This window comes from Cherax quadricarinatus, unplaced genomic scaffold (assembly GCF_038502225.1).
Source record: "Cherax quadricarinatus isolate ZL_2023a unplaced genomic scaffold, ASM3850222v1 Contig246, whole genome shotgun sequence".
Taxonomy (NCBI): Eukaryota; Metazoa; Arthropoda; class Malacostraca; order Decapoda; family Parastacidae; genus Cherax; species Cherax quadricarinatus.
Genome location: NW_027195272.1, coordinates 1 through 58,933, shown reverse-complemented (window position 1 = coordinate 58,933; position 58,933 = coordinate 1). Strand labels below are relative to the sequence as shown.

Genomic DNA, 58,933 nt, shown 5'->3' with positions numbered 1-58,933 from the left:
CAATTTTTTTGCCCTTCTTATCAGGCTGGTTAGGACTGACGAGTAACGTTTTGTTTGGTCTCTGGTTATGTGACCCATTCTGTACTGTTTTTCATATGTGTATTTCCCCTGTTGGTTAGTGTATTTCCCAGTGGGTTAGTGTATTCCCCCTGTGGGTTAGTGTATTTCCTCTGTGGGTTAGTGTATTTCCTCTGTGGGTCGGTGTATTTCCTCTGGGTTATTGTATTCCCCCTGTGGGTTATTGTATTCCCCCTGTGGGTTAGTGTATTTCCCCTGTGGGTTAGTGTATTTCCCCTGTGGGTTAGTGTATCTCCCCTGTGGGTTAGTGTATTTCCCTTGTAGGTTAGTGTATTTCCCTGTGGGTTAGCATAATCCCCCTGTGGGTTACTGTATTTCCACTGAAGGTTAGTGTATCCCCCTGTGGGTTAATGCATTCCCTGTGGGTTAGTGTATTTCCCCTGTGGGTTAGTGTATACATCTGTGGGTTAGTGTATCCCCCTATGGGTTATTTCCTGTGGGTTAATGCATCCCCTGTGGGTTAGTGTATTTCCCCTGTGGGTTAGTTATTTCCTCTGTGGGTTAATGCATTCCCTGTGGGTTAGTGTATTACCCCTGCAGGTTAGTGTATTTCCCCTATGGGTTAGTGTATTTCCCCTTTGGCTTAGTGTCTTTCCTCTGTGGGTTAGTGTATTCCCCTTATGGCTAAGTGTATTCCCCTATGGATTAGTGTATTCCCCTGTGGATTAGTGTATTCCCCCTGTGGGGTAGTTATTTCCTCTGTGGGTTAATGCATTCCCTGTGGGTTAGTGTATTCCCCTGTGGATTATTGTATTTTTCCTGTGGATTAATGTATTCCTCTTGTGGGTAAGTGTATTCCCTCTGTAGGTTAGTGTATTCTCATTGTGGGTTAGTGTATTCCCATTGTGGCTTATTGTATTCCCATTGTGGGTTAGTGTATTCCCATTGTGGGTTAGTGCACTCCCATTGTGGGTTAGTGTATTCTCATTGTGAGTTAGTGTATTCCCATTGTGGGTTAGTGTATTCTCATTGTGGGTTAGTGTATTCCCATTGTGGGTTAGTGTATTCCCATTGTAAGTTAGTGTATTCCCCCTGTAAGTTAGTGTATATTCCCTGTAGGTTAGTGTATTCCCCTGTGAGCTAGTGTATTCCCCCTGTAGGTTAGTGTATTCCCCCTGTAGGTTAGTGTATTCCCCCTGTGGGTTAATGTATTCCCCCTGTGGGTTAATGTAATCCCCCTGTATGTTAGTTTATTCCCACTGTGGGTTAGTGTATTCCCCTGTCAGTTTATTTCCCTGTGGATTAGTGTATTCTCTTGTGGGTTAGTGTACAGTGGTGCCTTGAGTTTTGGCCATAATTTGTTCCAGAAGGCTGTTTGAGTGCCGTTACCAAACGAATTTGTTCCCATAAGGAATAATGTAAATTAGATTAGTCCATTTCAAACCCCCTAAAATACACTTACAAAAGCACTTACTTAATTGTTTGAGTTGGGAGCTGAACAAAACTCAGAGCACCACTGTATTTTCCCTATGGGATAGTGTATTCCCCCTGTGGGTTAGTGTATTCCTCTTGTGGGTTAGTGTGTTTCCCCTGTGGGTTAGTGTATTTCCCCTGTGGGTTAGTGTATTTCCCATGTGGGTTAGTGTATTGAAGAATTGGCTAAATTTTTGTGATTTTTTCCAAGTTTTAATGACTAGCATGGAAACCCACAGGACTTAAATCCTATAGTGTTTGGAAACTTATTAAGCATCTTTGCCAAGAGGCCTCTTTCAACTAGCATACAGAATTTACCCCCAGCCTCGTCACCGCTCTAAGACTTATTTTATCTTCCCCCCATGTTGACAGCCCCACATTTGACACACACTCCCTCTTTGACTTTTTGACAGCAACCGATTTATTACACAAGCTTTTATAATACTTCCTTTAGTACTCCTCACAGCTCTTCCTAACTCTACCTCTGTTATCCTCACCATCCTTGCTACTCTATGATCCAACATCATTTCTTGCCCTGCAGTGCTGTATGACCCTAATGAGTTTAGCATTTCATTTTGATTATAATAATATAATGCCAAGAGGCATAAACTTCATGGCATGGGCATGTTCTCCATTAAGCAGTTGTTGGAGGGTATTAACTTTTCTCCATAAGTTTGCTATATCATTGTCCAGGAGACTTATGGAGTGTATCAAAAGGAAGGGTAATCTTATGAAATACAGTGGTACCCCGAGTTTCGGCCATAATTCGTTCGAGTGCCATTATCGGACGAATTTGTTCCCATAAGGAATAATGTAAATTAGATTAGTCCATTTCAACCCCCCCAAAAATACACTTACAATAATACACTTACATAATTGTTCGAGTTTGGAGCTGTACGAAACTCGGGGTACCACTGTATTAGCTTAGCTTATGTGAAGAACACACTCATATTTCAGTATTACATCTGTAAAGTAATAGCACGTTGTTAGCAGTCTCATTTTTTGCGTGATTTATTTATGCACATGAATAAATAGATCACAGAATTACTCAGTTCATTGCTTAATTATAAAGCAGAGACTCTTAAATATCATGTTATATGTACAGTTAAATGGACTTGTAAGTTTCCTTATGTGTTTATGAAAATGGTAAACAGTACCTACAAGTTGACAAGTAAGCCACATATGCAACAGTCAGGTATCTTTATTTCAAAATGTTTTACCTACACAGTAGACTTCTTTAGTCGAGTACTGCTTCTGCTGCCTCCTCTGTATTTGATTAAAGAAACCTACTGTACACAGTAGGCTAAATGTTTTGGAATAAAGATACCAAACTATTGCTCGTGTCTTACTTGTCAGCTTACAGCTTGTGCTACAACCTGCATGAGTGCAGTTGAAAGAAAGTTCAAAACTGAGAGGCAAATGCTTGACAGACTCAGTTTCCATCCATTGTATTGCTAGTCAGACAATAACTGATTTCATACACATTTTGAGCACCAGCAGTTCAAACCATGCTGACCTTAAGACTTCCTTATTTATGCTCTGATCTTTTAATTTGATTATCAGCCAAAACTGGCATGGGAAACCCCTTCATAGATGTGTCCATTAGTAATCATCCCATTGTACTTAGGTTATCAGCCTCTAGTGTGCTACTTTAGGTTGTTGATACTTACATACAAAGGAGAACGGTGAAGAACACGAGGAGTTTGAGGTAATCAGTCCCTCAGCCTTGAATCAATGTGGTCAGTCCATCAATCTTGAAAAGAATACAGTATATGTGCGAAGAAGTAGCTTATATACTGTAGGCAGGAGAGGTGCAGCAGTCATAGGTGGTATCACATTTGTTCACTGTGGAAGTAGGTCATGCCCAAGGGATAAGATCTTCCACATTGGACAAATGTGATACCACCTATGACTGCTGCACCTCTCCTGCCTACAGTATATAAGCTACTTCTTCGCACATATGCTGTATTCTTTTCAAGATTGATGGACTGACCACATTGATTCAAGGCTGAGGGACTGATCACCTCAAACTCCTCCTGTTCTTCACCATTCTCCTTTGTATGGATTGATGAAGCCACTGTGTGGCAAAACATTTCATCATTAAAGATACCCAAGTGCTGCACCTGTCTAATTTATCAACTTGTCGGTTCTCTGAACCAACGAGTCAATTAATGCCCAGGTATCCACTTACTGGCAGGTGAAAAGGGGTAGGTAAGGAAACATCCCAGCACTGGTGAAACATTAGATATGTTTCCTTCCTTGTCATTTGTTGTAATCTCTTACTGATTTTAGGAGTGATATACCGTCCCCCTAACTTAGATAGGGACCAAGGGAAACTACTATGGGAGGAAATTGTTAAGGCCACAAGGCACGATAATGTAGTAATTCTAGGAGACTTTAACTTTAGTCATGTTGATTGGAATTTCTTGACTGGGAATTTAGAATCGTACGACTTCTTAGAAGTATTTCAGGATTGTTTTTTGAAGCAGTTTGTGACAGAACCTACAAGGGGAAATAACCTGCTTGACTTAGTTATGGCAAACAATGAATCCCTTGTTAATAATTTAGAAATTTCAGAGGAACTGGGTGCTAGCGACCACAAGTCAATTACATTTAGCATTGAATGGAAGTACGATAGTAGCGATAACTCAGTAACAGTCCCAGATTTTCGCTTAGCAGATTACGATGGGCTTAGAGAACACTTATCATCTGTTGACTGGGGTAACGAAGAGAGCTATCAATATGACAGTTTTCTGAACACTATACATGCTGCTCAAAGAGCGTTTATCCCATATAAAGAAATTAGATCAAATAGAAATGACCCAAAATGGATGAATAATAGGCTCAAATATCTACTAGGGCATAAGAAAGGAATTTATAGGCGTATCAAAAGAGGTGAGGGTCATCTTATGAATCAGTATATTGACATTAAGAGGGACATTAAAAAGGGGATAAGAAAAGCTAAAAGGGACTATGAAATTAAAGTTGCTAGGGATTCTAAAACTAACCCAAAAAGTTTTTTCCAGGTCTATAGAACAAAAGTTAGAGATAAGATAGGTCCCCTTAAAAATAACTATGGGCACCTTACTGACAATGAGAATGAAATGTGCTTGATTTTAAATAATTATTTTCTCTCAGTTTTTACACAGGAAGACACTAACAATATTCCAGTAATTAATTTTTACAGTGGGCTAGAAGAAGATAAATTATGTAACATCACAGTCACTAGTGAGATGGTTGTGAGGCAGATAGACAGACTGAAGCAAAATAAGTCGCCGGGTCCTGATGAGGTTTTTTCAAGGGTTCTTAAGGAATGCAAAATGGAACTCTGTGAACCATTAACTAATATTTTTAATTTATCTCTTCAAACAGGTGTAGTGTCTGATATGTGGAAGATGGCTAATGTAACTCCTATTTTTAAAACAGGGGACAAGTCGTTACCGTCAAATTACCGCCCAATAAGCCTGACCTCAATTGTAGGCAAATTACTAGAGTCAATTATAGCTGAGATTATAAGAAGCCATCTCGATAAGCATAGCTTGATTAATGATACTCAGCATGGATTCACAAGAGGCCGGTCTTGTCTAACTAATTTATTAACTTTCTTCAGTAAAGCTTTTGAGGCTGTTGACCACAATAAAGAATTTGATATTATTTACTTAGATTTTAGTAAGGCTTTTGATAGAGTTCCGCACCATAGACTGTTAAAGAAAGTGGCAGCTCATGGCATTGGGGGAAAAGTGCTCTCGTGGATCGAGTCATGGCTCACTGACAGGAAGCAGAGAGTGTCCATAAATGGGGTTAAATCCGAGTGGGGATCTGTAACAAGTGGCGTTCCACAGGGATCAGTCTTGGGCCCGTTGTTATTTATAATATATATCAATGATCTTGATGAGGGAATTACTAGTGATATGAGCAAATTCGCCGATGACACAAAGATAGGTAGGATAATTGATTCAAACGTAGATGTTAGGGAACTTCAGGAGGATTTAAACAAACTCTATTCTTGGTCAGAAAAGTGGCAGATGCAGTTCAATGTAGATAAATGCAAGGTTTTGAAGCTTGGGAGTGCCCATAACCCTAGTACTTATAAATTAAATGATGTAGAACTTAGCCATACAGATTACGAAAAGGACTTGGGGGTTATGGTGAGCAGCAACCTTAAACCAAGACAGCAATGCCTAAGCGTACGTAATAAGGCAAATAGATTACTGGGATTTATATCAAGAAGTGTAAGCAACAGAAGTCCAGAGGTCATACTGCAGCTTTATACATCATTAGTAAGGCCTCACCTTGATTATGCAGCTCAGTTCTGGTCTCCGTATTACAAAATGGACATAAATTCGTTAGAAAACATTCAGCGTAGGATGACTAAATTAATACATAGCATCAGAAATCTTCCTTATGAAGAAAGATTGAAGACTCTTAAGTTACATTCACTTGTTAGACGAAGAATGAGAGGAGACCTGATCGAAGTGTATAAGTGGAAGATAGGTATTAATAAAGGGGATATTAATAAGGTCTTGAGGATGTCTCTCCAAGAGAGAACGCGCAGTAATGGATTTAAATTAGATAAGTTTAGATTTAGAAAGGACATCGGAAAGTATTGGTTTGGAAATAGGGTAGTTGATGAGTGGAACAGTCTACCTAGTTGGGTTATTGAGGCTGGGACTTTGGGTAGTTTCAAATCTAGGTTGGATAAGTACATGAGTGGGATGGGTTGGATTTGAGTGGGACTTTCACATCAGAGCTTATTTCTTGGGTGGCATTGAAAATTGGGTAGGGCAAATGTTTTGTTAGTGGGATGAATTGTAAAGGACCTGCCTAGTATGGGCCAGCAGGCCTCCTGCAGTGTTCCTCCTTTCTTATGTTCTTATGTTCTTATGTATGAAGCCCAGTGCAAACATTTCAAGATGTTTGATGTTTCACATTCCCATTTTAAGTGTTAGCTGTGCTTCCAGTTCCCTTTCAGTGTTAGCTGTATTTCACATTCTCTTCCATTGTTAGCTGTGTTTTACATTCCTTTTAAGTGTTAGCTGTTTTTCACATTCCCTCTCATTGTTAGCTGTGTTTTACATTCCCTTTTAGTGTTAGTTGTGTTGCATCTCAATAACAAAGTTATCATTGTTGGATTCAAATCTAAGCTGTTATGCAGTTCTGTATGCTCCTAATTCAGGATGTCTGCCTCCTGCATGTGGTGGCCTTTTTCTGACTTCCCTAGTTTTGACTAAGCTCTTCAAGATCATTGACAGTAATATGTTGCTGACCAATAGCAGTCTTTTAATTAAACTGCAATTGAGCTCCTGACCATGCCCACCTCATCTTTGTTGAATGCAATGGTGTCACAACTACACATTGGTCATACTAAGCTCACTGTTAATCATCTCAAGGAGGAGTGTAATGCTTTATTGACTAGAAAGAAGTCATACCAAGCTCACCCTTGGTCATCTCATAGAGAGATGTTCATTCCTTTATTGACTAGTTATTGATCATACCAGGCTCACTTATGGTCACCTATTGGAGGGGTGCTTCCTGTTGATAATTGTTGGACATACCAGGCTCACTCATGGTCATTTTCTGAGGGATGCTCATTGATCTATTGACTAGACACTGGTTAAGCCAGACTTAACAGTCATATACAGGAACACTGTGCCAATTTTTGAAAGATCATTGTCTTCTGATAATCTCACATTTATCAGAGAACACTACAAATTTTATTTAAGCTGCTCATTTAATACTCTGCCATAGTTATTTTGCTTTTCTTTGTGAAATTCCCTCCTTAACCCTTTCACTGTTTGTCCTTTTGTATCATGGCTTTGAAGTTGGTGCCGGTCCTGTAATACAATGCCTAAATTCTACTGGCTTCAAATCTGGTGGGAGAAAGCTGGTAGGCCTTCATGTGAGAGAATGAGTTTGCGTGGTCAGTGTGAGCAGTATAAAAAAAAATCGGGGAGCCCACAGTGCATTGTGGGAATGTCATTTCAGTATGCCTTGTTCGCCATGCCTCACTCCCCGGCAAATTGGGAATCTTCTCTTCCCAAGTGATAGTTCTAACTCAGATGAAAGTGTCAGTGAAGATGAATTTCATGGTTTTAAAAAGTTTGTGACTGAAAGCACTGCCCAGGAAACTGGAATTAGTGGTGAAAACCCTGATGACCCTCAACCTTCCACCTCTGGGGCTGGTCCATCTCGTTCATGTTCAGTTGTACCTGGACGAAAGAGGAAACTCATACATGTATTTTCCATATCCAGGATTCAGATGTGAGCAGTGGTGATAACAGTGATATTGATTGTGATTTCCAAGCTCTTGATAACAATTCCAGTAGTGACAACGAAGAGAAGTTTTTCTTCTTCTCATTTTTAGTAAATGTCTACAGGAGAAGGGGTTACTAGCCCATTGCTCCCGGCATTTTAGTCGCCTCATACGACACGCATGGCTTACGGAGGAAAGATTCTTTTCCACTTCCCCATGGACAATAGAAGAAATAAAGAGGAACAAGAGCTATTTAGAAAAAGGAGAAAAGCCTAGATGTATGTATATATATATGCATGTGCGTGTCTGTGAAGTGTGACCAAAGTGTAAGTAGGAGTAGCAAGATATCCCTGTTATCTAGCGTGTTTATGAGACAGAAAAAGAAACCAGCAATCCTACCATCATGCAAAACAGTTACAGGTTTCTGTTTCACAGTCATCTGGCAGGACTGTAGTACTTCCCTGGGTGGTTGCTGTCTACCAACCTACTACCTGAAGGAGGGGTGTTAATGTTGCAGTTTAAAAACTGTAGTGTAAAGCATCCTTCTGGCAAGACAGTGATGGAGTGAATGATGGTGAAAGTTTTTCTTTTTCGGGCCACCCTGCCTTGGTGGGAATCGGCCAGTGTGATAATAAAAAAAAAATAATAACAACGAAGAGAAATATTCTCCAGTGAAGCATCAATTTATACGATGCCACATGCATTCTGGTAGTGTGTCATATGCTACTCCACGGGGAAGGAGTACATTCCGGAGTACATCCCGTGGCCCTACACCAGGAACAGGTAGTGAAAGTGACTATATTGTTACAATTGGGATGGATAATATACATGCAGCAGCAGGTGGTGGTGCCATGGGTCATGCAGCACCAACAACACCCCAGGCTGGGAGCCACACCACTGACTCAGCACATCCACAAAAAAGGCCACCCTCAACCACCCACACACCACAACAACAATCTGCACAACCACAACCACCTGTCAATATCCCACCAGCAGACCACATCTGGGATTGGCAGCAAGGTGCCAGTTTCGTTCCCAATCCCCGCCACTGTGATGAAACTCAAAGTGGAATACGGCCATCTTGTACACGTGAGAGCATTGCCATTGATCTGGAGTGTTCTGGGTTATTCTTTGATGAACCCGTCTTTTGAGTTATTCTTTGATGAACCCGTCATGGAAATTATTGTCAGGGGAAAGCAACGCATACTTCGATTACACCATGGCAATCACATTTGTTTCACCAATGGAAGGAGACAACTGTGGCTGAGATGTTTACCTGGAGTTTACCTGGAGAGAGTTCCGGGGGTCAACACCCCTGCGGCCCGGTCTGTGACCAGGCTTCCTGGTGGATCAGAGCCTGATCAACCAGGCTGTTACTGCTGGCTGTACGCAATCCAACGTACGAGCCACAGCCTGGCTGGTCAGGTACTGACTTTAGGTCCAGTGCCTGCTTGAAGACAGCCAGGGGTCTATTGGTAATCCCCCTTATGTATGCTGGGAGGCAGTTGAACAGTCTCGGGCCCCCGACACTTATTGTATTGTCTCTTAACGTGCTAGTGACACCCCTGCTTTTCATTGGGGGGATGTTGCATCGTCTGCTGAGTCATTTGCTTTCATTGTGAGTGATTTTCGTGTGCAAGTTCGGTACTAGTCCCTCTAGGATTTTCCAGGTGTTTATAATCATGTATCTCTCCCGTCTGCATTCCAGGGAGTACAGGTTCAGGAACTTCAAGCACTCCCAGTAATTGAGGTGTTTTATCTCCGTTATGCGTGCCGTGAAGGGTCTCTGTACATTTTCTAGGTCAGCAATTTCACCTGCCTTGAAAGGTGCTGTTAGTGTGCAGCAATATTCCAGCCTAGATAAAACAAGTGACCTGAAGAGTGTCATCATGGGCTTGGCATCCCTAGTTTTGAAGGTTCTCATTATCCATCGTGTCATTTTTCTAGCAGATGCGATTGATAGAATGTTATGGTCCTTGAAGGTGAGATCCTCCGACATGATCACTCCCAGGTCTTTGATGTTGGTTTTTCGCTCTATTTTGTGGAAGGAATTTGTTTTGTACTCTGATGAAGTTTTAATTTCCTCATGTTTACCATATTGGAGTAATTGAAATTTCTCATCATTAAACTTCATATTGTATCTGTTCCTTGCCACAATAACGGTTATGCCACATGTGTATAAGCACACTGTCACATCATATTGGTCCACAGACCACCTCATTTCAACCCCAGCTTTCAGTGATATAATGCCAGTGAACCTATTTCTGTTAGTTATGTATGCTACACTTCTCAGATAAGACAAAGCCTGCCAGAAACGAAAGGTTATATAATATTACGAATGTGTTCATGTATCTGAAACAAAAGTTCAGTATGTGTTTTTATCCCTTGTTATTGATGAGTCTTTGATTTTGTTCAAAGGTAGATTGTTGTTCAAGCATTAAATACCAAGCAAGAGGACACACTTCGGTATCAAACTGTTTGTGCTCTGCTACAGTGGTCTTGTATTGGATATGATTGCATACACTGGAAGTAATACATTGAAAGATACCAGGAAGCTTTTGGTTATCTTGGGTTATGTTGTTAGAACAATGATGGAATCATATCTTGGTAAGGGACATACATTATATACTGATAACTGGTACACATGCCCCTTAGTGATTTCTTGCAAGTGAACATTACAGACTTGTGCTGTACGTCACATGTAAATCGTAAACATATGCCCAGGCTCGACACAGGCACTCATAGAGGTGAGGTGTAGGCGTTTCTGCCAATGACATATGGCATTTCAGTGGAATGACAAACGAGATGTGACATCAGTTCCCTAAAATGAAATGACAGACAGTGGCAGGCACAATAAAGAGACCAATTAACCCATTCAAAAACCTGTAGCTATGATGGACTACACCCTCAGTATACATTCAGTGGACAAATGTGATATGCAGATTGTGTTTGCAAGAGTTATAAGTGGTACATGAAACTTTTTCCACCCTGTGGACATTTCCTTGCTCAGTGCTTATAATATGTATGAGGACCAGAAATAAACCACCATATGACAAATTTTGTTTGTGTGCCATCAGACAATATTCAAGTACCAAGTAACAACATCTGCAATGCAAAACCTACAAAGTGATCACCAAATACCCTCTTGTTTGAGGCCTGGTGATCACTACCTAACACAACCGCCTACTAAGAAGAAATTTGCTCAGAAGAGATGTTTTGTCTGTGCACATACAACAAAATGCCCACAAAAACAGACACTCATTTTATGTGTGAGGAGTGTAAAACAGCACTTTGCATAACACCATGTTTCAAGACTTCTACAAATTGCAGCAGTTCTAGGAACATGTCTAGTGACTATGCGTGTATACAGTGTAGCCCCGCAAATTCGTGGTTTTCCTTAGAACCTTACTAATATTGTTCGTGTAAATCCCTGCAAATTCGCAGAATTTTTTTTTTTGGCTTTTTTCATGGCAATATATAATTTTATGCATTTTAATACTAAATATTAAGAAAAATATAATTTAATAATTTTGTAACATAAATATTAATGTAATTCAGCAAAATTTCCATATACATAAAATATAATACTGTATAAAATTTTTAGTGCTGTAGAGAGAACATAAAGTGACCATAGAGGAAAATGCAGCTTGGGATGGTGAAATGCCCCTGTACTCAGAGGCATAAGGTTTGAAAGTAGCCAATCCGAGAGCGTTATTCATTTCTCCTTGCTGCTGGTTTGTGATGTAACTGGTATTTTACATTCTAACATTGCGGGAAATATAGCAGTAGAGTACTGTATATGGGTTTATGCTTGCATTCTTTTTTTTTTTTTAAGGGTGATGTATGAAGCTGAGTTTGAAATTAAAGCATTTTGGGGGCATATTTAGGGTCTAAACCATGAAAATACAGTGGAACCTCGGTTTTCGTATGCCCTGGTTTTTGAGAATATAGCTATTCTTTATAATTATTATTATAATCAAAAAGAAGCGCTAAGCCACAAGGGCTATATAGCGCTGTATTCTTTATAAAATGTATTTTTTGTTAATATTTTTGGGTGTCTGGAACGGATTAATTGGTTTTACATTATTTCTTATGGGAATTTTTGCTTCAAGTTTTCATATGATTTGGTTTTCATCAGACTTTTTCAAATGGATTAATCACGAAAACCAAGGTTCCACTGTAGGCATTTATAAGCATTTTTTTTAGCCGCATCCAGAATTCATGGTTTTTTCCAAATTCGCAGGTGGTCTTGGAACATAACCCCCACAAATTTGTGGGGGACTACTGTATATATATATTATAGAACATTAATAACACTATAAAACATTAACAACATTATAGAACATTAATAACATTTTTACTTGTTCATTTGTGTAAACAAGCTTTGTAAACAATATAATGATTATTTGTGCAGTTATTGTGTTGCATACAGAGTGTGGATATACATACATTATGTATTATATTGGTCTCACAGACCACTAGAATTACTTGAAAAAATTAAATAATAAAAAATAAAAAAGTAAAAATAATATTACCGAGTGAGCAGCAGTTGCCAGTGTTGCCATCAACTGTTCACACTCTGTCAGCTTCGCACTTCTATATCTGGGTAAGTACTGATCGCATTTTTTTTTTTCATGTTTTGTTTTATAACACTCAAAATTATTCTTAAGATTTTGGTAAGAATTTTTTTTTTTTAATTCTTTGACACTGGGAGAAAATTTATGAGCAGGGATCACAACATTGAAAAAGTTAATACCATCTGTGTATTTTTTTTTTTTTTCATGATTTGCATTGACACTCATTTAATTTTTATAACCACCCTTAGTATTCACCCTTTTGTTTTATAACTCATAACATTAATCTTCCCTTTAATATGCAGCACAAAATGTCATCCCATGGGATTACTGATTTCCTTGGCTATGCAGTATTATCAGTGCTGTATAGCCCTTGTGGTTTAGTGCTTCTTTTTGATTATAATAATAATAACATGCAGTATTATAATTTTCAAAATAAAGCCTTTACAGAATGTACAATGATCTTGTACTCAATATACACTCCATGTACATAGTACTGTACCATGTAAAGTACTATAAAGCACCATTGTTACAGTTTATTAAAATGAAATTATTTTATCTTTGTATATTCTAATTATTTTCTGTGATATAAATATACTGTACATATTTTTAAAATAGGATAGGAGTGAATGGAGACAAATGGTTTTAATACTTGACGTGCTGTTGGAGTGTGAGCAAAGTAACATTTATGAAGGGGTTCAGGGAAACCGGCAGGCCGGACTTGAGTCCTGGAGATGGGAAGTACAGTGCCTGCACTCTGAAGGAGGGGTGTTAATGTTGCAGTTTAAAAACTGTAGTGTAAAGCACCCTTCTGGCAAGACAGTGATGGAGTGAATGATGGTGAAAGTTTTTCTTTTTCGGGCCACCCTGCCTTGGTGGGAATCGGCCAGTGTGATAATAAAAAAAAAAAAAAAAAATATTTTTAAAATTCATAATTTTTCATTATCCCACAAAAGAACCTTGAATTTTTACCTATAGTCTAAATTTGTTCTTAATGTGATTAAGAATCAGTTGAATATTAATCTTACGGTTTGAATTTATGGCTCAAGATTTAGCAGACGTATTGCAGTATCCGATTCTCATGCCACGAGTAGTATTGGTGCAGATTTGAATATTTCCTGGTTATCCTTAACTACTTCACTACCAAATGTTTTCTGGTTATCCTTGACTACCCCATTGCCAGTGTTTCCTGGTTAAACTTGACTACCTCATTATGTGATGTTTTCTGATTATCCTTGAATACTGGAACAGGGCTCAAGCACTGGGTGGCTGTTCTCTGTTATCAGTGCTCAAGTTGGATGTGGACATCACCAGTGTTCATAAGTTCAGTTGGGAAGCAGCTCTAAGAATGACTGAAAAGAAAGTATTCACCTACCTGAATTGCAGTTGCTTCTGAGGCTACTAGTAGTGTCACTATCCCTGAAAACCACATCTTATTTGGTGCTCAACACCCAGATGGCATCTCCATGATAAACCGAGCAAAGCTTAATGCCCCACTGAAGGTACAGTATTGTGTCTCAGCTAGTAATGGAAGCAGGTGAACCAGAATATATCCCAGGAATTGTATATTTACAGCTGCAACTCCTGCCACTGATCTGGCTGGAAAGCCTCCTAATACACACAAATATGGTCCAGGTGGAGTGACAACCACCTAAACACTACTTGTAAGAGGAACACTCAAAGACGGCTGGACAATGATTTCTTTGTGAAGCACTTGAATTTTGCAAAAGACAATTTTTTTTTTTTAACACAGTCGTTTTCCAAGGTAGAGAGATCCAAAAAGAGAGAAAAAACTTTCATCATTTAGTACTTTCACCATCACTCATACATAATCACCGTCTTTGCAGAGGTGCTCAGATAAGACATTTCAGATGCCCCTCCAAACTGCTAATATCCCAAACCTTTCCTTTAAAGTGCAGGCATTGTACTTCCCATTTCCAGGACTAATTAGGACACAAGTAGAAGAGATGTGGGGTATAAGTAGAGGATTCTGATTCTATACAAGGGAGAATAAATCATATTCCTTAGATCAAGGAAATCCCCTTTAAAGGTTTGTATTAGTATCTCTGACATTTATGTATCACAATGACAGTGTAGGTCACTCAGAACTCGCACACATAAATATGTATAACACAAAAATAAGGCTAAATATAACAAACAATAAAAGCAATCAACAGAAACTAGACACAAAATAAATACTATCATACCAAGTTAAAGTAGCTTGCATCAACTAAAAAAAAAAAAAAAAAAAAAACAAAAAAAAAAAAAAAAAAAAAAAAAAAAAAAAAAAAAAAAAAAAAAAAAAAAAAAAAAAAAAAAAAAAAAAAGGTTTTTTATTGTAAAATATCATAAATTTAACAGAATCATCTGGTATAATAGGTATAATAAAAGTGTGGGATATTTATTAGCCAATTTATTAGTAAATATCTTAATTAGTGCCCTTAATAATTTTTCTCAATCTCTACTAAAAGTTCATACACAGAATTTAATGTCATCACTAATACTTAATTGAAGCAATTTAATATCCAGTAGGGCCCTGTTTTACGGCATTCCGCTAATATGGACATTTCAAATTATGACCAAAACTCACTATACGGCTTCCCCCACCCGACTTTCTAATACAGTCACCGTGCCCCACCTAGTTTGTTTACATTTTCCGTGAGCTCAAGTGTTTTTAAGTGATTTCATATTTTATAGATACTCTGATAATTATACTTATGTATACCTGTACCTAAATAAACTTGCACATTGTACTCACCTAGTTGAGGTTGCAGGGGTCGAGTCCAAGCTCCTGGCCCCGTGCAGGATCACATTAATATCAGTAAGAGTGTCTTATATCTCCAGACACCATATTAGTAATGATAATAATAATACTCAATAACAATCATTGAGTTTCGTTAAATGTTGTATATTATGTTAATATACACATTTTCATTAATCCATCTATGATGTTTTTTCAAAATTATACATATAATGAACACAATACATAACATATAAACATGATAAATACATCCCGCAGTAGAATAAATTAACATAAATGTGAGATGTAGTACTCAGACAACTTGTATGAGTGATGGCAAGAATAACATCAGAAAATTGTGTTAATGAGGGTAACTGTAGAAAATTAATCCTTTCGTATGCCTTCACTCAGAGTGTCATTTCTTCTTAAAATGGCGTTACATGAGAATGGGAGTGTTCCTCTTTATTTATTCTACTGTATCAACATAGAGACAACTTGTACACAATGTAACTTGTATGCAAACCAGACGTGTTCGCCTGGTTTGTTTACAAAACTCGTGTATGCCTGGTTTGTTTAAATAACTTCGCACCTATCCTCTCTCATGTACTCACTCTCTCTCTCATTTATTTGTTTTATCTTGTGCACTCACCTCTGACCCTACATTAAGACTACAAATATTTTAAGATAAGTAATAAGTGAACTGTATATGAATTTTATCACTCTGGGATACTTAACTGTCATAGAATATTATGTGTGGGTGGGGTGGCCTGGTATGGTAGTCTGGCTGGCTACGATACATACCACACTTGATTTCTTACAATAAATACTACTCATCTCACCTTAGATTAAGAGTACAAATATTTTAAGGTAAGTAATGAGTGTACTATATGTGTATTTTACTCTTGTTTTTTAATGCCTAGTTCTATTGCTAATGTTAGTGTAAACTTCTTATCTAGTATTTATATGCATTTATAAGTGAAAAAAAAGGATGTTCCACTTTACGGTGATTTCCGTTTTACGGCGGTAGCCTGGAACCTAACCTGCCGTATAAGTGGGGCCCTACTGTTTGTGTATATATATATATATATATATATATATATATATATATATATATATATATATATATATATATATATATATATATATATATATATATAAATATATATATATATATATATATATATATAAATTGCAAAGGTTAGTGGATGAGTTTGGGAATGTGTGTAAAGGTAGAAAGTTGAAAGTGAACATAGAAAAGAGTAAGGTGATGAGGGTGTCAAATGATTTAGATAAAGAAAAATTGGATATCAAATTGGGGAGGAGGAGTATGGAAGAAGTGAATGTTTTCAGATACTTGGGAGTTGACGTGTCGGCGGATGGATTTATGAAGGATGAGGTTAATCATAGAATTGATGAGGGAAAAAAGGTGAGTGGTGCTTTGAGGTATATGTGGAGTCAAAAAACGTTATCTATGGAGGCAAAGAAGGGAATGTATGAAAGTATAGTAGTACCAACACTCTTATATGGGTGTGAAGCTTGGGTGGTAAATGCAGTAGCGAGGAGACGGTTGGAGGCAGTGGAGATGTCCTGTTTAAGGGCAATGTGTGGTGTAAATATTTTACAGAAAATTCGGAGTGTGGAAATTAGGAGAAGGTGTGGAGTTAATAAAAGTATTAGTCAGAGGGCAGAAGAGGGGTTGTTGAGGTGGTTTGGTCATTTAGAGAGAATGGATCAAAGTAGAATGACATGGAAAGCATATAAATCTATAGGGGAAGGAAGGCGGGGTAGGGGTCGTCCTCGAAAGGGTTGGAGAGAGGGGGTAAAGGAGGTTTTGTGGGCAAGGGGCTTGGACTTCCAGCAAGCGTGCGTGAGCGTGTTAGATAGGAGTGAATGGAGACGAATGGTACTTGGGACCTGACGATCTGTTGGAGTGTGAGCAGGGTAATATTTAGTGAAGGGATTCAGGGAAACCGGTTATTTTCATATAGTCGGACTTGAGTCCTGGAAATGGGAAGTACAATGCCTGCACTTTAAAGGAGGGGTTTTGGGATATTGGCAGTTTGGAGGGATATGTTGTGTATCTTCATATGTGTATGCTTCTAGACTGTTGTATTCTGAGCACCTCTGCAAAAACAGTGATAATGTGCGAGTGTGGTGAAAGTGTTGAATGATGATGAAAGTATTTTCTTTTTGGGGATTTTCTTTCTTTTTTGGGTCACCCTGCCTCGGTGGGAGACGGCCGACTTGTTGAAAAAAAAAAAAAAAAAAAAAAAAATATATATATATATATATATATATATATATATATATATGTGTGTATATATATATCTTCTTCTTCTTTCAACACACTGGCCGTATCTCACCAAGGCCGGGTGGCCCAAAAAGAAAAATGAAAGTTTCATTTTTAAATTTAGTAATTTATACAGGAGAAGGGGTTACTAGCCCCTTGCTCCCGGCATTTTAGTTGCCTCTTACGACACGCATGGTTTGCAGAGGAAGAATTCTATATATTTTTATTTATTTAGAATGCATTTTTAATATTTAGAAATCAGTATTAATGAATTTATAAGATCTTTCAACACAATGTATATATTTGGGTAGAGATCTATACACACAATTCTTGAATACATGCGACAGCAAGGTTTAACACTTGAGATTATGAGATAATACACAAAATATTTTGGTCAAGATTGAATATCATTGCAGAATTACAGTAATTTTATCAATACAGTTAGGAAGAAACTTTTTAAATATACTGTATGTGAAAGACACAAGACGACTTGACACAAGACACCATACAAATAAATTACATTTGTAAATCAATCATTTAAGTGTAGGCTTAAACAGAATGAATTGGCACTGATGCAAAAAAGTGAACTGCATTGATAAACTATTGTTTTTAATCTTTGAGGAATACAATACATCAAAAGCTAAATTATGTGGAAATATATAACACACTGAAAAAATATTTGCGTAATGTTTACAGGAGTTTTTCTTTTTTAAACTGTTTGAATGATTTTTTCTGCTACATCAGTAAAATGGAGAAAACAGCTATTCTAAATTTACATGGCCATTTATAAGGTCTCTGCTTAAAAAATCTGGTTTATAATGTTTGAGAGATCAAAATATGTATATGCTGGTCTTGATGACCTTGATATATAAACAAGTCATATTGACCTTGAAATATAAATTAGTCATGTTGACCTTGATATATAAGCTATGCATGTTGACCTTGATAAGTTATAAACTACAAAGATTAAAATAGTACCACTGAATACAAATACTGTAAACACAAAATATACACCTATAAAAACCTGCGTGAGAAGCTTTATTCTAATAACAACAATACTGCAGCGTACTTTACCACTGTATGAACAGTTCCAGTGTAATAAAAAAAAGAATCTACACTCCCTACCACAGACATCAGTGTCTGTCTAATGTAAGCACATTATGTATTTAAAATATTGTACTAAATACTAGAGGACCTATTTCAATATCAGCTGCTCAAAATTTCTATAGCACTAATGATTCTTATATGATACAATGAACATTCTAGTTTCATGATTGTGACAAAGAATTTATAATGACAATTCTTAATTGTCTTTAGTTAAGACATTCATATTTACTTAGATCTGTATGGTGGACAATCTAAAATTATAATGAGAGAGGTTCATGATTAATTATAACAGAAGACAAGCAACAGCTGCCCAGTTTCTATTAAAAAACTTTTCTATTTAAATGTCTATTAACAAATTTAATATTCAATCTCTCAAATGATGGCTGCTAAATGAATGATAAAGTTGGTTTTCTTAGGGAACAAGAGCGCTGGTAGCCATCAGATTGACGCCACATGTCCCATCTCCACGATACACACGGTAGTAGCCCTGAAATGTAAACAGTGTTAATAACCAAGAGAAATGTTCAGTCATAGTATAGACAAAACAATGTTTTAATATTTTTAACAATTCATAGCTATGTCATTGTTTAACACTGGTGTGTGAGCAGTGTCTATGGCTTAACCGTGCCTGAAATGCTCCGCATAACCATGGGTTTCCAACTGGCACTGCAGTATCACCCATTTTTGTATAAACACTATCACGTTGAAATAAACTTTTAATTGTATGTATTTGTATTTGTTTATGATCAGAATGTTTTCTGGCTGTAAGAGGGTGAGAATTATTATTATTATTATTATTATAATCAAAAAGAAGCGCTAAGCCACAAGGGCTATATAGCGCTGCAGGGTAGGGAAGGAAGCGAGGGTATTGGGTGGCAGAAGGGAGGAGGGATGATCAGTAGGTTACAGAAAACAGCGGGGCAGGGGATAGTACGGGGGTAGAGGGTAGCAAGAGATTGAAGTAGAAAGGGCTGAAGGTATCAGAATTTGTGAAGTCAGTCAGTTGTTGTCAAAAAGTCAATGAGAGAGTCCGGATGAAAGGTGGGTCCATCAGCGAGAAGGGAAGGTAAAGAGAGAGCAGCGGAGCGTAGACGACGACGGAGGTAAATTCTGCGTGCTCGTTGATAAAGTGGGCAGTCCAACAGAATGTGGCTGACTAATAATGGAGCTTGGCAATTCTCACAGAGAGGAGCAGGGCGCCTCTCCATGAGATATCCATGAGTAAGACGAGTATGGCCAATGCGAAGACGGGAGAGAGCAGTCTCCCAACCTCGACACTGGTGATAAGAAGACGGCCAGTAACCTATACTCGGTTTAATAGATTGAAGTTTGTTGCCGAGCATAGTAGACCAACGTTGTTGCCAACGGGTGTGAAGGTGGGAAGATATTGCAGCAAAATAGTCCGTAAATGGAATACCTCTATATGAAACTGGTAGGTCATGTACTGCTGACCGCGCAGCAGTGTCTGCCTGTTCATTGCCCTGTACGTCAACATGACCAGGGACCCAACAAAAAACAATATCTTTATGCTTGGTAAAGATGCGGCGTAGCCAAAGTTGGATACGGAGGACTAAGGGGTGAGGTGTATCAAATTTCTGTATAGCCTGTAAAGCACTAAGGGAGTCTGAGACAACCACAAATGATGACACAGGCATAGATGCAATACGGATAAGTGCTGCAAGGATGGCATACAATTCAGCAGTAAAAATACTAGCTGAAGATAGTAAATGCCCTCGTACGACGCTGTCCGGAAACACTGCTGCGAATCCTATGCCGTCAGAAGACTTAGAGCCATCTGTGTACACAGCAATGGCATGAGAATGAGAGTGGAAGTGGTCAAGAAAAAGTGAGCAGGAAGCGACTGTAGACAGTTGGGCTTTCGAGCAAGGGAGAGAGAAAGAACAGACTCGAACAGCTGGAACTTCCCAGGGGGGTAGGGAAAAGTGAGATGCTACATGAACATAGAAAGGTGGTAACTGAAGAGAAGACAAGAGCGAATGAAGGCGAAGAGAGAAGGGACGGAGTAAACAGGGGCGGCAAACAAATAAAGAATGTCTACTAATATCAGTGACCATTCTATAAATGGAAGGATTGCAGAGATCATGAGAGCATACATAGTAGTGAAGGCAATGGGCATCACGGCGATCGGATAAGGATGGAACGTTCGCTTCTGCATAGAGGCTCTCAACAGGGGAAGAGCGAAAAGCACCAAGGCATAAACGTAATCCTTGGTGATGAATGGGGTTAAGGGTAGAGAGAGTAGCAGGAGATGCCGCTGAATAGATCTGGTCACCACAATCAAGTTTCGATAAAATGAGGGTGGAACGTAGGCGAAGGAGGGTTCGACGATCAGCTCCCCATGAAAGATGAGCAAGGGTTTTAAGAAGGTTCAGCCAGCTGTGACAAGTTGCCTTCAGAGAGGTAATGTGAGGTTTCCAGGATAACCTACGGTCAAAGAGGAGGCCCAGAAACTTGACTGTATCACGTTCAGGGATACGGGAGCCATAGAGGTACAAAGGATGATCGGAGATGACAGAGCGTCTAGTGAAAGTAATTTGGTGGGTTTTAGTGCTGGAAAATTTAAACCCATGTGTGGTGGCCCAATTGGAAACACGGTCGATCGCATGCTGGAGAGAAACTGTAATGAGGTGACAGTCAGCGCCTGCACAGGCAATAGCGAAGTCATCAACATAGAGTGATGACCAAATATTTGATGGAAGACTAGAGGCCAAATCATTAATAGCAAGGAGAAAAAGTGTTGTGCTCAGAACACATCCCTGGGGGACACCTTCAGCTTGGATAAAGTCCGGGGAGAGCACATTATTAACCCGAACACGGAAATGCCTGTCAGTTAAAAAGTTCTTAAGGAAGGATGGTAGATTGCTTCGAAGGCCTAAGGAGTGGGCTTGGGCTAAAATATTATACCTCCAAGTTGTGTCATATGCTTTCTCAAGGTCAAAAAATATGGCAATAACTGAGTGGTTATTCGTAAAGGCATTATGAACATACATATCCAAGCGCAGTAAGGGGTCTATGGTAGAACGTCCCTTACGAAAGCTATATTGACGAGTGGAGAGACTGTTGTGTGTCTCTAAATACCACACTAAACGTCTATTTACCAGGCGTTCCATCACTTTGCAAACTGCACTGGTAAGAGCAATGGGACGATAGTGGGAGGCTTCATGTCCCGTAGTGCCTGGTTTGCGGAAAGGGAGAACAATGGCAGATTTCCACAGCTGTGGAAGAACTCCTTGTGACCAAATAAGATTGTAAAGGCATAATAGGACTGCAAGGGCTGACTGATGTAAATGTTGTAGCATACGAATATGAATGTCGTCGGGCCCGGCTGCCGATGATCGGCAAGCTGATAGTGTTGCCTCCAGTTCTTGAAGTGTAAAAGGCACATTATACTGTTCTTCTCTGAGAGAAGAAAAGTCCAAGGGTGCTAACTCTCTGGCAGACTTTGAGGAAAGAAACTAGAGGCATAGATGGAGTCCCTGAGAAATATGGACCAGATGATTGCCAATTTCATTGGCAACATCTAGTGGGTTTGCTATATCAACACTGGCAACCCGCAGAACAGGAGCCAGGTCAGGAGAATATTTACCACTCAGTTTTCGTACTTTTTTCCAGACTGCACTCATAGAGGAAGCAGAGGTAATGGTGGAGGCAATCTCGCCAGCAAGTATGTTTACCGTCACGGATGACACGGCGAGCGATCGCACGCTTCTGCTTAAAATCAAGAAGTCTCTCCGTGGTTCTATTGTACCGGTACCTGCCCCACGCAGTGCATTTCAAACGTACAGCACGAGCACAAGCAGGAGACCACCAAGGCACGCATTTCTGAGAATGCCTGCCCGAAGTTTGGGGTATACAATTAGAAGCTGCGGTTAAAACGGAGGACGAGAAGAGGTGTAAAAGCTCATCGATGGAGGACGAAGAAGGAACCTCTCTAAAAACAGTTAGGTGTGAGTAAAGGTTCCAATTTGCCTGATCAAATTGCCAGCGTGGGATGCAAAGAGGTGGTGAATATGAAGGGGAAGTAAGAATGATTGGGAAATGATCGCTGTCATGCAAGTCCGGGAGAACAGACCAAGTGAAGTCTAATGCGGCGGAGGAAGAGCAGACTGAGAGATCGATGCAAGAGAGAGTGTGAGTCCGAGGATCAAAATGGGTGTGAGTACCTGTATTTAAAACATGGAGGGGGTGGGTGGCAAGAAAAGCCTCTAACTGAATGCCACGGCAATCACAGTGAGACCCCCCCAGAGGAAGTGGTGGGCATTAAAATCGCCAAGTAACAGAATCGGTGGCGGTAATGACGAAACAAGAAAGGCAATATCCGGAATGGATAATGCCCGAGAAGGAGAGAGATATAAAGAACAGAGCGTATACCACCTATGCAAGTGGATACGGGCTGCTGTGTAATGCAGCGAGGTACGAACAAATAGCTGATGGTACGGAATATCAGTGCGTAGAAGAAGGGCACTTTCATTAAAGGTCCCATCAGGAAAAGGATCTGAGGAATACAATAAATTATAGCCTGAGATGGGAGAGATAACAGCAGAGTGTAATTTTGGTTCCTGTAAGCAAACACCAACAGGGAAAAACTGGGAGAGTAACATATGAAGCTCACCCCGATTACCCCTGAGGCCACGTATACTCCACTGGAAATAGGCCATGATTGGCAATGATAAAGATACCTGAAATCCGCAGGTAAGGGTTCCTACGGACTAGAGGGGTTAGAAAAGTCCACATGCGGAGGCAGTGGAAAATGTTCAAGCAGCCAAGGAACGGTGCGCTGTGAAGAAAGGAGTTGCGCAGATGGAGCAGAGGAAAGAGAAGGAACGGAGGGTGGATCAGTGTCCATTGATGGTTTGGTCTCTGCAATATATTCAGAGATTGCTTCAAGTGTTTCAGAATTCAGAGACGTCGTACGGGAGACAATATTGGAAATGGTAGGGGGAGGATGAGTAAAGATTGGAACTGTATTGGACTGTACAAAGGTAGGGGGGGCCGAAAGGGTGGAGAGAACTGGAGAAGCGTGGAAGGGGACAGAAGAGGCAGAAACCTGGGAGGTGGCAGAAGAGGCAGAAACCTGGGAGGTGGCAGAAGAGGAAGAAACTTGGGAGGGAACAGGGGAGGAAGGTACAGTACGAGGAGGAGGGTGAACCTCTACATTTGTAACAGAGCCAGTGGGAGGGGGAGAACCAGGTACAGAGACAGGGAAGGTAAAATGAGGAGGTGGAAGATGGGTAGGAGGTGTTAACGGACCTTTTTTTGACTTTTGAGAAGTAGAGGGACGATTGGGAGGAGGTGTCATACGAGATCTCGTCGCTACTGAGGCTTGTGAGAGAGAACACGAAGAAGCGAGATCAGACTGAGGCATTGAAGTAGGGACGTCTGAGCCTAGGACAGCAAAAGAATTAGATACAGGAGTGACTATGGGAGAGGAAACCACAGAGGTGGTTGCAGAAGATGGGATCCCAGAAGTGGGGGGACGTTTTGAAACACGGGAATAAGAAACACGAGGTAGTCTCCCTTGGAGGCGGAGATGAGAAACTGCCATGGCATAAGGGAGACCTTCTGCCTCTTGGAAGTAACGGATTTCCCGCTCGTCTAAGTAGACTTAACAACGGCGAAAGTACGAAGGGTGAGCCTCATGACAATTAAGGCAAGAGGGAGGTCGATTGCAAGACGTATTAGAATGGTCATCAGCACCACAGACTGGGCATTTGGCGATAGATCTGCAATATTTCGCTGGATGGCCAAATCGCCAGCAATTTCTACACTGTTGCGGTGTAGGGATCACCTTTCGAACTTGTAACCGATGTCCTGCTACATAAACTGAGGATGGGAGTTCACAGCTGTCAAAAGTTAAACGAGCCACATTGCTAGGGTATCGTCTCCGCCTGCGGGCAGGGAGAACGTAAGTGTCTACCTTGAGGATTGAGAGATCTTGGAGTTCCAGCTGTTCAAGAATGTCAGTGCCACATGTCTGGAAATTTTGTTGAACTATGGTATGGGGCAGAATGATGGTACCACTACAAGAATTGAGGGAATTATGTTTTTCAATAGTGACAGGAACAGTATCGATATGGGAAAGACGAGAAAGCTCATGAGCCTGGGTAGCATTCTGTATGGTGATGATGTGCGTACCGCTCTTAAGAGCATGAAAAGAAATATCTTTACCAACATGGCGTAGGAGTGCCTTGCCAATACTGTGGTCAGAAAGATAGGCAGTAGAGGAAGTCGGTCGTAAAGTGAAGAATTTAGTCCATTGTGCAGTCTGAAACTGAGCGTGGAAAGGGAGTTAAGGACGTGTCGATCTTTTCTGAGAAGAACGAGAAGGTGGAGAAGTATCATCAGCAGGTAATTGTCGTTGGCGTTCAGGCGTGGGACCAGAGTTGGTCCGACGTGGAACGGGCCGGCGATTTGAAAATTGCTGCACCGTAGAGGGAGAGGCCGGAAGCATAGTCAGAGCAGAGCGAAGGTCAGATAAACCGAAGGAGTCAGTCGAGGCCTCAGTACCTGAAGCGGGTGAGGAAACAGCACCGGCAAGAAGTACAGAGGCATGAGGAGTGTCCGAAGAGTGGTCCAAAGACGAGGCGGGGGTCAGAACGGAGTGTGGTATCAAGAAGGGGCCCGGGGGTAGCAGGTTCATGGACTAGGGCTGCCATGGTTAGGTTACTTCTTTCTTTTTGTTTTTAAGAAAAAAAAAGAAAGAAGAAAAGAAAAGAAAAATAAAAAAAAAAGAATAAAAAAAGGGTGGGACCGGGAAGGGATAGTTCCTAGGAGGAATGAAAGGGCCAGAAATCTCCCTCCACGCCCAAGAGGACCTCAGCACCGCAAGTAGCGCAGATGCAGCATGGAACCCATGCCATACCCTACCCATCATGCCAGTAAACCGGCAATCCGGGATAGCAACCTCACATCTGCCGAGCTACCTCGGTGGACAAAAGAGAGGGCGGCTGGAAATCCGCCACAAAGCATACCTCCTTCGGCCACCACCCCCGGAATCCGAAAGGTGGCTTCCAGAGATACACCCGTCGCCTGAGACACACCCAAAACCACCCTCCGGGATACTGGAGGGGGATCGGGACATCCCCAAGCAATCCAGATTCCACGGCAAACTACGCCACCGCCAAGAACCTCAGTGGAATGGGATGGACCCCGGTACCCTTTCCCCTACCTAGGAACTAGCGTGCCTGTGGAGAAAAAAAAAAAAAAGGCCAAAAAGGAAGGGCAAAAGGGAGGGGTGGAGAGAAGGAGGAGGAAAGGAAAAAGGGGAGGATGGGATAGGGAACGGGGGGTTGGGGGGTAATTAGGTTCGGTCTGAGGAAGGAGACCGACAGGTCTAATTCCTCAGACCAAGAGCCTCTTCACCACGCCAAAGAGCCCCCCTTGAAGAGGAAGAGGGTGAGAAAAAGATGCACATTTACCCCAAGTGTCATTGCTCTTCATCCCAAGATAAAAATTGCTGGTGTTGTGTTCTTAAAAGGGTTAAGAACAGGAAAATAGTGCTGTAAAATAATGCTGCATCAGCAAATGGGGCAGAAAATCACTAACCCTCACTGCTTCCCACATAAATCTGTGTTATTATCATCAATGTCCCTGATATCAATCTATGTTTTAAGCACAGTGCTCTCAAATATACTGTGAGCCATAAGAGAATGAGTCTGTGCAGTGAGCATCACCAGTATAAAAAAAATCCTGCCCCATGCAGAACATAAGGTGTTCCCTAGGGTGGTTTTTATGATTTCTTTGGCTGTTTCTTGGTATCAGATGACAGACTGGAAGACACGCTAATAAAATAAAAGATGATTTTGGTCAGGACCAAAAGTGCCTTGAAATAGGGCTCAAAGTAGTGGAAATAACTGTTTCTTGACAATTTTTCTAATGAAAGGAGTGGCCCTTTATACCACAATTGGTTGGTTTTATGGGCTTTTATTAGGTCTGCTTCAATTATTGGGATGTCCTACACCATGACCAATCATTCTTGGACATATTTTATTATCCAAGAAGTAAGATAAAATTTCAATTTTTCTCCATGGAGTAGGAACCTTTGAAGAATTCACACACAAGTGCTTCTTCAAACATTTTCAAGCAGAGCTGAGAAAAATGCCATGGCCTGACATCACGTGGTATATACCAGATGTTTCACTCGTAGGAGGCCTCGAGTTATCGTTTACTACAAACACAACATACATGGTAGGTAAATGCAACTGTGGCAGTACATTACCTGAGAAATATCCAACATATCACATCACAACAACTGCTAGGTGAATTAAACAACCTGTTACTCATGTCCTGCACTGTTTCCTCGGTCATTGGGGGGTGGCTGCCCCCATGGACATTCACCAATGTGCCTGTTTTCTCCAGTTTCTCACCATCATCTGTATTGCACTCTTTGAGGGCACTGCAACATTAAACTGTTTTCTGAAATTTGAGTGCATAACCTTAAATGAACACATAGCCCAATATGATTTGACTAAGAGCACTTTCTGCTCAATCATGTACTGGCCATGAACTGAGCTTATCAGAAAGGGGGAAGACGACATCAGAAATTTATGCTGGTTGCTATGACGGCTGCTATATGGTGCCACACAGGTGAGACATGCTGGAGCCATGTTGCATTTAAACGTGTCTCTACCCATGTTAGTACTCCCGTAGTTGCAATCATCCTGTTTGTATAATATGTCTGTAGTAAACGATAACTTGGGGCCTCCTATGAGTGAAACGCCCTGTATATCAGGAATTGTTCATCAAGGAAGGGACTCAGGATGACTGTAGGCACAGCAACCATCTGAATGTGGAATCAAATGTAAGAATTCTGAAGGATTGGCCTGACTCTCTCTTCGCAACAGTATGAAGATGGAACTTTCCCAGTTTCTTGGAGATGAAGCTGTGCATCAATTACACTCCCCAGGAGATCTTTACATCACTCTGTCACAGAAAAACGGTTGGGCATTAATTTTCTTGTGCAATCAGGAGGCAGCTGACACATAAGTTGTCATCCATATTCTTCATGTAATGAATTGAGTTTCAGTTGTGCTAATGAAGAGAGATAACTGATCAGTGAAGAATGTAACATCACCCACTAGATTGACTGTGCCACTGTATAACCCCAATCCATGTTTTCATGACTGGAGGAATGAAGGGAATAAGCTCTTTCTATTATGAATCACAATTTCTGCAGTTGCAGTGGTGTGCCAAGAGAATGTGGACACAAGAAAATATGATCCAGTGCATGCAGCTGTAGGAAGCAAGGGCTCCCTCATAGAGTATTCAGCAAATGTTATTGTTGCTCATAACATTTCATACCATTATATGAACCACTGACAATTTCACATATATTTCAGCTCAAGTGGACGCGTGTCCTACCACCTTATGGCAGCTATAAAATAATGTAGGGCCAGGGAGGACCACACGGTCCATCGTGGGTAATTATTTAGCAGACCGAGTAAACAATGTGTGTGACATGACACTTTGTATCTTTTTTTTTTTTTTTTTTCAACAAGTTGGCTGTCTCCCACTGAGGCAGGGTGACCCAAAAAGAAAGAAAATCCCCAAAAAGAAAATACTTTCATCATTCAACACTTTCACCTCACTCATACATAATCACTGTTTTTGCAGAGGTGCCCAGATACAACGGTTTAGAAGCATATATAAAGATATATAACATATCCCTTCAAACTGCCAATATCACAAACCCTCCTTTAAAGTGCAGGCATTGTACTTCCCATTTCCAATACTCAAGACTGGCTATATAAAAATAACCGGTTTCCCTGAATCCCTTCACTAAATGTTACCCTGTTTTCACTCCAACAGCTCGTCAGGTCCCAAAAACCATTCATCTCCATTCACCCCTATCTAAGACGCTCATGCACGCTTGCTGGAAGTCCAAGCCTCATGCCCACAAAACCTCCTTTATCCCCTCCCTCAAACCTTTTCGAGGATGACCCCTATCCTGCCTTCCTTCCCCTACAGATTTATACGCTTTCCAAGTCATTCTACTTTGATCCATTCTCTCTAAATGACCAAACCACCTCAAGAACCCCTCTTCAGCCCTCTGACTAATACTTTTATTAACTCCACACCTACTCCTAATTTCAACACTCCAAATTTCCTGCACAATATTTACACCAAACATTTCCCTTAGACAGGACATTTCCACTGCCTCCAACTGCTTCCTCGCTGCAGCATTTACAACCCAAGCTTCACACCCATATAAGAGTGTTGGTACCACTATACCTTCATACATTACATTCTTTGCCTCCATAGATAGTTTTTTGTCTCCACACATACCTCAATGCACCACTCACCATTTTTCCTTCATCAATTCTATGGTTAACCTCATCCTTCATAAACCCATCTGCTGACATGCCGACTCCCAAATATCTAAAAACATTCACTTCTTCCATACTCCCTCTCTCCAATGTGATATCCAATTTTTCTTTATCTAAATAATTTGATACCCTCATCACCTTACTCTTATCTATATTCACTTTCAACTTTCTACCTTTACACACCCTCCCAAACTCGTCCACTACACATCCCTGTCCAAGACCTACTTTTACCGGGAAGTAGTCTCCCTCTCTTCTACACACTCTAACCTGAGCCTCGCTATCCTCATAAAAACTCTTTACAGCATCTACTAACTTACCACCTATTCCATATACTTGCAACATCTGCCACATTGCTCTCCTATCCACTCTATCATATGCCTTTTCTATATCCATAAATGCAATGAAAACTTCCCTACCTTTATCTAAATACTGTTCACATATATGCTTCAATGTAAACACTTGATCTACACATCCCCTACTCACTCTAAAACCTCCTTGCTCATCCGCAATCCTACTCTCTGTCTTACCTCTAATTCTTTCAATAATAACCCTACTATACACTTTTCCTGGTATACTCAGTAAACTTATGCCTCTATAATTTTTACAATCTCTTTTGTCCCCCTTCCCTTTATATAAAGGAACTATACATGCTCTCTGCCAATCTGTAGGTACCTTCCTCTCTTTCATACATTTTTTTTTTTTTTTTTTCAACAAGTCGGCCGTCTCCCACCGAGGCAGGGTGACACAAAAAAGAAAGAAAATCCCCAAAAAGAAAATACTTTCATCATCATTCAACACTTTCACCACACTCGCACATTATCACTGTTTTTGCAGAGGTGCTCAGAATACAACAGTCTAGAAGCATACACATATAAAGATACACAACATATCCCTCCAAACTGCCAATATCCCAAACCCCTCCTTTAAAGTGCAGGCATTGTACTTCCCATTTCCAGGACTCAAGTCCGACTATATGAAAATAACCGGTTTCCCTGAATCCCTTCACTAAATATTACCCTGCTCACACTCCAACAGATCGTCAGGTCCCAAGTACCATTCGTCTCCATTCACTCCTATCTAACACGCTCACGCACGCTTGCTGGAAGTCCAAGCCCCTTACCCACAAAACCTCCTTTACCCCCTCTCTCCAACCCTTTCGAGGACGACCCCTACCCCGCCTTCCTTCCCCTATAGATTTATATGCTTTCCATGTCATTCTACTTTGATCCATTCTCTCTAAATGACCAAACCACCTCAACAACCCCTCTTCTGCCCTCTGACTAATACTTTTATTAACTCCACACCTTCTCCTAATTTCCACACTCCGAATTTTCTGCATAATATTTACACCACACATTGCCCTTAAACAGGACATCTCCACTGCCTCCAACCGTCTCCTCGCTGCTGCATTTACCACCCAAGCTTCACATCCATATAAGAGTGTTGGTACTACTATACTTTCATACATTCCCTTCTTTGCCTCCATAGATAACGTTTTTTGACTCCACATATACCTCAGCGCACCACTCACCTTTTTTCCCTCATCAATTCTATGATTAACCTCATCCTTCATAAATCCATCCGCCGACACGTCAACTCCCAAGTATCTAAAAACATTCACTTCTTCCATACTCCTCCTCCCCAATTTGATATCCAATTTTTCTTTATCTAAATCATTTGACACCCTCATCACCTTACTCTTTTCTATGTTCACTTTCAACTTTCTACCTTTACACACATTCCCAAACTCATCCACTAACCTTTGCAATTTTTCTTTAGAATCTCCCATAAGCACAGTATCATCAGCAAAAAGTAACTGTGTCAATTCCCATTTTGAATTTGATTCCCCATAATTTTATTAAACAAAAATACCAACCACTCCAACACTATATCCCCCCCTCCCCAAGCTTTTAACATTTCTGTCATGATCCTGTCAGTTCCAGTTGCTTTACCCCCTTTCATTCTACGTAATGTAAGTTTAATCTTATTTATGTGTATATAGCATACATTTACTTTTTCCACTGATCTTGAGGGCACACACATGTGTTATGGGCACATCAGAAGTACATTACAGGCTATTTATGTATTTTTCTACCCAGGATAACCCAAGTGAAATCCCACAGTGTGACTTATTTCCATGTTTTGAGTAGTAAAACACCTTGAAAAACTTTTCTAATTAGTGTTAAATAATGAAAAGAGAAAATAGTTTTTGCAAAACTATTATAATTTGGAGTACATAAATGGGAAAACAAAAATATCACTTATGCACATTTAGCAAGTGATGCCAACAAGTGATTGTTTTTTCCCCAACTTTATTTCTTCATCAAATGGTAAATTTTCATCCAATTTTCTTTTGTTTTATTCCAACTGGAAAAATGAACTCTTCAAAATAATAGGCAAAAACAAAACTATTTTTTCAAAATTTTACCACACACACACAGCAGTTTTTTCTGAGCTTTGAACATTTCAGGGGTTAATCCAGGAGTGCTGTTCTATATTTCAGCAACTGACTGATGAGTTAATGCCTGATACCTAGACCTGTATACAGTACTGCAGTCCTCATTGTGGTAATTCTTATTTCATATCATTTGGGGATTTTATGCACATGCAAGTGCTATTTTTTTTATTTTATTGGCTGATTATCTCATGCCTTATACACCCCAATTTGGAAACATTAGCTGAACTATTAATGGTTCCATATTTGTGGTTTGTTGTTAGATGAATTAATAAATGCATCAGTGCACACTGGTTATTTTTTTTTGTCACTTCCATAAAGTTGCAAGTCTCATGCAAGAACCTGCAATTCGTGCTAAAACTCTTTGTTGCAAGACGTACTGCAGGTGCACTTTTATGAGGAAAGACAATATGATATATGATAATTTGTATATTTATCCACTGGTGAAATATGAGCCTCCCAGGTGTGCCCCACAGAAGCATCTCTGCATCAGAAACTGGTGGAAACAGTTATCATTTATTTCTCAATATGCTATCTATCTGTAGAGCTTTTGATCATGTAAATGCAACTAGAAATAAGAGTATATCTACTTCTTTATACAACAACCTCCATGGGATATGGTACTCCTAAAGGGGCACCAATGGTGATTCACATCTGCCACCCTTCCAGATTCAAAAGGATAGTGAAGATCTCAAGGAATAGTGGAGCCACTATAAATGTGGTAAATCACAACAAAAAAAACTTCTTGATTAGTCTCACCTGCTATTAGGGCAGGGTGACTGAGTTGCCTGTTTTGAGGCCTCTATAAACATGTGGTATAAACCTTGGTAACTGATACCGACAAATTGATTTTAAAAGACATGAACAAATACTAGGACATATTTGTTACAAAACATTTTGGTCCTGGGACCTTGATTATTTCTAATGTAAGAAGTGATCAAGGTCCCAGAACCAAAACATTTTGTAATAAGTATGTCCTAGTGCTTGCTCATGTGTCTCTTTAAACTCCATAAGGCTCTCAAAAAGGCTTAGGCTGATGTCAAAGCAACAGCTTTTGGTTTATAGCCCCTGCAGTTCTGGGAGCATAGAGAATGATGCTGACTTGCTGAGAGCTTTGTACACCTCCCTTACTTCTGAAGTAATAACAGACAAAGGGTTCTTACTCATATTTGCTATATGTATTGTCAATTGGCAGTGGGCTGGCACAATACTTCTTGGCTGGGTTTGAAAAGTTATTTTTCATAGCAATGACAAAAAAGTTCACCTTGATGCATATCAGCAAAAACTGGTGAGCATCAAGACTATTGTAGGAAGAGATATTGTATATCACATAATAGAATCAATTTGTGAGGTGTGAAGGACAGCTATACACTGTCACATATAACAACCTTGTGAATGAAGGTCAGCTGGGAATATGTAAAAATTATTCTTCAGACCTCTTAGCTAAAATTTCACTCTGAAGATGACTAACTTTACTTGTTAGTGTTAAACACTGTGTCTGAACAGTTTTCAAGAGCATGAGTTGTCACACACCTGAGATCACTGGAGTTTACAGTACAAGTCTATAAACATATTCACATGACTGAATCTCTAATAAGGCTGACACGTGTAAACATGCTGACATGATTCTAAACCTCAATACATTATTTAGGCGAGGTTTGGTTAGGTTAGATTATTGTCTATAAGCAAACACGAATCAATTTTAACAAGCCATAATGCCCATAAATGCAATAACATACAAAGTTAATAAGAACTTTTAGAAAGCAAACAGAAAATAGAGACCTACCAACAAGACTGTAAAACTATAGCTTTTTCATAAATGGGTTAATGCTACATATTCAATGTTTTCAACCGAAGTAAAATACTGTACTGGATGACAAATAAACAAGTCTGTGTCATTTACTGCCCAAAGATTTGCCCTGCTTTGATTGGTAAAACTAAAATCACATTCAGGCTTTTATTTTGTGGTCTAACAACATGGAATATATGACTGGGAGATTGTAACTGCTTGGTTATACAATTGTCTGTTCAGTACACTGGGACATTTAATCAGAAAACCCTGACAAAGTTTACCTTTCATTTGGCTATCTAAGAAGATGCAATGAATGACTTGAGACTCAGGAACCTGACTGTATCCTCCAGTCAGTAGATCCTGAAACTGAGTGCTTACACTACAGTACCATAATGTGCCTTCATTATTATTCATTAACAATGGAACAAAGATGTTTATGATACTAGAAGCCTTAAGAAATAAAAAAATTGACAACCAGCAAAAAACTTTTTAAGTATAATTTTTTAAGAACAATGGCCCAAGTGGAATGAGCGTGTAATTAGTGATATGGTTTGACAGAGATGCCCTACTTCAGGTGTAGATCAGCTGTGTTCTGCATTTAGTGTGTGCTGAGAGCCCTGTAATTTAGAAAATAAGTTGGGAGAGGGAGATGTTTGTAATATATCCTAAATTTTCATATTCTTTCTTTCAACACACCAGCCGTATCCCACCGAGGCGGGGTGGCCCAAAAGGAAAAACAAAAGTTTCTCCTTTCACATTTAGTAATATATACAGGAGAAGGGGTTACTAGCCCCTTGCTCCTGGCATTTTAGTCGCCTCTTACAACACGCATAGCTTACGGAGGAAGAATTCTGTTCCACTTCCCCATGGAGATAAGAGGAAATAAACAAGAACAAGAGCTAGTAAGAAAATAGAAGAAAACCCAGAGGGGTGTGTATACATATGCTTGTACATGTATGTGTAGTGTGACCTAAGTGTAAGCAGAAGTAGCAAGACGTACCTGAAACCTTGCATGTTTATGAGACAGAAAAAACACCAGCAATCCTACCATCGTGTAAAACAATTACAGGCTTACGTTTTACACTCACTTGGCAGGACGGTAGTACCTCCCTGGGCGGTTGCTGTCTACCAACCTACTACCTAGAAATTTTCATATATGTTATTTAATTTGAAAAGTGCATTTTTACAATATATGCTTTTTTTCAGGAATGTAACCCTCCCTATTCTTGTGTAATTCTACTGTGGTACTCTCTTCCCAAAGCCTTAAAATGATAATTTAAAAAAAAAAAAGAAGAAACAGAAGTGAAAATTAATGCAGTGTTAGAATAATGTTATACTACAATCATCTAGTGAAACTATCCCTTCTAGTTACTTGCCTGTTCACCCCAATCCTCTCCCCATGAGTTCTTAACAATCCAGAATGGCAGTCTCTTCTTGAACACAGGGTAAGCTGCAAGGAAACCCTCAGAGTTAGCTAGCAACTACTATATACAGCCATTAGGATGAAATCTACTAACTGGTGAGAGTGTTTCGGATATCTTTTTTGTAGAGCTGCATTCTTCAGGAATGACTCTACAAAAAGTATCACAACATACAAGGTCAGAGTAGAACCCAACACTGTGTATTACAGTACATACCTGTTCACCCCAGTCAGACCCCCATGAGTTCTTGACAATCCAGTATGGCTGCTTTCTGTGCAGGTATTTGGTGGCTAAAGAAATAAATTAGTCAATGCAGAGGCCTATACATTTCTGATCACAGCTAAAATGCAGTGGTCTTCTAAACTTAATCCAATAATGTCACTGAATTTTTTTAACACAATGGGACAAAAACTGAAATTTAATCCAGATGTTAATAAAAACAAAAGGGGTGAAAGTTCCTTTTCATGTTATAAATTATATGCCAAAACAAGGAAGACCACTAGACAAAATAAAGGTTTAAGCTTTTCATGACTAGAAAGACTTTACAATGCAGTAATCTCTTCTTGTATTTAACCTACAGCCATTTCTCACAGACAAGGTCATAAAAAGACAACATTTACCATTACTCACTATAGTTGCCTAATTTCTGACTTAGGTTGCAAAACCTCGTAAAATCTTTTTTTTTTTTTTTTTTTGCATGAATTCAAAATGGAGGGCAAGTGTTATATAGGAGAGGCCTGGGGGGTGAATAATGAACAAAGCTAAGATGACTTTAGTGGCTGAAATAACTATAGCATATTTTTTTGAGTATTTTTAAATTGGAATGTGTTAAACTGTATAAAATTGGCAAAATTAACAACTTCTGCACACTTTATTGGGTAGTTTTTAAGTTGAATGGGCAAGTTCTTATATGCAATTAGTAGAACAGAAACTATAACCAAATAGCCAGGAACTGGGTCAGAGTAATTGAATTTGCTGAAAATAAGCCTAAAAGTGGGGAAAATCACCAATGTGTAAATTGCACCCATACCATCAACTTTGCATTTTACATAATTCTGTAAACTTCCCATCAAATTTTACATTTTTGGTGTCATTACTTTCAGAAAAGGTTCTCTACCAATTTAGAAGATATAATTATTATTATTATTGATGAATAGAGACACTGACCACTGACAGAACTTAATTTTGGGGGTTATGTCAGTGAAAGGGTTTTTATTAGTACATTACTTCCTAAACACATTACTAAGTTTTTAATTCTCCTCTATTAGGTAAAAATAGTTCTAAATTTGAACAGTCATGTGTACTAGAAATTTTCCTGTGGAGGTGTTAAAGCATCAGGGTGCCTACCACTCTTATCTACAGACCGTGTTACTCCTGAGCACCAGTTCCTATCACAAAAATTTTCTTTTCTTGATAAATGAAATAACTTTACCACGCAACAGTTTTCCTCTTCTGGACCAGTTTCATTCCTGTTCCTTCTGCTAAAACTTTCTTCTTATTTTGTGTCTGCTATTAATTAGAGCAGGTGGTGTCAGAAATTAATTATTTCTTTATAAACAATGTATGATGCTAAAATACACTTGTAATTAAAGTAATTTACTTTACATTTTCAATTGTATTATTATCAAGCATCAGCTTGATGGGATCGCAGTCATTCCCTTGAACAGTCCCACAGTTTAGCAGAGGCTAAACTGTGGGACTGTTCTTGCTACTGCTCTTAATCCCAGACTGACTTTATTAAACTAACAACTTTCAGAGTTCAAGTACTGGACACATCAGCTTCCAAAACTCATGTGTGTCTAGCCAGTTTGCCAGAGTCCTTTTGTACTTGTTATCAATACTGTGTCATGTCCTATAAACTACTTGTCTGTGGTCACTTCAGTCTAGCATATATATCTGCTGCATGTTCAAGTTCCTACCTCAAAATACTTCTCTAATAACCTTCTTCCATCCTATCCTCCTTCCATCTGCCACTATTCTTTCCAGTCTTTTCCATTCTTTGAATTATGCTCCTCATATCATTACACTAATTTTAATTTCTTCATTCTTTATTCTATATGAGTTACATACTACATATAAATAATATTTTATTTTTTTTTTATTATCACACCGGCCGATTCCCACCAAGGCAGGGTGGCCCAAAAAAGAAAAACTTTCACCATCATTCACTCCATCACTGTCTTGCCAGAAGGGTGCTTTACACTACAGTTTTTAAACTGCAACATTAACACCCCTCCTTCAGAGTGCAGGCACTGTACTTCCCATCTCCAGGACTCAAGTCCGGCCTGCCGGTTTCCCTGAATCCCTTCATAAATGTTACTTTGCTCACACTCCAACAGCACGTCAAGTATTAAAAACCATTTGTCTCCATTCACTCCTATCAAACACGCTCACGCATGCCTGCTGGAAGTCCAAGCCCCTCGCACACAAAACCTCCTTTACCCCCTCCCTCCAACCCTTCCTAGGCCGACCCCTACCCCGCCTTCCTTCCACTACAGACTGATACACTCTTGAAGTCATTCTGTTTCGCTCCATTCTCTCTACATGTCCGAACCACCTCAACAACCCTTCCTCAGCCCTCTGGACAACAGTTTTGGTAATCCCGCACCTCCTCCTAACTTCCAAACTACGAATTCTCTGCATTATATTCACACCACACATTGCCCTCAGACACGACATCTCCACTGCCTCCAGCCTTCTCCTCGCTGCAACATTCATCACCCACGCTTCACACCCATATAAGAGCGTTGGTAAAACTATACTCTCATACATTCCCCTCTTTGCCTCCAAGGACAAAGTTCTTTGTCTCCACAGACTCCTAAGTGCACCACTCACTCTTTTTCCCTCATCAATTCTATGATTCACCTCATCTTTCATAGACCCATCCGCTGACACGTCCACTCCCAAATATCTGAATACGTTCACCTCCTCCATACTCTCTCCCTCCAATCTGATATTCAATCTTTCATCACCTAATCTTTTTGTTATCCTCATAACCTTACTCTTTCCTGTATTCACCTTTAATTTTCTTCTTTTGCACACCCTACCAAATTCATCCACCAATCTCTGCAACTTCTCTTCAGAATCTCCCAAGAGCACAGTGTCATCAGCAAAGAGCAGCTGTGACAACTCCCACTTTGTGTGTGATTCTTTATCTTTTAACTCCACGCCTCTTGCCAAGACCCTCGCATTTACTTCTCTTACAACCCCATCTATAAATATATTAAACAACCACGGTGACATCACACATCCTTGTCTAAGGCCTACTTTTACTGGGAAAAAATTTCCTTCTTTCCTACATACTCTAACTTGAGCCTCACTATCCTCGTAAAAACTCTTCACTGCTTTCAGTAACCTACCTCCTACACCATACACTTGCAACATCTGCCACATTGCCCCCCTATCCACCCTGTCATACGCCTTTTCCAAATCCATAAATGCCACAAAGACCTCTTTAGCCTTATCTAAATACTGTTCACTTATATGTTTCACTGTAAACACCTGGTCCACACACCCCCTACCTTTCCTAAAGCCTCCTTGTTCATCTGCTATCCTATTCTCCGTCTTACTCTTAATTCTTTCAATTATAACTCTACCATACACTTTACCAGGTACACTCAACAGACTTATCCCCCTATAATTTTTGCACTCTCTTTTATCCCCTTTGCCTTTATACAAAGGAACTATGCATGCTCTCTGCCAATCCCTAGGTACCTTACCCTCTTCCATACATTTATTAAATAATTGCACCAACCACTCCAAAACTATATCCCCACCTGCTTTTAACATTTCTATCTTTATCCCATCAATCCCGGCTGCCTTACCCCCTTTCATTTTACCTACTGCCTCACGAACTTCCCCCACACTCACAACTGGCTCTTCCTCACTCCTACAAGATGCTATTCCTCCTTGCCCTATACACGAAATCACAGCTTCCCTATCTTCATCAACATTTAACAATTCCTCAAAATATTCCTTCCATCTTCCCAATACCTTTAACTCTCCATTTAATAACTCTCCTCTCCTATTTTTAACTGACAAATCCATTTGTTCTCTAGGCTTTCTTAACTTGTTAATCTCACTCCAAAACTTTTTCTTATTTTCAACAAAATTTGTTGATAACATCTCACCCACTCTCTCATTTGCTCTCTTTTTACATTGCTTCACCACTCTCTTAACTTCTCTCTTTTTCTCCATATACTCTTCCCTCCTTGCATCACTTCTACTTTGTAAAAACTTCTCATATGCTAACTTTTTCTCCCTTACTACTCTCTTTACATCATCATTCCACCAATCGCTCCTCTTCCCTCCTGCACCCACTTTCCTGTAACCACAAACTTCTGCTGAACACTCTAACACTACATTTTTAAACCTACCCCATACCTCTTCGACCCCATTGCCTATGCTCTCATTAGCCCATCTATCCTCCAATAGCTGTTTATATCTTACCCTAACTGCCTCCTCTTTTAGTTTATAAACCTTCACCTCTCTCTTCCCTGATGCTTCTATTCTCCTTGTATCCCATCTACCTTTTACTCTCAGTGTAGCTACAACTAGAAAGTGATCTGATATATCTGTGGCCCCTCTATAAACATGTACATCCTGAAGTCTACTCAACAGTCTTTTATCTACCAATACATAATCCAACAAACTACTGTCATTTCGCCCTACATCATATCGTGTATACTTATTTATCCTCTTTTTCTTAAAATATGTATTACCTATAACTAAACCCCTTTCTATACAAAGTTCAATCAAAGGGCTCCCATTATCATTTACACCTGGCACCCCAAACTTACCTACCACACCCTCTCTAAAAGTTTCTCCTACTTTAGCATTCAAGTCCCCTACCACAATTACTCTCTCACTTGGTTCAAAGGCTCCTATACATTCACTTAACATCTCCCAAAATCTCTCTCTCTCCTCTGCATTCCTCTCTTCTCCAGGTGCATACACGCTTATTATGACCCACTTCTCGCATCCAACCTTTACTTTAATCCACATAATTCTTGAATTTACACATTCATATTCTCTTTTCTCCTTCCATAACTGATCATTTAACATTACTGCTACCCCTTCCTTTGCTCTAACTCTCTCAGATACTCCAGATTTAATCCCATTTATTTCCCCCCACTGAAACTCTCCTACCCCCTTCAGCTTTGTTTCGCTTAGGGCCAGGACATCCAAATTCTTTTCATTCATAACATCAGCAATCATCTGTTTCTTGTCATCCGCACTACATCCACGCACATTTAAGCAACCCAGTTTTATAAAGTTTTTCTTCTTCTCTTTTTTAGTAATTGTATACAGGAGAAGGGGTTACTAGCCCATTGCTCCCGGCATTTTAGTCGCCTCATACGACACGCATGGCTTACGGAGGAAAGATTCTTTTCCACTTCCCCATGGACAATAGAAGAAATAAAAAAGAACAAGAGCTATTTAGAAAAAGGAGAAAAACCTAGATGTATGTATATATATATATGCATGTGCGTGTCTGTGAAGTGTGACCAAAGTGTAAGTAGGAGTAGCAAGATATCCCTGTTATCTTAGCGTGTTTATGAGACAGAAAAAGAAACCAGCAATCCTACCATCATGCAAAACAGTTACAGGTTTTTGTTTCACAGTCATCTGGCAGGACGGTAGTACTTCCCTGGGTGGTTGCTGTCTGGGTGGTTGCTGTCTAAGGTATTTAAACCTATGCACTTTAAATGGTTAAATAGCCAGGATATATATATTCTTTACCAACCAAAAACTGAAGGCTGGGGCAGTATGTTTCAGTGGAGGAATAATTATGGAATGAGTGATGGCTTTTCTTTCTTTAGGTCTCCCTGTATTAGTGGGAAATGGCTGTGTTAAAACAAAGAAAATCTGAAGCATCTAGCTAAGATAAAGAGTAGTCACCAACTTACTGTGTACACCATAGCCAACAATCAGCATGCCATGGTCCAAGTCCTTAGGGTTACATAAGAACTTCAGAGGATGGGACACTCCACCAATATAGAACTGAAAAAAAAAAAAAATTATACATTTGTTCATAACCAACAAGTATATACCATATTTTATGGTGTTCAAGATGCTATTTTTTCCCAAAATAATTCTCGAAAATTCACCCAGCATCTTGAAGGCCAAAGGTTACATGAGAACATAAGAAAGAAGGAGCACTGCAACAAGCCTGTTAGCCCATGTTAGGCAGGTCCAAGTCACACCCACATTGCTCGGAGGCCTCAGCCTAAATCTAGAGAAGTTTTTCAATACCAAACAGTAATCTAAGCTCCATATATGACCCGATAATGAATAAAAAAAAGAATAGTAAAAATTTGTTGGCGCTGAGCAGCGGTAGGCTAAGGTAAACCAGGCAATGGAATTGGATGAATTATGGTAGTATCAGTAGGATAAGTCAAACGTTTACCATCAAACCATCTGGTAATAATATTTTGACTTGCCTCAAACATTCCTGACATTAACCCGTAAATGGTCCAAACGTATATATACGTTTTTTCAACATCTGAAAGTATGTAAAAAAATGTAGATCATCTTTTTTGTTTTACATTTGAAAACGTGTAAAAACACTTTTATCTACATTTTTTTTGTTATATTTGAAAATATGTAAAAAAAATGTAGATCTACTTTTGTAGCACTACGAATTTGAACGTCGATCTCTTTGGACCGTTTAAGGGTTAAGGGAACATTATGAGATATAAAAAGCAAAAGTAAAATTGTAGTATATTGTAGTTAAACACAAAAGCTGCCATCGACACACTGTAGGTTTGTTTTGGTAGTGTTGCAGTACAAAAGTACTCTTATTACAAAGTAAAATCAATAAACTTAAAACACAAGCATATTTTTAAAATGCATGAAAAAACCATTACATGGTGGTAAAAGATATATTAGACATAATAAACATTTGTGGTCATTACGTATGTAAAATTAAATATTAAATCACGTTCAAGAGATATTTTATGAAAATGCTTTTGAAGCTACTGGAAGACAGAGCTGTTTAATCCTTCAGGTAACTTGTTCCAAAATTTAGGGTCCTTTGATATGAAGCCCTTCAGACTCTGCTTTAGCACATGATTAATATTTTTATAAAGTGTTCTGTATAATATGCACATCAGTATGTGTGGATACCTGGTATGAAGAATTAGACAATGTGCAACATCTGGGTATCTTTACTATGTTCCCATTTTACTTCCTTCTTTTACATATCTTCCCAAATTCATCCACCAGTTGCAGAAGTTGGTGCATGAATTTGGGAGGGTATGTAAAAGAAGGAAATTAAAAGTGAACGTAGAAAATAGTAAGGAGATGAAGAAAAAAAAAATTAGATAATGAAAGATTGGATATCAGATTGGAGGGAGGGAGAATAGAGGAAGTGAATGTGTTCAGATATTTGGAAGTGGACTTGTCAGCAGATGGGTCTATGAAAGATGAGGTGAATCATAGAATTAATGCAGGGGAAAAAAGTGAGTGGTACACTGAGGAGTCTGTGGAGACAAAGAACGTTATCCATGAAGGCAAAAAGGAAATGTATGAGAGTATAGTGGTACCAATGCTCTTATGTGGGTGTGAAACATGAGTGGTGATGTTGCAACAAAGAGAAGGCTGGAGGCAGTGGAGATGTCATGTCTGAGGACAATGTGTGGTGTGAATATTATGCAGAGAATCCATAGCTTAGAGCAAGGGTGGGGAACTTCCAGCCCACGGACTGTGTAAAGCCTGTGAAATTATTTGGTCTGGCCCTGCCAAGGCAACTGCAGGATTTAATTAAATTTTTGACCAAATATAGCAGGCTAATTTTTAAGTTCATAATTTTGTATGGACTGTGAATGATGTTATAAATATCCAAATAGTCCTTGGCAGATAAAAGGTTCCCCACCCATGGCTCAGAGATTAAAAGGCATGCAGGGTTTCTGTAAGTATTATCTACAGGGCTGAGGAGGGGCTGTTGAGTTGGTTCAAACATTCAGAGAGGATGGAATAGAACAGACTGACTAGGAGGATGTATAAAACTGTAGTGGAAGGAAGGTGGAGTAGAGGTCATCCTAGGAAGGGTTGGAGGGAGGGAGGCAAAGGAAGTTTTGTGAGTGAGGGGCTTATACTTTCAGCAGGCATGCATGAGTGTGTTAGATAGGAGAGAGTGGAGGCATATGGTTTTTATGAATTGACATGACATTGGAGTGCGAGCAAAGTAACATTTATGAAGGGATTCAGGGAACCGGTTAGCCAGACCCGAATCCTGAGGTGAGAAGTACAGTGCCTGCACTCTCAAGGAGGGGTATTGATATGCTGCAGTTTTTGTTAACTGTAGTGTCAGCACGCCTCTGGAAAGACAATGATGGAGTGATAATGAAAGTGTTTCTTCTTTTTTGGGTCACCCTACCTCGGTGAGAAATGGCCAATGTGTTAACTGTCCAAATGTAGATCTACGTCTACTGTCTAGCTCTGTCTCTGTTTATCTCTGTCTCTGCTCATCTTTCTGTCTGTCTTCCTGTCTCTCTGTCTGCTTGTCTCTCTTTCTGTCTCAGAGAGAGAGAGAGCTGCTCATGAACTAACAGGTATTACACACGATGGAGTGTCGTTACATCTGATTCCTGAACAAGTGAAAATGCGTATTACTTGCCAGTCATTCTTATTATGTATTATATCTACAACTGACGATCTGTTGGAGTGTGAGCAGGGTAATATTTAGTGAAGGGATTCAGGGAAACCGGTTATTTTCATATAGTCGGACTTGAGTCCTGGAAATGGGAAGTACAATGCCTGCACTTTAAAGGAGGGGTTTGGGATATTGGCAGTCTGGAGGGATATGTTGTGTATCTTTATACGTATATGCTTCTAAACTGTTGTATCCTGAGCACCTCTGCAAAAGCAGTGATAATGTGTGAGTGTGGTGAAAGTGTTGAATGATGATGAAAGTATTTTCTTTTTGGGGATTTTCTTTCTTTTTTGGGTCACCCTGCCTTGGTGGGAGACGGCCGACTTGTTGAAAAAAAAAAAAAAATCTACAAGCACAGTATAACACTTTGGATTTTTTGAGGTTATCCCAGGTAATTTACACTATGTATAATTTATATTTATGTGTACCTGTGAGATAGAGACAGAGATAGACAGCAGGGACAGAGATAGAGACAGCCAATGTCAATCAGCCACCCACCCACACAGCCAGTCAACTGCCGGCCAGCCAGCCTCCCGAACATACATTACACGTATTCTAGAGTTGTTTCTCTTTACTTAGGGCATAGGTTATAGGACATTCCGGCAGGATGACACTACCAGTGGTATCAAAATTAAAAGGATGTTGCACATGGGTTATTATCAAGGTTGTTGATATTTTCTTAACCACTTGTGGCCACACCCATCTCAAAGCCACTAAACTCAGGGTCAACATCACTTTCCTCTTAAAAGGGGAGTGTTAATACGACATGACAGTAATGAATCCCTGGTGTTTGCCACGCTGTTTGTTCTAGCTGGTGCTCAATTGAACTGGTGCTCCCACAAGGTGCTAAGTGGTCCCAGATTTTTTAATACTGCACACACTAAGTGTTAAGACCCATTCTATACTGACCAAGCATCTCAGGCCAATCATCCCAAATTTGGAGGCAGAAAAAATAAAACGTTGATCTACGTTTGGAGCGCTAGTGGTAACAACGTAGATCTACGTTTGAACAGTTATGGGGTTAAAAAAGAAAATCAAGTTATTAGGAGCACTGGCAGTGCAAACATAGGTCTATGTTTGGACAGTTAAGGGGTTAATAAAAAAATAATAATACGTTTTGCAATCCAATGGCTTTATCTATACAAACTGAAGGACATAAAGGGAAGAGTGTAGAACTAGTATATACAAAAGATGAGGTAATCAGTCCCTTAGCCTTGGAGTTGGTAAAGAGTGCAATAGTCTTGAAGAATCTGAAGCACTGGCATGAAGATTGGTGCTTATATACTGGCGTCAGGTAAGGTATGTGTTAAACATCTACAAATAAAGATACCCAGATGTTGCATGTGTCTAATTCATCATCTTGTCAGTACTGTATGCCATTCATCTATGTACATACTTGGTATGTTCAGTAAGTTAAAATATTTGAACAGTGAAGGGTACTTTGGAATGAGACAGAGTGATTGGTGTAATGGTAGATTTTGTAAGGCACAGTACATGTTGTTTGGGTAAGTAGCTATTATGGAATACTGTTTTAGTTAATTCATATAGTTTACGTTTTTAAGATTGTCATGAAAGACTGCTTTTTTTTTTTTTTTTTTTTTTGCTCTGAGGTGATTTATAACAATATTAATAGTCTTTATTTCTATAAGTACATGTACAACATGTACAGATGTAGCTGTCATCTATAACCTACTACAGTACATAGAAAGCCCTTGGTTATGCAGAGCATTTTGGGAAACTTTGATTAATTTTGTCCCCAGGATATGATCCAGACCAGTTGGCTTAACACCCGGGAACCTACTTACTGCTAGGTGAACAGGGACAGCAGGTGTCTTAAGGAAACATGCCCAATGTTTCCTCCTGTACCAGAGATCAAACAATGGACCTCAGTATGTGAGCTGAGTATGCTACCAACTGGGGCCTTGAAGTTTTTGGTCGTAATTTGCGTAAATGTGAATTCCCCAAACTTCTATCTGATATTTGTTGAATTAATACCCTGCATCTCATTGGTGCAGTAAACTGCAGTTTCTCCTCACTTTGGATCAAGTCTTCTGCTAAGTATAACTGTATACCCAGGTACATTGTATACCTGGTTAGTGTATAATAGCTGTAGTAATACACGGATATCATCTTATTCTTTACTTAGGCATGTGTCACTGTAGTTGAATACTGATATGTTCCTGCTGATGCTAAGGTTACTTGTATAATATTTGCAGTCTTGATCTGTGGTGAACTGGTTACTGTAATGGTCAGATTATTATTATTATTATTATTATTATCATAATCACATCAAGCACTAAGCCCATACGAGTCATAAAGCACTGCTGTAGTGGTCAGAGAAGGCATAGGAAGTTCCCCATTTAGAGACACCAGCTTTAGAGTAATCAAATATATTTATGAATTATGAAGTACACTTAAGCACATTTTTGTGTACCTAGTGTTCACCACATAATTAAGTGACATACAAGAGCACTTATACTAACCTGGAGAGCATTGGCATTAATTCCAATAGAAATGGGTCCATTCTTTGTCAGCCACCTGGCCAGAGCATCTTCATTCTGGGGCAGCTCCACTGATCCATTAACAATTACCTTCACCTAAAGAAAAATATTCATGCTAAATAACTATTTAATAATTTCCAGAATAAAAATTAAATTATTGTTTTTAGTAAACTTATTTGCCAAATGGCAAATGAGTGTACCATTTCCACAGGCAGATATATTTCATTGTTGTCATATACAGAGAACACCTTGACTCCCACCCTTTCTCCATCCAATTAGCCTTTCTCTGCCCCAGTCAGGTGCTTTCTTAAAATCTCAAACATAATGAAGAATTTGCCAAAGAACATTATAATGAGCAAGATAGCAAATTGTCTTCAGTTTCTTACTCCTATCACATATGCAAAAATAACAAGCACCTAGTTTTAGCCAGCCAAAAAATACATTTGATGAACATTCTCAAAGGGCAAGAGCCACAAGGATATGAAACATACAGTACTATGGAAACAGTTCATCCATCCTGGTTAATTAATTTGAGATTATTAAGAGTGTTTCACTGTAAACCTGCTTCTTACCAAGGACCTGTTGAAGTGGCACTCTTCATCCTTGGCATCATAGGGGTAGTCAGTCTCAGTCTCCAAGCCACCAAGTTTCTGAATTGCATCGTAAGCATTCTCAGGCATGCCACCATTACAACCAGCATCACTTGTATCACAGTCAACCAGTTCTGCAGGGAGATAATTTTTTTTTTTTTAACACCAAGGCAGGATGACCCAAAATGAAAGAAAAACCCTAAAAGAAAGAAAAAACTTTTATCATTGTTCACTACTTTCACCATCATTCATATATAATCACTGTCTTTGTAATAATGTTGGTAGAATTACCGACAATATGTAAAGTAAAAGGACACAAGCCATTACGGCTTTATCAAGCTGTAATGGATTGATAAAGCCCCTGGGGAGCGAAACATTGCCACAATAAAAATGTCACAATAGTTGCACTTGTGTCCTTTTACTTTACAAATCACTGTCTTTGCTGAGGTGCTCAGATATGACAGTTTAGATGTCACTCCAAACAGCCAATATCTTAAATCCCTCCTTTAAATTACAGGCATTGTACTTCCCACCTCCAGGACTAAAGTCTGGCTGTATTTCAAACTATGCAATATTAATTTTTTGAAGGAAAATTAGTAAACTACACACTACAACTCTGTCTAAACACAGAAGATAGGAGGCAAAAAAATCTAACAATGCTATTATCACTCATGATAGACCCAAGATAGGAATTCAGAGTACCACATCAATGGATTTTAGACAATACCAGAATGTATTTTGTATTATAAATTTTAGATATAAACTGGCAGTTTAGGTTAATATTCTCATATTTTCATGTTTGATAATATATATATAATCTTCTTTCAACTAACTGGCTGTATCCCACCGAGGCAGGATGACCTAAAAAGAAAAAACAGAGTATGCACAAAACAAATGTTATACCAAATTATTACACAAGATCAGAAAATTTCATGAATCATAAATCAAACTGTCATGGTTCATGATAACTAGATTGATGTGAGTTGTACTGATCCAGACTGATACCTGCACACCATCTGTGCATCAGAGGTAAGTAATAGTTGGGTATAGATATGACATTCTAAAGTGGGACCTAACAGGGTCACACAGTAGATATAAATTTGTTGAATAAACAATAGATATTCTTACAACCTACAGAAAGTACTATATGTTCCTCTTGTATGTAAACTGCAACAGTCAATGCAAAAAGAAAAAAAATTGCTTAAAGTTCTAATAAGCCTGATTATCATTTCAACCCTTGATGAAAATTATCATGCAATTTACCATATTTTCATTGGTGTTTTCAAAAACAACTGTATAAGGTGCCTTGCCATTACCTTGTTCTGAGAGAGAGATCAGGTTCTTGTGTTTGATTGCCCACTGTCCCTCCACATTGCCAGTGACAGAGAAGGCCCAGCATGATCCACACATTCCCTTCGATATAAGAAGCATACATTATAATGGTTAATAAGAAGTTAATCTTTGTGTTACTTTGCATATTTTAGATTAATAAAAATTACAATTTACTTTTTCTACTTAATTCAAATAGCACACATCTGTAACATTATAAAATAAAGTTAGGTGACAGTTTAAATTTTTTTACACAAGTACAATATAAGAAACTGAGGTGTCAAGGCTTGGGAATACCTCTGTAGAGTCTGCCAGGGGACAAGGAGCCAATTGCAGAAAAATCCTGTTTAAGAAAATGGAGGTTATATATTTCTTGTTTTTTTTGTTTTGTTTTTGTTTTTTCAACAAACTGGCCGTATCTCACCAAGGAAGGGTGGCCCAAAAAGAAAAACGAAAGTTTCTCTTTTTAAATTTAGTAATTTTTACGGGAGAAGGGGTTACTAGCCCCTTGCTCCCGGCATTTTAGTTGCCTCTTACAACACGCATGGCTTACGGAGGAAGAATTCTGTTCCACTTCCCCATGGAGATAAGAGGAAATAAACAAGAACAAGAACTAGAAAGAAAATAGAAGAAAACCCAGAGGGGTGTGCTTGTACATGTACGTGTAGAGTGACCTAAGTGTAAGTAGAAGTAGTAAGACGTACCTAAAATTTTGCATGTTTATGAGACAGAAAAAAAAGACATCAGCAATCCTACCATCATGTAAAACAATTACAGGCTTTCGTTTTACACTCACTTGGCAGGACGGTAGTACCTCCCTGGGCGGTTGCTGTCTACCAACCTACTACCACAGGATGGTAGTACCCCCCTAGGGGGTACTACCCATGGTAATACCTCAAAGTCACTATTTGAAAACAAACACAAGGTCAGATGTTTGTTTTCCTGTTATGCACTATGTGGGGCAGGATTTTTTTTATACTGTGTACACTCAAGGCACAGATCTATTCTCTTGTATCTAAACCAAAATATATGACTCATATCTGAGGGTAGTGTGCTTAAAACGTTGAACTACTTGAACAACATAGACAAAAGTAATGTGGAAGACAGTGAAAAAGTAAAATCCAACACACAGATGTCTGTTTCCTTGTGTCTTAGTAAGCATGAACTTGGTGGTATATGAGGCACAGCTACAGCCAAATAACATTACTGAAGAAGAGAAGAATTGTAGAACAAGCTTTTATTGGGACAATAATGCACTGAGCTAGGTTTTATTTAGCCATGGTTTGTCATGACCTGATAAAGCTCTAACACAGCAAAATGTTCCACTAAAAGTTCATTCTGAAATATTTATCTTTTCTTCAAGGCTTATTTAATAAGAGTACATATGTTATTCTCCATGGGGAAGTGGGGAAGACTCCTTCCTTCATGTATTTGGACATGTAGTGTACAATTTTTCCTCAGTGCACATCACTCATGTCTCTTTTCATCACCTGATCTTGTCTCTGGATGCTTATCATGGCAGCCACATGAAGAGAACGTGATGCTGGTGAAGCAAAGAAAATTAAGCATGAAACAATGACTATTTTGAAAAAAAAACTGGTGGTATCCGAGATGCTGAAGAGTGGTGCATGCGTCATAGAGACAGCACGTGTTAGAACTCCAATACATTTAATCTGGGCCAGTGAGGTAAAGATAAAGGCTCTTGCAATGAATAATTCTCAATACAACAATGAAACAAATGAGGAATAAGTCATACAGGTAAATAACTAAATGTGTAGATTGAAAAACAAAAGAGAGATGTTCCACTTGATGGCCTTATTATCAGGGAAGAAACCTTACCATACTATAAAACAGTACGTGAGGAGGAAGAACAACCCAAAAATGAGCACACGTTTACTTCTGGACGGTTCAATAGGTTTAGAATGTGCGGTGGTTTGTATTATATAAAGTTCAGTGGGGAAAGTGCCTCTGCTGTCCATGCTGATGTAGACAAGTTCCTGGTTGAGCTAGCTAACATTATCTCTGAAGGTGGCTACAAACCTCAGCAGGTATTTAATGCTGATCAGACAGGTTTATTCTGGAAGATGATGATATCTAGAACATACATCAGCAAACAAGAGAAAATTACTGCTAGATTCAAAACCACAAAAGACTGTTTCAGCTTGCTTCTTTACAGTAACACATCTGAAGTCTTTACACATATGCCCTTGTTTGTTTATTACTCCAAGAATCCACTTGCATTACAAGGTAAAGGTTAACATATTGCCTGTTATTTGGAAATTCAATGCCACAGCATGGGTGACTGAGGCCTTCTTCACCGAGTGGTTCAAGCATCAATTTATCCATGAAGTAAGAATGTACCTGTCCCTGAAAAATCTTGCATAATGGGTTCTCCTCATCCTTGATAATTGGCATAGTCTTCCTCAACTCCTGGAGGATGCTGAGCCAGGTATGAAGATTGTATTTTTTTTACCCCAAAATACAACACCCTTTATACAACAACTGGATCAAGGGGTTATCATAACATACAAGTATCACTACACATGAAGTGTCATGCAGAAACTAGTGGCAGCACTTGATCATGAGACAAGATAGTGGAGTGTCAGAGTCTGGGTGCCAATTTAACATTGCAGATGCATGGAATCTTGTAGCAAAGTCAGCATTAAATGGTGGTTGAAGAAAAATATGTAGTAGTGTGGTGAATGATTTTACAGGTTTTCTATCAATGGAAAGTCAGAATTAGGAAACTGTTGATCTGGCAAGGAGAAAGCCATGTGAGAAATTTGAAGCTATGAAGACAGATGACATCAATGAATGCATAGATGATGATGAGGAACCAGATGCAGAAACAGAAGACAATGAGGATGAAGAACCAGAACCTGAACTACTGATGCTGACACTACAAGAGATACACGAATCACTGCATATTGTTGGTAAAGTTGCAGTCTTGTTTACTGAAAAGGACCATGAAGCATTCCTGTAAAACATACTCTGAAGCAGGCACTTGGGCCTTATCATCAGCTGTATAAAGAACCTCAGGGTAAAACAAATAAGCAGTGTATGGCAGAGTGCCTGAGGACTCCACTACAACAATTAAGTGATGAAACTGCATGAACATCACAAGATCCATGACCTTCAACTTCACAAGATCCACGAACCTCAACATCACAAGATCCACGATCTTCAACATCACAAGATCCACGGCCTTCAACATCACAAGATCCACGGCCTCCAACATCACAAGATCCACGGCCTCCAACATCACAAGATCCACGGCCTCCAACATCACAAGATCCACGGCCTCCAACATCACAAGATCCACGGCCTCCAACATCACAAGATCCACTGCCTCCAACATCACAAGAACCACGATCTTCAACATCACAAGATCCACGATCTTCAACATCACAAGATCTACGACCTTCAACATCACAAGATCCACTACCTTCAACATCACAAGATCCACGATCTTCAACATCACAAGATCCACGATCTTCAACATCACAAGATCCACGATTTTCAACATCACAAGATCCACGGCCTTCAACATCACAAGATCCACGACCTTCACCATCACAAGATCCACGACCTTCACCATCACAAGATCCACGACCTTCACCATCACAAGATCCACGACCTTCAACATCACAAGGTCCACGACCTTTAACATCACAAGGTCCATGACCTTCAACATCACAAGATCCACAATCTTCAACATCACAAGATCCACGGTCTTCAACATCACAAGATCCACGGCCTTCAACATCACAAGATCCACGGCCTTCAATATCACAAGATCCACGACCTTCAACATCACAAGATCCACGGCCTTCAACATCACAAGATCCACGGCCTTCAACATCACAAGATCCATGACCTTCAACATCACAAGATCCACGACCTTCAACATCACAAGATCCACGACCTTCAACATCACAAGATCCACGACCTTCACCATTAAAAGATCCACGGCCTTCAACATCACAAGATCCACGGCCTTCAACACCATAAGATCGCTAACCTTCACCATCACAAGATGACCAACCTTCATCCCAAGATCACCAACCTTCAGCATCACAAGATCACCAACCTTCAACATCACAAGACCTTCACCATCACAAGACCACCATCCTTCACCATCACAAGACCACCAACCTTCACCATCACAAGATCACCAACCTTCACCATCACAAGAGCACCAACCTTCACCATCACAAGATCACCAACCTTCACTATCACAAGATCACCAACTTTCACCATCACAAGGTCACTAACCTTCACCATCACAAGATCACCAACCTTCAACATCACAAGATCACCAACCTTCAACATCACAAGATCACCAACCTTCAACATCACAAGATCACCAACCTTCACCATCACAAGATCACCAATCTTCACCATCACAAGATCACCAATCTTCACCATCACAAGATCACCAATCTTCACCATCACAAGATCACCAACCTTCAACATCACAAGATCACCAACCTTCGCCATCACAAGATCACCAATCTTCACCATCACAAGAGCACCAACCTTCACCATCACAAGATCACCAACCTTCACTATCACAAGATCACCAACTTTCACCATCACAAGGTCACCAACCTTCACCATCACAAGATCACCAACCTTCAACATCACAAGATCACCAACCTTCACCATCACAAGATCACCAACCTTCACCATCACACAACCAACCCTAACCATTAACCTCACCCCAGTAGGGAAATAGGCACCCTCTCCACTCAAATCACGATCTTAAGTATCCCCTACCCATCTCAAAAGCAAATACAGTGGATCCTCATTTTTCATAAGGCTCGAAAGCTGTAATTTTTGGAAATCGTAACTTGTTTTCGTCAAAACATTGACTCGCGAATCGTCGTTCGTCTGGGACGCGTACGCACGGCCCCATGCCGCCTCACACTCCATTCCCAGCCAGTGTGCCATTGTTTATCAGTGAGTGAGGATAATCCCACAAGTTCATATGATACATTACATAATATTCCATTTGTTTTAGTGCTTGCAATTGCTAAATAAGCCACCATGGCTCCAAAGAAAGCTTCTAGTGCCATCCCTTTGGTAAAGAATGTGAGAAACATATAATTTAAGAAAAAGTTTGTAGAAAAATACAAAAATAGTGGTGGTAGAGTGGTAGTGATGGTGGTAGAGGGTGGTAGTGATGGTGGTAGCATTGTGATAATGGTAGAGGGTGGTAGTGATGGTGGTAGCATTGTGATAATGGTAGAGGGTGGTAGTGATGGTGGTAGGAGTTGTGATAGTGGTAGAGGATGGTAGTGATGGTAGTAGGAGTTGTGATAGTGGTAGAGGGTGGTAGTGGTTGAGATGGTGGTAAAGGGTGCCTTCTTCAGTGATTCAGCAATTCTACTAACTCCTCCAATATTGTTGGAGTTATATAGGGCTACAGAAAACACTGCTGCCTTAGCTGCAGCCTTCACCACCATTGTGGACAGCTTATGCTCTCAGTGGCCCTTATACACCCAACAACAACAGAACGCCTATTGTGACATACATAATGACTTATTTTATTTATTCTAGAGTATATTCCATGTTTCTATGTTATTAATATTGTTTATTATGTCATATTAGTTGAACTGTGATAGATAAATAAGCTGTAGAGTTGAAATTAGTGTCACATTCTCCAACAATAAACTCGCCTCTCCTCCCTCTGCCCCGTCTGCCATACACCAACAAGAGTCTTCAATAAAGGTAAGTGTGATGTTAACCCTTAAACTGTTCAAACTTAGAACTACTTTTTTTACATTTGAAAGCATGTAAAAAAATGTAGGTCTTCTCTTTTTTACAATTGAAAGCACGTAAAAAAATGTAGGTCTTCTCTTTTTTTACATTTGAAAGCATGTAAAAAAAGCGTAGATCTACTTTTGGAGCGGTACACATGTAAACGTAGATCTATGTTTGGACAGTTTAAGGGTTAAATGTTCATTTATACATTTTATTAGTGGTTTACATTTATCTGGCATTCTTTTCTGCATGTAAATCTATATTTAAGCTAGGGAAGTGACCCCTGAAGTGACCTAGAGTCCTTATGGAGGGGGATTCCCCTTCCAAACAATAACCTCTCTTCCCTCTCTCCTCCTCCCTGTCTTCCATTCATCAACAACAGCCTTTAATAAAGATAACTGTCATGTTGAATGTTCATTCTTTTGTGCATGTAAATCCATCTTTAAGGTAAAAAAAAAATTTTTGTTGATACTTCTGGGCATCTGGAACAAATTAATTGGATTTACATTATTTCTTATGAGGAAAATGGATTCACAAATTGTCAATTTCGATAATAGTCACACTCTCTGGAACAGATTAATTACAAAAAACCAGGGTCCACTGTAACAAATATAGTACAATATTAATGTAACTATTTTTTTTTTAGTTGCATGTACTCTTTCTTTTAACAGTCTGAATCTCACTCGACTTAAGGTATTACATAGAGCATCTTCATCAACAAAATTAGGTACAAAAATATTATTTTTGTAAGAATTCTGATAGTAAACAAAATTAGTTTGGGGTATCTGAGGTCTAAGGAATGCAAATAAATTTTCCCATATGTTTTCAAGTCCATACATCATGGAAATCATTGGTAACACAGCTATCCAGAACGTAATCTGTGAGGTTCTAACTTACCTGATTTTTCACAGGTGTGACAACACCCTGGTTCCTCCAGTCAAACTCATTAGGTAATTCAATATCTTCAGGGATGACAGCTGGTCTCATGGCTGATAACTCTGGCTGCAAGTCATGACGTAAGCCCAGCATCTTGCGGAATTCTTGCTCTGCAAGTGATATTGAAGGTACTGTATAGGTACTGTAAACCTAAGAATAACATTTATTTTAAATACACAACATATCTGGATTGACCAAGTGATCAACAGGAAAGTTTGGCCCAGGCCAGACTGTGAAGGTAGAAGAGCCTTTGAAAATCCTAACAGGTATATCACAAATAAATAATGAAAATATTCTCATGGCTGATACACCTCTGATGAGTTTTGAGTCTTCCTACTCCTGGAGTACAGCCATGGGCCAGGCACGGTAAAAGTATATCACAAATAAATAAATTGAATACATACAATCAAGCCTAAGAATTCATGGATATTAGCCACGTTCCAGGGGACACTGACCCCCGGAACACCCTCTGAAAAAAAAGTGTGTTCAAGGATAATTCTGGTACTGCTACATTGCTTTAAACTGTTTTGCCAAACCTCTCAAGGACTGATAGATGGGGAATATGAGTAAGTGATGTGCACATGTAATGTAAGAATCCCTTCTACAAATGACATTACACTGTGTGAGCACGTAAGATGAGAGAGATGATGTGGAAGGATGTTCGGTCATCTTGGCATGTCAGAGCAGCTGCTGGTGGTACGACATGTAGTGTTGGGAGGGCAGCTGATAATGTCATGAGTGTTGGTGGTGCTTCATGAGGTGCTGGCAGTGCAACTAGTAGTGTCAGAAGTGTTGGTGGTGCCTCATGAGTTGCTGGCAGTGCATCGGAGGTATCAGGAGTGTTGGTGGTGCCTCATGAGGTGCTGGCAATGCAATTGGTGGTGTCAGGGCTTCTAGTATCAGGGCTAAAAGGGTGTCACATGTGTTATATTTACATTTTATATCAGAATTACACTCATCAGTATTATCTGAATCAGTGCTTTGCTGCCAGTCACTGTGAGAATACCTGACTGAAGCAATTTTACCCTTAACAAACAAGACAAACAATAAACAAACTTAATTTCTCTAAAGTATGGTACGTATATCTAATTAGTGTGTCTGACATATATAAACAACTTTATAGAAAGCCGCTTATTAGGCACGGCTTTTGGGCAACCATAAAAACTAAACTATGATTACAAGTATATGAGAATAAGAACTGCTGGTAATGAGAACCTAGTAACCCCTTTTACTGTGTACATATATGTTACTGAATTTAAAAAGAGAAACTTTCAACTTTCTCTTTGGGCCACCCTGGCTCTGTGGGATACAACCAGTGTGTTGAACGAAGAAGAGAATAAAAATACAGCCTCTCCTCACTTAGCGACGTATTTGTTTACTGATGACTCAGATTTATGACAGGCTCTCTGGCCAGTATACCTAAATAATAAATATTAGAGGTGATTTCCTATATTCTGTTTATTACAATATACAGTACAATACTGTATTAACATTTAAAAGTATACTAAACATGTTATAAATGGTGCAAGGGTGACATTAAAGCAATATCAAAGACAGGTGACATTAAAGCAATATCAAAGACGGGTGACATAAACCCATAGTATACTCCTCGTTTAGTGACAAATTCGTTTACCGACTCCGTTAAGTGAGGAGAGGCTATACATTGTTTTTAAAACATTGGAGATATTTAATAATTAAATAAAAAAATTATAATTACAGTGGTACCCCGAGTTTCAAACTGCTCCCAACTCGAACAATTATGTAAGTGTATTTGTGTAAGTGCATTTGTAAGTGTATTTTTGAGGGTCAGAAACGGACTAATCTTTCTTTCTTTCTTTCTTTCTTTCAACACACCGGCCGTATCCCACCGAGGCGGGGTGGCTCAAAAAAAAAAACAAAAGTTTCTCCTTTTTTTTTTTTTTTTTTTTTTTTTTTCAACAAGTTGGTCGTCTCCCACCGAGGCAGTAATATATACAGGAGAAGGGGTTACTAGCCCCTTGCTCCTGGCATTTTAATCGTCTCTTACAACACGCATGGCTTATGGAGGAAGAATTCTGTTCTACTTCCCCACGGAGGTAAGAGGAAATAAACAAGAACTAGAAAGAAAATAGAAGAAAACCCAGAGAAGTGTGTATATATGTGCTTGTACATGTATGTGTAGTGTGACTTAAGTGTAAGTAGAAGTAGCAAGACATACCTGAAATCTTGCAAGTTCATGAAACAGAAAAAAGGACACCAGCAATCTACCATCATGTAAAACAATTACAGACTTTCGTTTTACACTCACTTGGCAGGACAGTAGTACCTCACTGGGCGGCTGCTGTCTACCAACCTACTAATTGAGGTATATGTGGAGACAAAAAACATTATCTATGGAGGCAAAGAAGGGAATGTATGAAAGTATAGAGGTACCAACACTCTTATATGGGTGTGAAGCTTGGGTTGTAAATGCTACAGTGAGGAGGCTGTTGGAGGCAGTGGAGATGTCCTGTCTAAGGGCAATGTGTGGTGTAAATATTATGCAGAAAATTCGGAGTGTGGAAATTAGGAGAAGGTGTGGAGTTAATAAAAGTATTAGTCAGAGGTCTGAAGAGGGGTTGTTGAGGTGGTTTGGTCATTTAGAGAGAATGGATCAAATAGAATGACATGGAGAGCGTATTAATCTGTAGGGGAAGGAAGGTGGGGTAGGGGTTGTCCTCGAAAAGTTTGGAGAGAGGGGGTAAAGGGAAGTTTTGTGGGCGAGGGACTTGAACTTCCAGCAAGCATGTGTGAGCGTGTTAGATAGGAGTAAATGGAGACAAATGGTATTTGGGACCTGACGAGCTGTTGGAGTGTGAGCAGGGTAATATTTAGTGAAGGGATTCAGGGAAACCAGTTATTTTTATATAGCCGGACTTGAGTACTGGAAATGGGAAGTACAATGCCTGCACTTTAAAGGAGGGGTATGGGATATTGGCACTTTGGAGGTATATGTTGTGTATCTTTATACGTACGTACATGCTTCTAAACTGTTGTATTCTGAGCACCTCTGCAAAAACAGTGATGATGTACGAGTGAGGTGAAAGTGTTGAATGACGATGAAAGTATTTTCTTTTTGAGGATTTTCTTTCTTTTTGGGTCACCCTACCTCAGTGGGAGACGGCCGACTTGTTAAAAAAAAAAATTATTATTATTATTATTATCAATTGAAGCACTAAACCATTTATTGAAAGAAAAATTCTATTATATATGTCAGAGTTACTTACCGGTAAGATCAGCAAATTTGGTGGATCCATATGTTGCTGAGCCTCTCTCATTCTGCTGAAGAATGTGAACTTTTTTCATGTTCTGGCGGAAAATGTTGAACCTTTTCTTAAATTCTGCCTGACTCTTGTATGCCTTGTTGTGCTGCTTCATGAAGGTCTTAAAGACGCCAATGTGAGTTAAATCATGAGTGCCTCCAATTTTCTGTTGGCAAATGGAAGAAAAGTACATTAAAATTTCTTGAAAATGTCTACTGATAGTTACACATAAACATCACATACAATTAAAGGTTTTAATGGTAATTACCTTTATGAAACAGTAAACTTTCAAGCTAAAAGGTACTCTAAATTTTTAATAAAAAAGCAAATATGGATACAGCATTTACTGGTAGTAAGGAAAATATGTCAAGAAATTGTTATTACAGCTAGCCCTCCACTTTCGCGAGCTTTGAACATTCACGAATGCCCAGCTGCCCAATCATATTTACCAAACAAATGCGGGAAAAAGTATGGGAAACCGCGTCCCTACTACCCTCCCTCTTACCCCATCAACAGGCAGCCTGCCAGTCCACCACTCACTCAGTCATTGTCCTGCTTGCCCCCAAGCAAGCAGCAACCTCTATTGATGAGCCAGCCCCTAAGCGCTCTAAGAAAGTCGTAAATCTGGAGAAGGTGAAATTGCTAGACAAGTGTAGGGCAGGTTATTTGAGCAATTCTGCCATTGGCTAACTATCATCACCATCATCACCGTCACTGTCATCATCATCACAAGTTGTCAGAGTTTGTCTGCCTAACCTTATGAATGGTGAATGTTTTATTTATTAATTTTTTGTTATTAAACCTTAACATGTATATAGTACACTATTTTACAATGTTTTTGTGTGTTTTATGATTGTTCGTGGTTCAATAGGTTAAGGAAGCAATACTGTTAGGCTAAGTAAATATAATTACTATATTTCCCTACAAAATATATTTGCGCCTCAAAACATTTGCAAATGCTGCCATACAGTTCTTTTGTTCTAGAAGGCTGTTCGAGTGCTGATACCAAACAAATTTGTCCCCCGTAAGAAATAATGTAAATTAGATTAGTCTGTTTCAGACCCCCAAAAATACACTTACAAAAGCACTTGCATAAATACACTTACATAACTGTTTGAGTTTTTAGCTGCTCGGAACCCGAGGTACCACTGTATTATTATATTTCCCTACATCATATTCGTGCACCAAACATTCATGAATTTTCAAGATTCGCAAGGTTCTTGATCCCCTAACCCCTCACAAATGTGGAGGGCCTCCTGTAGAGTAGTAATGAACTAAAATTTTATGCTCTTATTTTGGCAAGACTATTTAAATAAAAAGAATCCATATCTGATAATTACTCATTAAAACCGGAATGTTGAATAGTGTAAAAGTATGTAATACAGGTACCATCCGACTTATGACC

At 39.4% G+C, this 58,933-nt stretch overlaps 2 protein-coding genes across 2 annotated transcripts; both read right to left on the bottom strand.

Moving 5' to 3' along the window:
* Positions 1–17,629: 17,629 nt before the first annotated feature.
* CtsF (Cathepsin F) lies at positions 17,630–57,694 on the bottom strand (the record flags this gene model as incomplete). Its single annotated transcript, XM_070080250.1, is given in 8 exon segments — positions 17,630–18,942; positions 34,686–34,759; positions 40,379–40,472; positions 45,609–45,722; positions 46,199–46,350; positions 47,533–47,629; positions 54,209–54,357; positions 57,493–57,694. Coding segments are annotated over 8 exon segments (957 nt in total), but the record flags the coding sequence as incomplete, so codon positions are not given.
* LOC138851281 (uncharacterized) lies at positions 47,589–54,202 on the bottom strand. The gene is made up of 2 exons (XM_070080249.1): positions 51,845–54,202; positions 47,589–51,635 (listed from the first exon to the last, which is right to left on the bottom strand). The coding sequence occupies exons 1-2, from the start codon at positions 52,256–52,258 to the stop codon at positions 50,463–50,465; spliced, it is 1,587 nt and encodes a 528-aa protein (XP_069936350.1). The 5' UTR covers positions 52,259–54,202; the 3' UTR covers positions 47,589–50,462.
* Positions 57,695–58,933: the final 1,239 nt, after the last annotated feature.

What these genes read in the sequence shown, in the direction of transcription:
- LOC138851281 (XM_070080249.1), bottom strand. Translation starts at nt 52,258, where the DNA reads ATGGTTAGGGTTGGTTGTGTGATGGTGAAGGTTGGTGATCTTGTGATG. An exon ending in GTGATCTTGTGATGTTGAAG is followed by an intron (nt 51,636 to 51,844) that starts GTTGGTGATCTT and finishes GTGATGTTGAAG; the next exon opens with GTTGGTGATCTTGTGATGCT.